The 72,089-nt window shown below is 36.0% G+C and overlaps 1 protein-coding gene across 2 annotated transcripts; it reads right to left on the bottom strand.

Moving 5' to 3' along the window:
* Positions 1–16,640: 16,640 nt before the first annotated feature.
* Positions 16,641–44,598, bottom strand: LOC149559206 (uncharacterized). 2 transcript variants are annotated; one of them, XM_089833131.1, is made up of 5 exons: positions 44,423–44,598; positions 44,196–44,277; positions 30,298–30,414; positions 17,388–17,489; positions 16,641–17,214 (listed from the first exon to the last, which is right to left on the bottom strand). In XM_089833131.1, the coding sequence occupies exons 1-5, from the start codon at positions 44,569–44,571 to the stop codon at positions 17,167–17,169; spliced, it is 498 nt and encodes a 165-aa protein (XP_089689257.1). In that variant the 5' UTR covers positions 44,572–44,598; the 3' UTR covers positions 16,641–17,166. The 2 variants fall into 2 exon arrangements, with proteins under 2 accessions (XP_089689257.1, XP_089689256.1); XM_089833130.1 differs by having other exon boundaries at positions 16,641–17,146.
* Positions 44,599–72,089: the final 27,491 nt, after the last annotated feature.

The raw sequence follows: 72,089 nt of genomic DNA, 5'->3' as shown, positions 1-72,089 counted from the left end.
AATGCAACATATCAATACTCTCCAATGTTCAAGATACTTCCCAAAGTAGTATCATCAACATTCATGCTAATGACCTCCCCCTTTGGCATGAAGAATGCATAGATGAAAAACATCTAAGTTCCAAGAATACCAAGTAGTATTCTGTTATTGCTTCTGTCCTCATCTCATGCATACTTTCCCCCATATTTTAGGAAATGTTTTTCATGCATATTCTCCCCCATTGACATCAATGTCAAAGACCTCAATCTCAATGTACCAATTGTAAACTTACCAGTTGTTAATCAATTGCTCCAAGTCATCAACTAGCTCGAGTGTCTAAAGACATTGTTCAATACCAAATACCAAGAGTCCTCAATGACTTAGTACATACCAAATACTCCCCATACGAGAAGCATCATCATTCAGTCCAGTCAAATAATAGTGTTCTACACCACTGGAATGATGCACTCTCTACATCAACTACTCAGAAGTAGGTAGGGGTATAACCCCAAGCATACATCTCAAATTCTCAAATATATTTTTAGGCAAAGGATTCATAAAGATATCTACAATTTGATCTTTAGTACTTACATACTCCAATCTAATATCATTTTCTATTGGTTTCTCTCTCAGCACATGATACTTAATAGATATATGCTTAGTCTAAAAATGCAATACAAGATTCTTAAACATACTCACTATACTAGTGTAATTGCAGTAAATAATAATAGGATCTTCAATCTCAATTCTGATATCCTTCAACATCTATTTCATCCACATCACTTGATTATAGTTATTTGTTGCTACAACATACTCTACCTTAGTTTTACTTTGCAAAATACAATCTTGCTTCTTACTTAACCAAGAAACCAATCTTCCTCTAAGAAAGAATGCTCCACCACTGGTGTTCTTTTTGTCATCCATATTGTCTTCTCAATCAGCATCAATATATGCACATAATATGAAATCACTTGATTTGTCATACCAAATACCATAGTCAGATGTCACTTTTAGATATTTGAATATTCTCTTTATTGCTACAAAATAATATTCCTTAGGATCAGCTTGAAATATAGCTACAACCCCAACTGCATTTGTTATATCTAGTCTAGTGTGAGTTAGATATTGCAAACCTCCAATCATGGATCTATACTTCTTCTACTCCATTGCAAGTGTCTCATCTTAGCAGAATAACTTGTGACTAGTTATCATAGGTGTGCCAACAAGTTTACAACTATCCAAACTAAACCTTTTCAACAAATCTTTTAGGTACTTAGCTTGTGAAATGAATATATCATCATTATTTTGCACAATCTACAAACCTAGGAAAAACTTCATTTCTCCTATCATGCTCATTTCAAATTCATTCTTCATCTCCTTAGAAAATTTATCACCACTTCATCATTACCTCCAAAAATGATGTCATCAACAAATATTACAATAATCAACAATCCATCTTTAATTTTTTTCAGATACAAGTTATTGTCTGTCGTACTTTTAGCAAATCCAAGCTTTTCCAAGTAACTATCTAACCTTGCATACCAGGTTCTAGGTGCTTGCTTTATACCATAAAGAGCATTCTTTAATCTGCATACCATGTCTTTATCTTTTGATAAAGGAAAACCTTCAGGTTGCTCAATATAAACCTCTTCTAGTTCTCCGTTCAAAAATGATGATCTAACATCCATCTAATAAACCTTGAATTTCTTGTTCGTTGCATAAGCCAGGAACATCCTTACTGCTTCCATTCTTTCTATTGGTGCATATGTTTATTCATAATCAATGCCTTCTTGCTATGAATAGCCTATTCCTGAAAACTCATTTTGTTCCTATCACATTCTTGTCTTTTGGTCTACAAACTAACTCCCATGTATCATTCTTTACTATCTGATTCAATTCTTCCTTCATTGCTTGGATCCAATGATTATCTTTGACTGCTTCATCTGTGCACTTGGGTTCAACTTAAGATATCAAACATATCTCCTCGTTTACTTTGTTCCTTGTCATTACGTCTTTGTCTTTACTTCCAATCATTTTCTTAGGAGGGCGATTCTTTATCAAATTCATGTTAGGGGTAGGAGTTGACATTTCAACTCTTATCTCTTCTCTAGGTTTAGAACTATGTTCTCCTCGATGCTCAAAAGTTAGCACATCATTCTACAAGTCATTATAACTTCAGCATTTTGCCTAACAATTCTAGAGTTTCTTCTTCATCTGAATTATAATGTACCATCTTTTCTTTAGTTCCAAACTTCTCCTCAATCCTTACATTTATGCATTCAAATATTGTCTTAGTTCTATAGTTGAAACATCTATAAGCCTTACTTTTCAATGAATAGCCAAAAAACATAGCTTCGTCACTTCTTGGATCAAACTTACCAATGTCATCATCTCTTTTAATATAAAATTTGCTCCCAAATATCTTGAAATATTTGACTGATGGTGAATGTCCAAACCATAGTTCATAAGGTGTCTTGTCCATATCTTTTTTGGTCTGTACTCTGTTCAGAGTATATACTGTTGTATTAATTGTTTCTCTCTAGAATGTCTTGGAGACATCATTCTCAAATAAAAATTGCTCTAACTGCCTCTGTTATAGACTTATTTCTTCTCTCGGCAATCCCAATTTTCTCAAGTGTTCTAGGGGTAGATACTTATCTTTTGATTCCATTTTCTTCACAAAATATGTTAAATTCTCTAGAGGTGAATTGTCCTCCTCTATCAGATCTCAAACACTTAATCTTAACACTAGATTCATTCTCAACTCTATTCTTAAATATCTTAAACTTCTCAAAAGTTTCATATTTCTATTAAAGAAGTGCTACCCACATCATTCTAGTGAAATCATCAACAAAAATCATAAAATACCTTTCACCATAGAATCATCTTGTTCTAGAAGGATGACTCAGATTTGTGTGAACAATCTCTAGCTTCTTTGTGACAGTGAACTTCTTGCTAGGGAATGATACTTTCTTTTGCTTAGCCAAAATACATTCCTTACAACATTAGTAGACTTAACAATTTTAGGCAAGACTCTGACTACAAAAGTGCTACTAACTTTCACAATATTATCAAAGTTATGTGTAGTGTCTCTTGTGTTTCCAGTCTATACCTTGTCTATTTTGCATTGAGAGATACTTGATACTCTTATTAAATGTACTTTGAGATGACCTAAGGGTCAAATGTTATACTTTGATTTAGTATCATAGATGCTATACTACTATGTTGTTCAGTTTATCATATTTGCATGGTGGTGTCATTTTGAGATGACAGTAGATTTATGATGATATCTGATTATCTGGTATTTAGACATATTTTCTAATTATGTTATGTGATAGATTTTGTGCTATGGTGATTTACTTCATTCTTGTCTCTTTATGCTTTATGTGAACATGAGTCATGTAAATGGATTAATTAGGTATTTAATGCAGTATTGCTTCGGCTATGATATTATATGCAATTGCACTTGATTATGTATTTTAGTGTGTAGGAACTGTATCCCTGGCAATGGCACATGGAGTTAGTGATTTAGCTATTCATATTTAACCAATATCATCCTTGTATGGTCGACGTATCCTTATTTAATTGTTTAAATTAAACCTTTCGGTGATTATCAAATCTGAACTGACATGCATTATGTGGTTAGACCAGTGAGCGAGTTTATGCATTTAGAGGTTCACATTGTCCCGAAGTTCTTAAGTGATTTCTGTGATTTTGAGTTTTCAGGCTTTAAATATTCTCGAATTTAATTTATGGCAGTTTTTCCTTAGGTGAATTCCCATTACAAGGAATAACTTATTTTCATATAGGTTGATTCAGAGTCTAGCTAGTCTAACTGGTTATTTGCCCTAGTCAACTATTCACTCGAAAAGTGAATAAGTATTGAAAAAAGGGATTTGTTTTATTACTTTTTAGTTTTACATTTGAAAATTGGAGAGCTTTTTTGAAATCCTCTTCTTGAAGGATTGTAAGCATGGGATTTTTGCGAGATCAGTCTTGTTGGATCCAGCTCAAGGAGACCTTACTTTGCCATCACTTTCAGCAATATCGACGGGGTATTTATTTTATCAGCCTGATTTCGATTTCTACCCCTTTTGTTGTCAAGTAGGGCTTTCCAGTTTTCTTGTTTCTACTTCGTTTCAACTTCTATTTCTAGTAGCAGTTTGTTAGGAGGCTGAGAACTAGTGGTCCCTTCCGTTTTTGTTCTTTGGTTCTGCCCGGTTGGTTTGGTATGATCGAGTATGAACATTTTCCCTATTTTTGGGATCAGGGTTTGGAGTTTTGCACCATTATGCTAGTCATTTTTGCATGCGATATCCAAACCCAAAAATTATTGGATTTTCAAGGTTTTTGTACCCAAGGACCAAATGGGTTTTAATTTCAAAGTTTTCTAGTTTTAGGGGGTTTTACCTCATTTTGTTTGCTGCCCTATTTTCTCAAGTTTTCTTGGCATGAGTTTGGTTATGGACTTGGATTATCCATCTAGATGTCGATCAGACCTTTATTGCACTTTTATGTTGCATTGAGATGTGTGTCTCATCTGTCCTCTTGAGTCTATTTTCAATTGAGTGACTTTCTACATTGTGTTCTCATCCAGTCCTTGTGTTCTCATCCAGTCCTTGTGTTATGATCTTTGTGATGGTGGTGCGCCACACACAAGTACGTGTACATACATTTTTTGAGTGACTTGCGAGTCCCAATCTTTTGTGGTACTTCCAGACGTTATGATCATTTGGGTTGGGTTGGGAATTTGCATGCCTACAGGCACTCATCATTGGATGAGCATGGGTAGTGTAGGGTAGCATATGGAGGAGGCTTCTATCTTGCAACTTGGTGATCATTGTGCCCAGAGAGTTGGCAAAGGAAGTTGTTGAACAAGTGATAACTAAATAACACACTAGGTGGTAATAAAACTTAAGATAATAAAATGTGTGTGTGAGAGCCTTCCGTTGAGGAGTTGAACCACACGATCCAATTTTGGGCTTGTCGATGCCAAGTGACTCTCCATGATGTCAATTCCTACTTAGTATCTCATTTAGTGTCTAAACAGGACCTGTAGTTTATGCATTGTCTATGTCTTGAGTTCAGTCATCATACTGTCTGGCATGTGTGTTAGCCATGGATGTTTTCTTTGTGTGTTTATGATTGGATCATTATCTTCATCAGCACGATAAGAGTGAGCTTGCAGATTCCACATGATTGGGAGGCATAGCTACCTATACCACTGCTGGGGACCAGTGTATAGAGACGATCTACTATCCCAGTGCAACTATTGCTGGATGTTTTCACTTGGTGCTTCAGGTTTCGAAATATGTTTTCTTGTGATTTGTGCTTTCATTGGAATGTTTGTATATCATGTTTAGATGATATTAGTTATTGACATGTTTCCTTCTTATGATGGTTAGCATATGATAGATGATGTTATCCATATTTTTAGGTTTATCTTATGCTTTACTTCTAGCATGTTAGATTTCCTAATGCTTATGTTGTAGCATGTTTTATTAGTGACATCCTCATATGATAGTATCTATGATCAAATCAAAAGCTTGGGATGTTACGCATGGTTGATGGCTAGGGCCCATGATGGTCTTATGATGCTATTATGGTTGAGATGAACTGCATACTTAGTGTGATTGTACTGTTCATTGGAATTTTATTTCTATTTATTGCAATGTTTTAGTATGTTGCGATGTTACCTTCTATACTTTCCCTTCATTGCTATGTTACTCGTTAGATTCAAATTCTAGCTTTTCGTCTTTCAGTTATTGTTCAAGTGTCCTTGCCTCAAGATGTGGATCTAATACTCCTCGCTGTGGAGGATCTTCATTCCTTAGCTTTTTACCTTTTTTTTCTCTAGCTGCTTGTCTTGGGATCTAGCGTGAAATTGTGCTTTCTCGTGTGAGAATGCAAGATCTTGTGTGGTGTATTGGGTTTCTTCACCTAGCATTCGGCACTTTCTCGCACAAAACCCAACACCAACTGTGGGTGTCTTGGTTGTTTGGCCAAGTACCTTCTCACGTCGATTGGTGCACATCCTTGCGGGGAAGGTACTTCCTCACATGGCATGTTACACATCTTCACATGAGAATCTGTCAGTCTGTGGTCCACACACAAAAAACAAGGGGCATCTCCACTAGTTTTCGGGGATCAATTTTTTGTGATTCTAGCACCCTTTGGATTTTCTTAATTTTCCATGCTTTGATAGATCTTAGATTCTTGGTGTTGTCCTTTTGGGTTTCCATTTTTTTTTGTGTTAATTCGAGTAGTGGCGTTTGGAGATTCGTTGGTTGTCGTGATGGTGGTTAAGTCTTTTGTTGCGATCTATGTGATCTGTGTATGATGTTCTCATGTGCACTCATACTTGTTTTTAACAAAAATTATCTTGGCTTGTATTTTATCCTTGTTCCAAGGATCTCCAAGCAGGACATTGCATTATGTCACAGAATCTTCTATGCCACAACCAACTATTATCCACTTTAGTGACCAAACATGTAATCTTAGTAGGATTCAACTAAAATACATTATCTCTGGATCTAGTGTCAGTTCCAATCATCTTACCATCTCTGTCTTTGATAGTGTAGGTCTTCTCAATGAACTACAATAGATAACCCTTGTCCATCAACCGTCCAACACTCAACAAGTTATGCTTCAATCCATCAACAAAATAGACATCATCAGTGCTAGTTTTACCATCAAGAGTAATGGATACAATTCTTGTTATATGATAGGTTGCATTGTTTCCAACTATAACAATACCTCCATCATGATTCTTGAATTTAACAAATTTATTCATATCACCAGTCATGTGATGTGAACAGTCGTTGTCAATTATCCAATTAGACTTCTTTTCCACTTGGGTAACTAGAGCTCTTTCTTCTCTAATTTCTCTATCAAGATCTGTAGTGCCTACCCCTAGTTCACATTTTGTTTTAATTGCCAAACTTTTTTAGGCCAATTTTATACTTGATGTTTAGTAGCATTACTTTCAGATTATCAGATATTGTTTTGCATTCAATTTATTATATAGTGAGATTACTTGGTACTCTATATTTCACGTATGTATATTCAGTGTTTTCAATTATTGATGATGATTAGTTAGATGGTTTATTATCACGTGTCTTTTTATGGATACTTACCCCATACTGCATGTGCATGGTGTGCGTGTTTGTTTTCTTTATGTATGGTGTTTCTGATGTGGTTAAGGAAGGGAGTCGTAGTCACCTGCTAGTCGAGATCTACACTATGCACCACTTCCTACCATTGCTTGTTTAGCTTAGAATATTGTGTCTGTACATGCGTGAATTTTATGCAGGTTACAGGTACCGGGTATCGACTTTCTTGAATTGCCAGGATGAGCGTACCCTATCGCATTATCTCAATGGTAAGAGAGGGGAGATAAATCTTAAGTCCAAATCCTAAACCCTTTAGCCATTTGTCCTAATTGATAATTAGGACAAGTATCTGAGTTGAGTACCCTCCAAATGCATCAGATGACGTTAATTCGTGATTATAACCCTTTGTTTTATTTAGTATGTGTCCTTTTATGATGGGTTGTCATATGTTGTTTCAGGAGTCCTTGGTGTATTTTCTATTAATTAATTCTAATTAAAAAGATTAATTAATGATTTAATTTAATGAAAAATTATTATGACATTTTCATATTTAATTATATTTAATTAATTGAGAAATTAATTAAATAAAAGAATTAAATTTGGAGATAAAAGTTTAAAGATAAATTTAGAACGTGATAATATTTATTTAATTTAAGAATAATATATTTAGAGTTCATTTTTAAGTAAATGCTAAATATTATTGTTATTTAAGTTAATTAAATATTCTATCAATTAAGTTTCTAAAATAAATTAAAAAGTGAAAAGATATTAAATTAATAAAGTTTCTAGATCGCACGATGTGAGTTTGAGTTGAAAATAAAAGAAATTAATTAAAAAGATAAAATAAGAGAAAATAATAATGTTATTTTAATTTTATAAAGTGTGCATGAGTTTAAAAGTAATAAAGATTAAAAATAGAAGTCAAGTGGAAAAATTAAATAAAGTTATTTAATAATTCATTTAATGTGCATCAAAAAGATAAAGCAAAGATTAATACAAGTTAATTTGAGAGTTAACTCGGTTGAGCAAAGAGTCCTCTCGGGTGAACGCACAATTAGTGCCCCGATTTGAGGAGAAAACTCCTTATCACAACTTTGGGGGTTCATTTTTGAGGGAGACGAATTTGGACGGTAAATTTTGGAGACAACAATTTTGGGGAAGAACTTTGGAAGCAAATTTCAGAAGGAGAATTCTAGGAAAGATTTTCAGAAGAAAGTTATTGAAGAGGAGCGAGTTCTCTTATAGTTTTTGGGGTTTGCGTATTAGCATCAGGTTCAGGTAGGGTCTCGTATCTTGACCTCTAATTGATTAAGAAATTTAATATGTTCTGTCTACTTCGTGATTGTAAGAACTTGTCTTCTTGAATGTGTGAATTCTTCGTTCTGGATCTTCTATTATTCTATTTCATTTGTAAATCTAGATTGGAAAACTATTTAGAAAATCTCATTCGTAGGTAAAAAGGGAATTTGGATTATATCGAGTTTTCGGTTGAATTAAAATTGAATTTATTGGAAATTTAAAAACAAATTAGAATGAAATTTGATTGGTTCGATTTATTTTCCTATCAGATTAAATTATAATCTTTTATAATAAAAATAAAAATAAAATGTTTATATGTATAATAATAATAATAAATCATATATTATTAAACCTTAAACAAGATTGAAAAGTATTGTTTATTAAATTTGATATATTTATAAAGTTTATAAAATCAATAAAATTATTTAAGACTTCTTGCAAAACATAATATTAATGATAGAATTTTTTTTTTTAAACAAAACAATGTATATAAATATTGTGGGGGGGCGGGGTCGTTGACCCACACCCCTACCAATCTACTGCCGCGTGTCGCAGTGTGTACAGCTGCGGCAGCAGTACCGCTGCAACAGCAAGTACTATTGATGCAGTAGTACCCTGTGCTGTAGTACATATGCACGGGCAGCGATTTATTAAATTGCTTTTAACTTTCGTTTTATAAAACTTTATTATATGCCCTTTGTTATATATAATTCGATTTTGTTATAAGTTTTAATAATATAAACTTTGAAATTATTTTATATAAATTTTAAATATTAATTATAATTTTATTAATAATTTTTATTATAATAACTTTATTATTATTTTAATAATAAGTTTTATAATAATTATTAAGAGGATTAAACTATAAATTTTAGTTGTTAATTAATTAAGTTAATTAACAATATAAATATATTTATATTGTTTTAAAGAAAATTGTTAATGATTGTTGATTAATTAATTATTAATTATTAATTATTAATTTTGAAAAATTGTAAATGAATATTGAAACTGATTTGAGCTAATGATAAATAACATTTTATAATGTTAAGTATATTTATCTTTTAGGAATTCGATTTTTAATGGGTTTAGGTTTAGTTTTATTTAGTAATCAACTATTATTATTATCTAAAATAAATGATTATTTTTAAATCATGATATGATTTTATAAACAAGATTGAGTCTAATTGCAAGGGTAAAAATTGTGATTCTTTCTACTTGAAAAACTTACACTGAAAATGAAAACTGAAATCTCATATATAACTTAACCATGTGATTTCAAAAACAAACCAAAACATGAAATTGTACTATTATGTTTGTACTGTCTATGCTTTGGGGTTGATTAGTATTGACCAATTTAGGTTGTTACCAGAGGCTCGGGGGGGGGGGTTTGTGAATGTGATGTTATGATGATTTGGTCTCGATCTTTCTTAACCCAACCGTGTTAATGTGATGGAGTGCTCTATGATGGATGTTCTTACTATTTGTTATTGATTTCCAATTTCCTTGTGTGAAGCTGATGGTGTATGTATTTGAGTTACCTGACTTGACCATTTTGGAGTCTTCGATCAGTATTGTGATCTATTATTGGGATACTTGTTGGTTGCTCGTTGGAGAACCATTGGATATTGTGATTTATCATTGATGCCTTTAGATGTTGATAGAGATTTGTTGCGATAATTATGATTATTATTTGATGTTATTCAGTTGCTCATGGAGAACTGATGTGATGATTGTGGATTATATTTATGATGTTTTCAGTTGCTTGTATAGGACTGAGGGGATTTTATTATGATTCTTTGATTTGTGATTTCATGAGCCTAGGGTAGGTTATCTATGTGTAGTGTCGGGAAGTGGCTTGCAATGGGGGTCGGGGCCCTAAGAGGCTACCTGGAGAAACCCATTGTAAGTTGTTTTAACAAGTGAAAACATCTCACCTAAATACTGACTTAAATGAACCTAATAAGATAACTGTATGTTCTCTCCCATGCCTTGAGTGCTAGTACAGGCTAGGATGGGGTAGAAAGAATGCTTGGTTACAACCTTGCATTCTGTAGTATGCCTCGTCAGTACGAGAGGATACTAGTGGCCGCAGGATCACAGGGGACCCGAGATTCCTAGGGGATTGCTCGGGTAACTTTCGACGTGACTTCTGCGATGACACTTTCCTGCTTGCATAGTAGGTTTCCTACGTGTCTTTGTTGTGCCTCTGGGTCTAGATGTCTATCTATGTTGGAACCTTTGAGTTAGTGTACTTTTAGGATTTCCCAAACTTAGAGAGTACTTGTGCTTTGTGTAATGTGATTTGTTATCCTGTTTGGGACTTGAGACTATCTCCTCAGCGCGGTGGGAGTGCGCCATTTAGGTTCCACGTGGTCGGGTGGTAGTGCTTTTTACTCTTACCATTGAGATCCGTCTGTGGTCACCGTGGCTGGAGCTTTCTTGGTTGGCATTTACTTTCATTCTTTTCATGGATTATTATGATGGATGGTTAGATTTTATGATGGATGTTATATCATTATGGATGTATGGATGTATCATTTATATTATTAGTTTCATTTATTTTACTGTACTTTGTATCATGGATTCAAGGATGATGTATCTTTATTTTTATATATGTATATTCTTTTAAGCCTTTCATACCCTGTGACATATGCAGTGGATGATTGAGCATTCCGAATTAATTTGCCCAAAAGGCATTCGAAACAAATGTATATTATGGACATTGGACTTTCTTATTATTCTTTCATGTGTATGTAGTAGTTGTTAGACTTAGAATTAATTAATTTTAAATGTGACTCAACATCTTGGGATCCTTAAGGAATGTACCCTGTTATGTATGTTTGTTGATTATTACATGTTATTGCTTCCGCTACTATGTGTTTGATGTGTATGTTATACTTTCTTACTTTTAAAAAAAAAATGTTTAGCAAACTTAGTAAAAACTTTAGGTTATTTCTTTTGGGTCCCTTGGTGGGGCGTTACAAGATCATCTTCCTTGATAGCCACAAATCCTAATTAATCATCACTTTCACTTTGACCTTTCTCATCAGATTCTTCATCTTCATTTGCATACAAACAATTTCTATCTCTATCTCTTCTAGGGTTCAACTTCCCTTATACTTTTTCTTTTTTAGGACATTTAGATGCACAATGACCAAATTCAATACAGGTCCAACATTTAAAGATTTTCTTACCATCTTTTTATCTTCACACCAAAAGGGTTATTCCTTCCTCAATCTTTTTGTCTTCATCAGCGCTACTGCTAGCAGCAAATTCTCTACAAGTGCTTGCACTCCTTGTCAAATTAGGTCAAATGTTTAAGGCACTAAAAGTTGTTTCGACTCTTGCAATTTCTCCAGACTATCTTAGATCTACTTCTATTGATTATAATCTTCCAAGTAATGTTTCCTTTGTGAAATCCTTAGTGTAGGGCATTACCAGCTAAATCATCTGAGCTATCGGCTTGAATGGCGATGTCAAACTTTTCAAGGTCTTCCATATGACTTCAACATTTTCCTTGGTTCCACCATGAGACCGAATTCCTACAACCATTTGTAATATTCTACCAATATAGCTTCTTGAAAATTCATCTTCCATCATTCTAGCATCTTGAAATGCACATATCCAATTCTATAATCTCATTCTTTTTGCATGATCATCACCTTCAAAAGTAAATTCTAATGTCTTCCACATTTCATGAGATATTACAAGTGACTCTACCTAACTGTATTCATTCTCTAGAAGAGCTTTCAGTAGACCTCTTTCTCATGTTACACATGAATAGATCTTTCTCTTCTTCACTGCATCCTTTAAGCTTTTCTTCTTCAACGATTGTCTTCCAAAATTTTGTCAAGAAAGATCCAATATCATGGACCCATGCACAGCAAATGAGTCTTCATCTTCTCCTACCAACTATCATAGTTGGCCCCATTGAATCTTGGACTATCCTTCCTAAACACATTCGCCATTGATCTCCCAAAGTTGTTAAACTTATTCTTCAAGGACCTAAAGCTCTTAAGAAAATTGTTATAATATATAGTCCACTGATATAACTGAGAGGGGGAGTGAATGAGTTATCCAACTAATATCACAATTAACAACCTTAAACAATCTTAACCATATGAGTAATATAAATTGAAACCACAACAAGATACTCATACACAATAAAACCAAATGTGTTAACTAGAGAAACCTTTAATCAAAGGGAAAACCTCGGTGGGGATGGTATCCACAAGATGATGTCTTAATATAAATATTCCTTGCTAGAGGATAAACCTTGTTAGGAGTCTGTTACAACATTCAGTACATATGAGTCCCTATTAGGAGACTTTGAATCTCTGTTAGAAGATTCCAACCTTGTTAAGAGTTGTAGAAGACAACTGGACCCACTGCCCAAACAGCTTCAAAAGAAAGACCAATAAACCCACTGTCCAAATGATCTCTATATTATTCCTTGTAGAATAATAGAACTAAAATGTACTTCCTTCTTCTATCTCTATCATGTCAACCAGACTTCTCCTCCTTTAGATCTTATAAACAAATCTCATATTGCGCATCCAATAATCCCTTGTATCGCTTACTCACATTCAATAAGCATTATGTTCCTTTTCAAACTTCGCAACTTTACTTTACATCCCACTTGATACAAGTACACTCACACTTTACGAATAAGGAAAACAACTTTCCTTTATGCCATATCTTCATAATAATTCCTTAAGTCAGCTTTGAGGCTCTCCCAATTAATTATAATAAGATAATTAATTAAATTACAAGTACAATAGCACTCCTGGCTCACAGTCTATACAAAACTTCACAAGTGTGATACTAAGGCTTGCGCACTCGCTGACATCATCAGCAACTGTCCACTATCACTACCTGACTGCACATTTCTTCATTACATCTCAAATGTAAGATAGCCAACAAACATCAAGAATTGCTTTTCCAATACTTTGTCTCTAAACTGCCCTCTGTAAATCAAGTACAACTTTCGTACACCATCGACTTAGACTTTGTGCACTTAACCATGTCATCAGGACATTGTATCGTACGACACTATCTATGGAGCAACATATATGCACCATTATTCAATGAAAGTAGAAAAGACTTCCACTATTTAACACTCCATATCCATTGGTTGTGTCATACATGTTCATAATTGTGCATGACTAGACAATCAAACCATTGTCTATACCATTAGAATCTATGTCTACTACTCAACCAGTCTTTACAAAAACAATGCTATGTTGACATCAATGACAAACATAGTCATGAATGCAACATATCAATACTCTCTAATGCTCTAGATACTTCCCAAAGTAGTATCATCAGCATTCATGCTAACAGATACAACATTCATTGTCATTTTGATTGAGATACCTCTACTAGTGTATGTTGAGTGTTGAAATAGAAACATATGGTCAAGCCTTCCCCAAATATTGACCCTCAACTTTTTAACTTGAAGAAAAGTATTGTTGCATTGTATGAAAACAACAAACAAGGTATTGAAGACCTTCTTGTGGATGTTGCTTACTTCCCACATAATATTATTATTGTGACACATAATGGCAACAAATTTTGAGACCAAATCCTAACTATTGTTCCTAAGATCATCCATTTGTCCCCTCCTTGTGAACTTGTGCTTTTGTCTCGTTGGGTATTCCTTCTCTTTTATCTTTACAGTAGCAACATGATTTTGCCAAAGGAAGATGTCAACGCCATAGTATTTTGTATCTTGAGTAATTATGAATGGGCCTCCAATGTTTTATTTCATTTGTGATTACTCAAAAAAAATATTGCTTTACAATGTAGTAGTTTAAGTCAACTAAAGTGTGCATGACATATACATCATATAATCTCTTGCAGTCTTAGTTACCAAGTTCTCCCCTTGGCCCTTCGAACCAAGCGAATTTCAAACTGGTTCTTGGTCCTAGTCTCGATTCCCTTTTGGGTTCCACTTGGGTTTGAACCCAAGCAAAGTTGGTTCTTTCAGGTGAAACCTAGTTCGAATTAGGGTAGGCCCTAGTAGACCAAGTGCAAACCGGTAGAGTTTCATTGAGAACATTCTATAATTTAGTGCAAAAAGCAATTATTATAGAATTTGAATAAAGATGTTTAGCACTACAAACTAAAGCATCTGAAGTTCAAATATTTATTACATCAAATTAAACTAGCCCTCAAGATTCCTTCCAGTAAAATTTTTATATCCAATTGTTGATAATGACCCATGTCTGAATAATTGGAAGCTCTGTATAGTGATAAATCATATTTGAAACATTAAACATCTCCAATAGGTGAAGGGAGTTGCAAGCTACTTATATAAAAAAAATCAAGTATGATATTAATTACAAACAAGCAAGCTCTTTGTACAATGAAAAAATAGGAAGTGTTGGACAACTTGGAAAGCAAGAATATTATTAGTGCAATTGACCCCAATAACATTGACAATGTTTGTGAACCAACTAATGCCTTTTTATGATGAAGAAGAAGAAAATGAAGATTTCGATGATTGCAACTTAGCATAGGGTTCTAATTGTTAGACGTCTAAACAGTGATACTTGAACTCGATATTATTTTAATATTTTGGTGTTGCTAATAGATATGATGCAAAGATTACATCATATTTGAAACATTAAACATCTCCAATAGGTGAAGGGAGTTGCAAGCTACTTATATAAAAAAAAATCAAGTAGGATATTAATTACAAACGAGCAAGCTCTTTGTACAATGAAAAAATAGGAAGTGTTGGACAACTTGGAAAGCTGGAATGTTATTAGTGCAGTTGACCCCAATAACATTGACAATGTCTGTGAACCAACTAATGCCTTTTTATGATGAAGAAGAAGAAAATGAAGATTTCGATGATTGAAACTTAGCATAGGGTTCTAATTGTTGGAAGTCTAAACAATGATACTTGAACTCGATATTATTTTAATATTTTGGTGTTGCTAATAGATATGATGCAAAGATTACAAGTTTATCGCGTTTTTGTTGTTTTTATGATACTACTGGCATTCTAATCTTAATTCATTTTTCTAGGCTGCATACATATATTTATTTATTTATTTATTTATATTTATATTTTATTTTTCTTTTTTCTTTTTTTCTTTTTTCTTTTTTTTAAATTTTTTTGGACATGTTTTTGTACTAACGAACCCAAACCCCATTTCAAGGTTTTGAGTTACCAGCGAACCGGTTCTTTGAACCCGAACTCGAACCAGTAACTTAGCTTGCAGTAAACTAAAAATGTATGGCACAATTAATTGATGTTTGCATGATCATAAAGATTCAACCGTCTTGGGTAAAGTCAGACTAAATCCCCATGATTTTAATCAATGAGATATAATTGAATGGATACAACAATCCCTACTGAATTCAAGGCTCAGACATGTTTTGTGCATAATATATGTCACTGGCATAGTATAACTAATGACAGGTGCCAATGTATGGATGTTCTAAGTGCCAAGCTATGGTCTAGTGTACACCTGTGTGTGTAATGGTTTAAAAGGCTACTGCAATAAAATTGTTGCCATGCATAATAAGATATATGAACTGCAATAAAATTGCTGCCATGCATAATAAGATAAATGTAAATAAGACCATACATATACATTTACATCAAATATTCAATTCTAAATTGACTTTGTGTTGCTTGAATCGATACAGAAATTCTTTTGTAACAACCATTCGTATAATCAATCAACACAAACTAAATATGCAAGAAATTGATATATTAGATAATCATGAAAATCCATTTAAAAATCCAACATCTAGGTCTAGACATATGAAGTCATTTAATAAAGCAAACTATCTTTGCAACTGATGTGACTATAAGAATTTACACCAACAGTTGTCATCTTCCACCATTCAAGTCTCTTACAAGGATACACCATAGCCTGTTAAAGTTCTGAAGCAGAGGTAAACTCTTTCACCCGCTCAACTGCATTTTTGTTTAGCAACAATTCAATTGCTTCCTAAAGGTACTGTTCACTCCTTCCATCATGGTGCCTTTATTAAGTTGAAATGCATCAATATACTAGAACATGAAAAGTGCCACAAATATATCTGAGAATAGAACGGACCTAATTTGCAAGTTCTGCTCAGCGTGGTAAAAATACAGAAGAAACAACACAGATGCATGACACTATACCAGTGGTAAACTCCAACTGTTGAAACATTACAAAACAGTTGATCAGAGCCAAGAAACAACAGATAAACCTTGCTGGTGATAAGGCTCAGTTCAACCAATGGAGATACTTGAGAAGTGCATACCTTTTCTGTACTTTATAGAATCAAATACGTGCTAGTTAATATAGCCTTGGTTTTCCATACAGAAGTTGGGCACATCCATACACAATAAAAGAAAGGAAATATTGGCAATATGGATCAAACCCTATAAGTGGGGAACATTTGGATCTCTAAATTGTACCTGAATCTAATTTGCAATCGGCCCAGTAAAAAAGAGGCATTTTTCCAAACATAATATCTATCAGAAATGCAGATATCTGAGACATAATTTACAATGAATGTTGTCCATCAATTGTTGTAAGTAGTTTCTCTTGTTTAAAGAAGTTGGAATGCAAACGCTACAAACTTTTTTCTTTAATTACACTTGGTGCGAATTGCAACATAAGCAAGAAAGCTATCATCAACAACCTGATGACTCATCTTTTCCAGTAATACAGAGAAAAATGACACCGCTTTCATGATGGAATATATTTGTCCAACAAACCCGCCAATGAGTTGAAGTAACCAGCCAACTGTCAGACAAAAAGTTTACTCAGCAATAATCGAAAATTTGGATACCACCAATGTGACTTATCTCCTTCTGCCAAAACAATCTAATAATTTGTTGATCAAGGATGACAAACTTATTCTTTCAGTCAAAACATGAATACAAATACCAACAATATCTGGTTTTGATTGATTTCACTTATTAAGATGTCTTATTGATCTTCAAAAACAAGAAAAATTGTAAAGACATATAGACAGGCATCTTACCTGTGACAGGATACCATTTCCACTGTAGCCTTCTATTATCAAGCCAGATATCAAACCCAGCATGGCCCATCCTCCATTGATTGCTTCAACTTTACGATTCCTCTGGATTATCTAAAGAATCAGACTACACAGAGACACTATAGAGCTTGATACATGGAATAACTCCATTACATTTTGGCTAAAAACTAAAACTTCTAATAGAAGAAACAATATGAAATTCGGCGTTGTCCAGCAATTCAGAATATGGCACTTAAAATGAAAGTTCCAGTGCAGAGCCAGATTATGTTTTTCCTAATGCTATATTATGTGTTAATAAATACTATACATAGCACGAATGTGACTTTAATAGTTGTCACATGCACATGCTGATCTAATGCTAATGTGGTATGTATTTTCAGCCACATGCACAACTTGAGTGCACCAAGATTTCAAAATCTAATTTATTTTTATGACAGCAATTGAAATAGCTACACTAATTAGTCAACAACCATCCTCACAAACCCCAAGAGTTTCTTCTGTGGTGGAAGAGTGGTAGAATAACATTTGGAACATACTAGCATTCTGTAGAATTGAGATTGACACAGAACGCCAAAAGTATAAAGATGCAATCAAAACTTGATTGGGAAACCGAAAATAGTGGAATATTAATAAAAATAGGAGAAAAAACTGGTTTCCCATCTGACACAGCTTTGAATAGTTCTACTTTTTTCTTTTCTCTTTTAAAACTAGAGGGAGGGTCTGGGAATGGAAGCAGGGTTGAGGGATAGCCACAAGGACCTTCATGGCTTTAGAATTTCTGATGGTCACTCGGTAGTTTCTCCGGACACAAGCACGCCAGTTTTAAATTTAAAATTATAAAATTATAAAAAAATAGATGTCAAGCTTTTCTGGGCAATGAAATACCTATTGATAATTTGATTGTACTTGTTTAAATTATTGCATCTTACAAATAAGCGAAAGATCCATTTATCTTTGAGCCCTGGAATTTGGGAATTAAACACAGTTTTCAGTTCTATGAGCAGGGCTTTTTCAGTTTCTTCAGTTTTATTTCAGGCAGCTTAAATATTATTTCAGGCAGATTTCCCTAAAACATGTATTTCCAAGATAAGTTCCTTTTTTTCGTTCTGGGTGGCTGGGATATTTGTATTTTCAGAAATTTCTTTTGTGACAAGGAAAAACAAAGTAAGACCTTGTTTGGTACACCAAGTTTGTGGCTTATTCATTAACTTTAATGCCCATATTTTAAACTCAAATTATTTTCCAGAATAATAGAATTTTCTTTTCTAGACTGTGGGCATATTCTGAGTTAAAAATTTATTGTTTTCTTCTTCGCCTTTCAATTTTCTGTGTATGCGCATAAGGGCACTCCACTTGGGGATTTGATTAAAGATTAAGGTGGACCTGTTTTGTCAAACCTTAGAGTGCAGAAGCTACATACCATGGCCTGAAGTTTAAAATGGTATTAAAGCAGAGAAGCAGAAAACTTTCAAGATTCTTGTGAATGGAAACAGCTCTCATCTGTAAAATGGAGTTGCCAGAGCATTTCATTAGGCATGATTTTGCAGCTATATTGACTGAAGCTGGTCCCTGCCAATGGGAGGAAGAAGGACCTATGACAGGTTGAAGGGGGTGATACCCATGACTTTCCACCAATTAGAAGGTGATTTAAGGCAGGATAGGTAGTTGATTTATCTCAGTGGATGCGATGTCCAACATACTGCAATGATTGAAATATTTGGGAACTGTGAAAGGTTGTAGGGTTTGTTGGTTCGCAAAACCACAGATTGGAAATCCGAGAGCTTGCCATTTCTATAATAGGATTGCAAATCAGTTCTAGCCAACGAATGGGAATAATTCAAATTCCCCTGCACTTCAGGCTTCGCTACACCTAGGCAGGTAAACCTTCACTCCAAACCTGATCACCTGGTTCAAAGCTTTTCTATAGCGAAGTTAGACTTGGTGAGTTATTTGGTTGGCAAAATCCTCAAACTCGATCAATATAAAGTGATGTGATTGCTTGAAATGATTGAATGTTTATGCAGGGTTATCAATAATTGACTGGATGCTTGCAAGAAGAAAGTATATAGATTCCTGACTTCAATTATAAATCTGGTATTTATATCCCAATGATTTAAATGACCAGTGCCTTTGCTCGTTCAGGCAATAGAGTCAATTTACAATGAAGACTACTATGTACAACTTCATGAAACAATATTTATCCAAAATATCATCAATTACTCCTTACTTCTGCCATATTTATTAAATTAGGCCTACAACATCTGGTAAGAACACATCAATTACCCATCAATTTCTTTTGTTCCTTTGTATATTGCATTTAAGTACTGGTAAGAACACATCTTCAAATACTCAATATGATACCAACCTAACATCAGTGAGAATATATATTAGGCCTCCAACATTATTGCTCAAACGGATGCCCCAATTTTTGCAAAAAAAATAAGGGCTCCATCAGGGTTCATTGACCAAGTTGCTCGAATGATTGAATGTGATGCCCTAGTTACTCCACAAATTGGAGTGTTGATCTAACCTGTGCTGAGTTGCTGATCTGATTTAATTTTGGCTGATTGGTTCAGTTTCACCATGATTCAACAACTGTGGGCATAATTACTCTTGGTTTTGAAGAGAGTGACCACCTAGATGTAGCTTTACAATTTTACTCGAATGTGTAGGCTGCAGATGTTGCTGGAAGAAATAGATCTTTGGGTCATTGTGGAAATTTTGTTGACAACTCCAACCGATCCTAATCAGTTGATCATAACAAAAAGATGGTCTAGAAAAGTATGTCTTGGATTTGTGGAGAACTATTGATTCTTCACATTGCTGAAAAGAAATTAGCAAGAAGACATTTGATGCCTTGACCTATCACTGTCAAAGAGTGAGCATGTCCCAAAAGATGCTGAAGAACAAACTCAATGCCACATATTTGAGTGACACAAACACAATAGTCACTTACCTGGTGAAGATCATAGAACTTCATGATCAACTTACAACAGCTGGGGTTAAGGCTGACGAAGAAAAACTAGTGTCCATAGCCTTGGATGAGTTCTCCCACCCTGGAAACTGCTTGTTTGAGGTTCATGTGTTCATGAAAAGCTTTCCACCTTTAAGAAACATCAGGATAATTTTTATCAAAAAGAAACCTGGCTTGAGACTGTTTCAGCTAGCATAGAAGAGAGTTAAATCTAACCCTCAACATGGTCAGAAAGGAAGACCTAAAAAAGGTCAGAAGGGCAAGCAAGAAGGATTAGATTCTTTACACCAAGAGAAGAACAACTTGAGTGCCACAAGTTGGTTATTATGTGTCGCAGTGTCTTGAGAAGGAGAAAGCCAAGCAGCAATAGCAAGCACTTACACGGGGTGCAAAAAATTCAACTTAAGTAGATGAATTAATGTCCAAACGACAGATAGTTTTCTCCATGATTTCATGTATAACCACAAACCACTATTTTTGGTGCAGAGTGCTGTGGGCAGACGAGCATCTACACAGGTGAACTTCCATAAGAAGACATTTGACAGACTTGTAGAGCAAGAGGATGCAATACAGATTGAGCTGGCAGTGACACCACTTATCCAGTTACGAGATTGGGCTTTGTCTCCTTTCACATGTTTTCGGATGATGTTATTTAGCATGGCGATGACTTCTATGTTCCTAGTTTGATTAGGAGTCTTCTTTCAGTTTGTTGCACAATAGATCTATTGTGTATCGTTGCATTAGATGGTTAGCAAGTGATAATTAAAAAGCAGAACTCTAAACCTGGTCAAGTTTTGGCCATTAGAGTTCAAGAAGGTGGATTTTACAAGCAACTTGTTGATCCAATCAAACACAGCAACACACTACGATGAAGTGTGTTGTAGCTTTATGCAGACAATTTCTAAACCTACTATGGAATCACTGATAGATTCCATGCATGCAACTGACAGAAGAATTCATGAGAACTAGCACAAACTTATTGCCAAAGGATTCAATAAAAATAGGGAGTTGATTTTCTAGAGATTTTTCTTTCAGGTAAGTAGTTTGCACACAGATTGACGAAGACTCTGTCAGAAAGGAAATTTTGAGTTTTAACTAACAAGAAATAAGTTGGGGTTAATAGAGAATAGTTTTCTTTCAAAGAAGGATCACTAAATATTTTAATGGTCACCTAGCAATCATTCCAGGCACAAGCACAACAGCTGAAAATTAAATTAAGAAAAATCAGAACTCAGGCTCCATTTTGGTAGGTTTTTTGGGGCACCAAAATAGTTATATTGATAGTCCTTTTTTTGTCCTGATGGTAAGTGCTGATCAGTTTTACCTTAGGCACTATAGTGCAGTTTTTTAAATCTATTCTTATGGCTATATTTTGTTTCAGGCAACAGAGAGAGATTTCCCCAGAACAGATGTCTAAATTAAGATGTTTTTTGATATTTTTAAAACAGTTTCCTTCTTGTAGTAAAGAAGACAGAATATAAGATCTTGTTTGCTACACCATGTTTGTGTGCTATAATTAGAATATTATCTTTATTATTCCTTATTTAATGGTCAATATTGTAGATTCTGTAAATATTAGATAGTTTCAAATTCTACGATTGTTTCAAAAGTGAAATATTGTCTTTGTAATCTATAAATGATCGCTTGATCATTCATTCAATATTTTACCAATTTCTTTCATAATATGGTATCAAAGCTAAAATACAAATTTTATTTTTCTAATAAAAAATCATTCGAATTTTTTGAAAGCTTTTTGAGAAAACCATTATTTTTTATAGGCATTTGTGAGTTAGGGTTTTCTGCATTTTTTTACAGCTGGTTATCCTTGCTCATGACTTCTTATTTGAGATTCACAAGCCCAAACCCCCTTGATTAAGTTGATCGCATGACTAGATATCTTGTCTACGCTTCATGCAAGGCCATTTTCTTGATTATTTCTCAACAAATGCAGTCAATGTCCCTATTTTTAGCTTGAACGACCACCCTTGGTCCTTTTTTGCTACTGATGCTGCTTTTATCCTCAATGAAGTCTACAGACAGCATCCTTCATAATTGTGGCTCATTCTGCAAACAGAAGTTCTGTGTTAAAGGCCAGTTTTTCTCCTCAACAGGATTTGCTAGATCTGACAGCCATTTCTTCTTCATTTCTATCTTGCATGGCCATTACTGAGGTCGTTTTTGGTTATCAAGTATCATTTTCTGCTTCTTTCGGCCCTTATGACCATTTTCTGGTCGTTTTCTTGTAGAGACATTTTTTTACGGCTAGGGTTTTTCAGCCTCTTTATTCTTGGCTATGGCCCTCTTCTGCAATCTTCTCTGATTTTCACCATTTTTCAATGGTTTGCAGACCTTGTTTCTCAGTTGACAAGGGTCTTTTTGGAAAACCTCTAATTGTTTGGTTGGATTGAAGTTTAACCTACATATTCTTTGTAGGTTTTTTGTGAAGGTTTGGGTCTGTCAAAAAAATTGGGTGTCGAAAATCTGAATATTGTGATCTGTTTCAGTCATACTTCATCTTTCTTGAAGTTTGTACCTGACTTTGCCTCTATATATGCGTTGGTATCTGTACCTCAGGCTCTAGCATTTATTTGTTGCCCCTTCACCATTTCTTGTTTTTTGTGTCTCAGAAATTGTGCAGATGGCATCTTTGACCAACATATCATTGAAAGGCAGTCAGTGATTCAATGGAAAACACCATATGGAAGCTCAGAATAATGACTATCTTTGAGTATCGTTGTCTTGATGAGCTTGTTTTGAGCATCCAGTCTCACTCTACTAAAGTTGAAGAAGATCGGGATAAGTTTGATGAGTGCAATAGAGAAGCGGTCATGCTTATCAAGCTTTCAGTTACTGATGATCAGTTGTCACAAGTGCCATCCGGCAAGACAACTACAAAGATCAAGACTATTCTAAAGGATTTCCATGAGACTTTTATCATGATGGACAAGTGTATGTCCTATTGATGTGAGTTTTGTTCCACTACAACAAATAGAATTGAATAATCAATATTCCAAGATGAAACATCAAATCGCCAGCTCTCTCTTGAATAAGGATGCTCATGTGCTAGAAGCTAAACAATGTAAATGAATTGTGCGATCAAATGAGACAACCTCAAGGTTCCTTCTTAATCATGGAGTTCCACTCAGTTTTATGACGCGATATGTTGGTTATCACAAAGAGACATTATTCATTCAATGGATATCAACTTGATTTTAGCCCCTTGAAACACTTCCAACCAAATAACTTGCAAAGGAAATAAAATCTAATCTAACTCTACGAATGTAGGACAATGTTGATGATGGGGCAAGCCTCTAACCAATCCTTGCTTCACCAAATAAACTAGGCGAAGAAGGGTGCTATCTTCTATGGATGCAGGAACGATTTTCACATTGTCAATGCTCATCCAGATACCCTATGAAGGTGCAATCTCAATGAACATCTCCAATAGAACCATCAAGAATTTTTGAGCAAAAAAATCATAAACCTACCAAATAATTTGTAAGGGAAAAATTATAAACCCACCATAAAAGTTTTGAGGAAAACATTATAAAAACCCAGCCATAATTATTCAAGGAGAAAAACATGAAAATCCATCAGAAATATTTTTAAGGGAAAAATTTATGAAAACCCATCAGAAATTTTTTGGGGAAAAAATTATGAAAACACATCAAAAAAACCTTCACATGGCAAAACATGAGGCTTCGTGTGGTAAAATGGCACATACAAGAACATACAAACATGCAAGTACATGCAACCTTCAAAAATCAAAGACTTTTGCTCAAACAAGGAATCAAAACCCTCGACCAAGCTTGTCAATTTCAGCAAAAAACTTTGAAGATGAACCACAATTTTCAAAATACCTCCAATGACTTTTATTTCAAATAACCAAATAACAAATTTCTGGAAAAAAATCCAAACTAGAAGAGGCTTTAATTTTCTTTAAAAGTTTGCCAAATTTTATGAACCCATCAACCCGCTTTGACACCATGCTATGATAAATTGATGTTTTTGTTATTAAACAGAGGAGACTAAAGCTCCTTATATAGATTTACAAACATGATGTTCCAAAAAGAAACAATTGCGAACTAAAGACGATAATAGAAACTACCTAAGAGGCTAAAGACTACTTAAGATGAGCATTAACGAAACATTACAATATTCTAATAATATCTTGGGTTTCTAAGGTCAAATTGAAGATGGAACAAGGATTTTCTAATTATTCCAACTCATTTCCTCACAAATCACTTGGTCTCAATTCCATCTCCATGACTAGCCTAGCCCAACTTTGTTTATATCCCAAACAAACTTGACTCCCTAGCAAGCCAAAATTGCTCAAACTCACTCTCGGACATGGAGATTTGAAAATTGCTACCACCTAAGACAACTACCCTACTGCTAAAGCAAAACAAGGGGGTCCCCATTTGCAATGGGGCAATGGTGTGAAACCTCACAAAAATGTCCTTACAAGAGCATTTGACAACAATTAAGGACATTTGTAATCAACTTGAGGCCATTATTCGAAAAAATGGAGGAAGAGGATATGGTAGTCATAACTCTAAAAAGTCTACCTAAATCCTATGAGAACTTCATAGAAACGGCCAACATTACTGCAACTAGTGTTGAAATAAAGTTTTCGGACTTACAAACAAAACTTTTGTTGCAGGATCGTTGGAAACAACAATTTGGTGGCAATGCAACTTCATCCTCTCTAAACAAGCATTCACAACCAAATCCTTTAACAAGGACAAAGGAAAACCTGGATCTTCTTAGTGGAAAGGTCTAGTCAATCTTAGGATAGCTCAAGGAAAAAGAAAGTTCAGTGTAACTATTGCCAAAAATTTGGTCACTTGATATAGGACTATCAAAGTCAAATTGCTTTAAAGACTAGGATTTTCCTTTTGCTCAATTCACAATTCCTCCCATTCGGAGTGTGTTTCCTAGTCGTTAAAGAGGTGAAAATGGAATTAACCAAGGTTTTTGCTTCTGAGTGGTTATGTGCTTGAAATGTACCAAACTTCACAAAATGTCCTTACAAGAGCATTTGACAACAATTAAGGACATTTGTAATTAACTTGAGGCAATTATTCCTAAAAATGGAGGAAGAGGATATGGTAGTCATAACTCTAAAAACTCTACCTAAATCCTACGAAAACTTCATAGAAACCGCCAACATTAGTGCACCTGGTATTGACATAAAGTTTTTGGATTTATGTACCAGACTTTTGTCGCAAGATCATTGGAAACAACTTGGTGGTAGCGCAACTTCATCCTCTCTAAACAAGCCTTCACAACCAAATCCTTTAACAAGGATAAAGGCAAACCTCGATCTTCTTAGTAGAAAGGTCTAGTCAATCTTAGGATAGCTCAAGGAAAAAGAAAGTTTAGTATAACTATTGCCACAAATTTGGCAACTTGATATGGGACTGTCGAAGTCAGATTGCTCTAAAGACTAGGATTTCCCTTTTGCTCAATTCATAGTTCCTCCCATTTCAAGTGCGTTTCCTAGTCGTTAAGGAGGTGAAAATGGAATTTACCAAGGTTTTTTATTTTGAGTGGCTATGTGCTTGAAATGTTCAAGAACATTTCTTCAGTGGAATCACCAAATGTTGTGAGGTTTCACACCATCACCCCCATTGCCAAAGAGGAACCCCTCTTTTTGCCTTAGTAGGTAGGAGTCCTTGTCTTAAGCGGTTTTAGCTGGCAACATCTTCAAATCTCCAAGTTTGAGGGTGAGTTTAAGAAACTTTGGCTCGCTGGGAAGCAATTTTTGTCTAGGGTTTGGGTGAGAGTTTTGGCATCCTTCCAAGGTGTTTTCTTAGTTTGAGTCCAGTTGGTGGGTAGAATTTCAGTCCGGGTGAGAAAGGTTTGCATGTTTGAGAAATTGAAGGAGGATTGTAAGCAAACCATACTCGGGGGAAATTCCTAAGGCTTGAGATTTTCTCCCGTGGGGAAATTCCTTACACTTAGGATTTCCCCCTCCTCATTTCTCCCCAAAATATCAAGATTCCTCCTTTGAACAAAATGAGGCACAAGCACTTTGAGAGATCCTTATATGGTGGCAAGCTAATTATTCCAATACTAAAATGATGAGGAGAGGGAAGAATAGTAATTTTCTCAAGGCTTTTTCACTAGGGGAAATTCCTGACGCTTGGGATTTTCCATCGGAGGGAGATTCCTAATGCTCAAGATTTTCCCCTCCTCATCAACCCAAAAGAGACACAAGATCACGTTAAGGCATGGAAAATCAAAAGTTAGTGAAAGAATGGGCATAAGGAACGAAATGGCAGAGTTTTGGGGTGTCTAAGTGGCAAAATTGGATTCAGGGAAATTCTTGACACTAAGGATTTTCCATCGGGGTAAATTCTTGAGACTTAGACACTATCTTTTGTAAATTACCAATATCTTTCACATGTCTTCAACTTTCTACACGCACACTTGTCCACATCATCAGGACATACTGTAGAACATATCTCAACTGTGCTTCACCCCATCATCAACACACAATTCGTACAACCTTGTTCTCTACCTACTACTCTGTCAATCTTCACAAAAACAATATTATGTTGACATCAATGACAAACACAGTCATGAATGCAACATGTCAATCATACCAACAATCTCCTCAATTGTTCTAGCAATGCTTAGGATACTCCCCCAAAGGAATACCATCAGCATTCGTGCTAACACTATGTTCTTAGATTGTAAGAGTTAAGGCTCTTCGCTATGAACGTAGTCTGCATTGTCGCTATAAGGATATCTCCTTGTTGCGTAAAGTAGGTATCCTCTTTATCTTCCTTCTCATGTCTAGTATCTAGACATGATAAGGAGTGGGGCATATATACACCCTCTTTGTACATAATTTTTGCTCTCATGGGGTAGCATATGTGGATTTTGAGAATGGCTTGGAGTACTTTAGCCCTAGATGCTAGATATGCTTTCTAAGTCATTCTCAAATCTATGCATTGTCACTTCATCTCTCTATCTCTCTTTTGTACACACAGACACATGCTAAATCTCATAATGGGTAATGCAAATAAACTTGCTAAATCTCATTCATGGGTAACACATCCAGACACTTTATGCTAAATCTTATACCTGGGTAATGCATAACAACTTGCTAAGTTCCAATATAAGTAACACATTCAAATACAATATGCTAAGTCCCATACACAGTTAACGCATTTTTACATAGAACCATGCCATGGCGATACGACGGATGTTGATCTATGGATGGAACTTTCGTGGGTTGACTAGCGGGTTACCACCCCTTTAGACCATTCAACGCCATCTTTTGCAGAAGCTCTCTTGGTGATTCATAGTAGGGCAGGCACTCTACTCGACAAGATAATCACTTTCTTTTCCTTCTCTCTTTTACTTTCATGCTATAGTAGAGATAGATCTAAAAGCTATGTTATTAATGATGTTGGTCTTGCATTTCTTATGACATCATTTATGCTCTTGTAATAGCTTTCCAAACATGATATTAGTGGGAGAGATGTTTCTTTAGCTGAGGTTTCTCTCACTAGTTGATTTGGGCTTGTTTTGGTACTAACCCCTTTGTCGTGTCTCTTTCTGGCTTTGTTCTTTTGCTTTCTTTACACCCGCATGCATGGATGTGGAGTTAGGAATCAGGATCCTAGGTCTTGGAAGCCTTATTCTCTTTGACTAAGTGATGTCCTATCTCCTTGCAATTAGCCGGATTATTCTCCTCTTCTTCTTCTCTCAACTTTACCGCAAGTTTGGGTTGATCCACAGTTTTGCTAAAGTGGGGGTTAAATACATATTCTTAAATTGGACACAGTCCAATTTAATGAAGGTTTAGCACCTATTTAATGTGAGATCATCAATCTCCTTGCATCTTTCTTTCCATCTTCCCTTTTCTATCTTTCCTCCTAGGTGGAATTGGGGTAAAACCTAATAGATCCCATTTAAAGCTCATATTTCCATAGCGTTAAGCTCGAGGTGGAACTATCCTCCTAGGTCCTTTCTTTTGTTTATCTATCCACTTGGAAACTACTCTTTGCGCTGAAATGGAATTTCCTCGAAATTTGGACCTAATTTCTAAACTTTGGGACCTATTTTGGAATCCTAAGACAGCCCCAAGGGTTTCTACACCTGATCATCAGGGGTGCAATGTGTCCTTGATGGACCAATCATGGGTGCAATGCACCCCTAACGAGGCCCTATTTTGGATCTCCTCTTCAGGCCCCATGTTCTGGAACGTTCGGGGTGTTAATTTCTAACTAGGTTGGCCTGCGGGAGTTAGTCAATTCCAATCTCTATATAAACCCTTCCATTTGCTCCAATTCTCATCCATTAATTCACAAGCTCAAGCACTCTAGCATCCAAGCATTCAAGTTCTTCAAGCATTTGAGGCGTTCAAGCTATCTCTCCATTAAAGATCAAGGATTTATGCATTCAAGCAATTGAAGGAGTTTTCTGCTAGATCTTCTATCGCATTTTCAACATTCAAGATCTCCCTTCATACATTCAAGATCCTTTGTTGCATCTTCTACATCCATCTCTTTCAAGATCTACATTCATCTACAAGGCGGATTTCAAGCACATACATTCAAGAAGCTTTTGGTTTGCACTTTGATGTCCTTTTAGGGTTTTGAAGTTGAGTCAAAGCTACTTCATAGATTTACATTGCTTCATGTTAGATCTATCACTACTACTTGCTAGCGTTCTATTTCAATTATTTCCATTCAAGGTTAATTCCTAAACTGGGGTTTGACTGACGCAAACCCCCCCAACAACAAATAAACAATCTCTTATTTTGCAGGCTTCGGATCTTGGATTGACGAATAGGTTATGGACATGGATACCCTTTTCGGCGTTTTATAGAACTGCAAAATCAGAATCAGTATCGCACATTGTCATCAGGGATGCACTACACCCCTGATGATCCCATTTCACCCCTAAAGATCTAGTTCGCCCCTGACAAATCTTCAAATGATTTGTGGGTTTTGTCTGCCTCGCAGATTTCAACCTAGATCTCAGGTTACAACAGCTTTTGACATCATTCAACAGCAAATTTCAGGTTTGTGTTTTGTAAGGTATATCATCGTCTCCTTTCTATTTCCATACTTTCCATTTCAGCATTACTTCATTTACCCTTTTCCAAAAATCCTCTTAAGGTGGGGGTGAGAGGGAAATAAATCCGAGTTATTCATTCATCTTTTGTCCATTAGATTTGGAGTGATACCTCTCTTGGTATTTATCCAAATCTAATCAAAAGGGGTGGATCTCAGTCTTCCCCCTTTCTTAATGTCGGGTTGGATTGCTTCCATTTTCCTACCCTACAACTATTAATTTGATTCATAACTAGATGAAGGTTGTCTAAGAAATAGCAATGCAGTCTGAATCATAGCAGTTTACTCCCATAAATGCAATTAATTTGTATAGTTAGTGAAATTTAGTAATAAAATATGTCCATTCAAAAATAAGGTACCTAATAGTTTTCAAGCTTCAAATTCTGAAGTTGATCAAGTAATGAGGCAATACGTATTTGAAAGATTTTGCATGTACATGGAAAAATCCTGATTTGACACACATTAATGCAGAAGAAATCAATTTGAGGTTATCAGGAATTACTTATCTTCCGATTATTGCTATGTTCTTTAACTGTATTATTCATCCTGCATTTGAAACACTTCAGACATAGACATTTAATCCTTTGAAGAATTACAGGTACTACTTAAAATGTTTTTGCCCATTAAGACCCGCCCAATTATGACATGTCAGTCTGAAAGAGAATGTATGTTTGTGTCACCAAGAAAATCATACCATCATATCATATTCCTTCCAATAATTTACAGTCTGCTCAACTTCATGGTTTTTTCATTTTTGGTATAGTTATACATTACATATCAAATAAAGAAATAGCCATCTTATGAAAAATAACTGTGAGCTTACTTTCAACTTTGCCTCAGCCTGCAATTGCTGCATCTGAACTGCAGCTAGCCGTTTTGCTTCCACAGGATCCACCATAATCACTTCCTTTGATTTCCCTTCGAAACGCCCAGGAGAACCCTGAAAATATTAAGAAAATGGAACTTTAAGGAGAATACATAAAATCGATTTGTTTACATGTCATGAGCAATAAAAATGATTAAAAAATACAGAAAATCAAAAATGATTAAGCAAATGTATTTCAGAAAAAGTTGTCCATCTTTCACTGGACATTAATGGGAGAGTGAGTTACATTACATGTGCATTTCAGAAAAAGTTGCCCAGCTTTCACTGGATGTGAATGTGAGAGTGAGCTACGTTCCAACTGCATTTCAGAAGAAATTACCCAGTTTGTGCTAGATGTAAATGTGATAGCGGGCTACATTCCATGTGCATTTCAGAGAAAGTTACAAAGCCTGTGCTGGATGTAATGTAAGAGGGGTTCCAAGTGCAATTCAGAGGAAGTTACACAAATTGTGCTGGATGTAAACATGCGAGTGGCTAAATTGCAGGCATTTCAAAGCACACATCCACAGTCTAGCCTGCATCCAGCACAGGATTGGATACTAAATATTTTGCACTGTGCAAATCCATTAAGAGAAATATTGCACTGGTTTCTTGCTATAGACATATTGATCATGTTGACAATAAAAGAAACTACCACAATCATCTTTGATCTATGTTACTTTTTGGTTGATGGTTTCTAGACATTTCACCTGAAACTGATATAATAAGCTCTCTTGGGTCTTGATAATCTATTTCCTTTTATACTTATTAAATATTGAGCTTAAGTATTTTGATTTTTTAGCTATTCTCCTTTTTTTATGAGAAGTCCACTGGAGCTTAATTAGCATGCCATAGTTTCTCCAGGTGAGAGTTTCACCAATACAAATCTAGCCCACTTCTTCATAAATGCTATCGGCTAGAGAGAAACAAAACTAACCACATCAGCAGATATAACCTAAGTTACCAATTCAGATGTGGACTTGGAAACGGATGCGGGAAGCATGATTTTTTTGTTTTTTTAGGGATGCGGATGCATATGGATGCCTCTGTGTATGTGTGTGTGTGTGTGTGCGTGTGTGTGTATAATATTGCTAGACATTATATATATATATATAATTGTCTATTTTCTGTCCCTCACAAAACACCCAACATTGCCCACATAGGGCAATATATAAATGTCTATCTGCTGGGAGTTCATTGAGTGCTAACTGCTGTTACAAATTGTCTATCAGCTGGCCATACCAATCTGGGCAATGTTGGGAGTTTTGTGAGAACCATCAAGGTTGGAGTAGGACTTTACACATTCAAAGGCTCTATATACATACCTGCTGGAGGGTCGTACTACCACAGAAGGAGCTGTCTATGATAGGGACTGCTACAGCAGTTCCATATAAGTCTGAAATACTCCATTGAGGGTGTTGTACAAGATGATTGAGGCCCGTACCAGGCCTGTAGCTGAGTTCTGGGCAGTGACTGAGACTGTGACAGAGTTCTGGTTAGTGATTTGGTCAGAAAACAGAACTTAGCACTCAATAAATGCACCCTGCCAGCATCCAACGCACTTCCAAACACATCCCGCATCCATCCGCATCCGGGGCTACAGGGCACGAATCGGTATCTTAGGATAAAACAAAATAGCTTTTATTGTTTGGTATTTTGCATCAACCTATAGTAACTTAAACACTTACTTAGGATTCTAACTTGAAGAACACATCATCTCCAGAATTTTAAGCTCAAACTTAGGCCTCAGTGCCATTTTGGGTCTAGGCTATCTAATTTGGTCTTTCCATGAGACACATATTGATTTAGGAAAACATTTCAATCATCAACATCCAAGTTATGTTATTGCATCTTCTAGGAACTTTGAGGTCAAGAGTTCTATAGTGAACAAAAAACTGTAGTAGACTGTGCTCAATGGATCGAGACCTGTTGATTGTTGGAATCAAAGGATGAAAGCCCTTGGGTTCTTGGGGACATTCTCACTGGGAGAGAACTGGAGCTTCTATTTTACAGTACAGTTTAATCTTTGTTAGTCCACCATTTGTGCTACATTTGTAAGCGTTATTTGTTACTGTTGTAATGATGTCATAACAGTCCTTTGGTTGTAGAGATCTGATCATAATTAATAACAATTGTTGTTGGAGTTTGATTGATTTATGCAAGTTCATGAATTGATTCACTAGTTGGAAAATCGTTGATGCTTGGAAAAAGTAGGAAAAGACTCTTGTTTCTGATTCAAATTCAATGAAGATTTTTGTTTCGTTGCATTTTGTTATTTTTCATTTAAATTTCTGGGAAGGGACTTGCACAATATATGATGCTATGTTGTATGGTGAACTTAATTCCCATTTTTAGGCTGCAAACACATACATACCTATACATTTTTAATACAAATGCATCTATATATATATATATATAATTATTTTAAATACGGGCAACGGCATGGTGCTCGAATGGCAAGGCCGTACGCTTCTCCTATTGGAGATCCATGTTCAAATCCCCCAGAGTGACATCTAGTTGCCTTTGTGTCTTATGTTGACTTGAGTGGTCTTAGTTGCTTATGTGGTTTATGTATGGGGAGGTCCCCATTGTGACCTCTACTACAGCTTTGGCTACACATTACATAGCAAAAAAACTTATTTTGAGTACAGAAAGAGCCCAAACCCAAAACAAATTGCCAAATTCTGAATCCAGTCCCTCAAATCAGAACCAAGATCAAAACCAGAACAAGCAAAAGTAGCTTTGGATTAATCAGATCACTCGTGACAATTCTTCACTTACAGCCTTTAGATGAAAAAATTAAGGGGAAAATTTACTTTTGAACATTCAGAAATTGAGACTATCATAGTTTACTGCTATGTCATTAATTTTGTTTTTTATTCATGTACAATATTTCATTATAATCAAATATAGAAACCACTTGTTCATAAAAAAAGAAATTTTTACTCTGAGTTTTACAATAGTTATAGACTAGGTAACTGACACTCCTCCTAGAAGTGTGGATGTGAGTTCACGTGCCTGCGGATTCTGATGTGGGTGCAGGTGCCCTGTAGGTGCCTGCCAGAAGCACCCACACACATCCGGGTGCCTGGGGTGAGCCTTTGGCAAGCACCCACGCATATCCAGAGAATTCACACACCCCAAAATAAAAATTATATTCAGACCTTTTTTTTACTTAAAGCACATATAAACACGTGCTAATAATAATAAACATGTTTTATTATTCTTCTTTTTTGTTGCCTCTCTTCTCATTTGGTCTCCATTTTGGCATTTTGAAGGCAAGGTGATTATTTTTGAAGAGGATCCTTCGTGGGGAAAGAGAGAGCTTCCACAAAGGAGTTTTGTACATCTAAGGTAAGCATTTGATCCCATTCTTGAGTCCTTTAATAAAAAAAATTCAGTTTTAAATGAATTTTTGAGTTTGGGGAAAAAAAACAATTAATTTGTTTTTAAGAAATAAAGAAACAAGTTTAGCTATCCATTTTAGTAGTTTTGTATAATTTTTTTGCACTCATACACTTAATTTTCATAGTTTTTTTCTATTTGAAATTTATTGAATTTCTTATTATAGCAAGAAATTAGATTGTATTGTGCAAGAATGACCACCGATGGTAGTCAAAGTTTAGTGAGAGGGCAAGGAGTTGATAGTTTCAAAAATTGATGTAGGATCTCTTTTATGGAGACATACCACAAGAATGTCACGGGTTTCAGGATGTGCCTCATATCTTTGAAAGTGTAATTATTGTCAAAGAAACACAGGAAAGTCATTCAATAGCTCATATTCCTAGGTCAAACTTTTATGGGCCCTTCTAGCCACAGAATGGCAATGTGCGAAGGCAAAGATGGGAAGGGGATGTCTAATGCACAAATAGCTTTATATGTAAAAGAACAAGAAGCTGTTGATAAATTGGTTAAAAGATAAAAACAAAGTATTTATCAACCATAATCCGGAAAGAAAACAATGCAATTACTCACTATAAACCAATTGTGTCCTCCAAACATCAATTCTTGCAAGTACCTATACCGGGAGAGAAAGAGGAAGAAGTAGAAATTACTGCCAACAAAAGAGGTCCATTGGACACCGCGTCTAAAATGGAGGTAAGAGAGCTTGTTGATCAAGTCATTGCACGTTGTCTCTATGTCAATAGCCTTCCTTTCAACTTGGTGAGATAGCCATATTGGAAGAAAATGGTTGCAGCCATCAATAAAGCATCGGCTGATTACACAAGTCCTAGTATGAAAAGGTGTGTACCACTCTATTTTACAAAGTGAAGACTTCTATAGATAGAGCTATTAAATCAATTAAAAAACTGACTTCAAGTGTTCCTATTGTTTCTGATGGATGGAAAGATACAAAAAACCTATCTATTGAATAATGTGATTCCAGTGACCCCAACAGGGGGAATGTTTTTGAAGGCAGTTGACTGTGAAGGGGAAGTGAAAGATTCACAAGTCATTTCCAAATTTCTCATTGAGGCTATAGAGATGGTGGGTAGTAAGAATGTGATCCAAGTGATTACAAACAATACCAAAGTTGTAGGGGTGCAGGTGTTTTGGTTAAGGGTCAATAGGATCATATTTTTTGTGCATTGTGCACTATACACTACCTCAACTTGGTAATGCAACAAATTGGCACTCAAATAGATTGGGTGAAGCAAATACACCAAGAGGCAGAGGAGACACAAATGTTTGTGATGAACCATCACATGTCACAATCGATATTCAAATCATTCTCCAAATTGGAGTTGTTGAAGGTAATTTGTAATTACTATATTTAATTTATTTATTTAAATTGAATAAATTTTATGTCATGTTCAATTATCAAATTTTATATAACTTTGCTTAATATTTATTGGCATATTGTTATTAACTTGCTTAGGTTGTTGAGACCCACTTTGCATCTCATACTATTGTTATGAGGTGACTTGTCAAGGTACAAGGGGCATTGAGCCAAATGGTTATTTCTAAACAGTGGGGTATATGGAAGGCTTCAAATTCAAAGAGGGCAAAAAAGGTCAAGGCATTAGTCTTGGATGAGAGCCGGTGGGCTCGTGTGCAATTTGTATTGGATTTCACCGAGCCTATCATGGCTGTGCTCCGCTTTTCTAATACAGATCAACCTTGTTTGGGGGATGTGTATAATGGTATGGACACAATGGTTGAGAAGGTAAAACTTCCCATATAAACACATGAGAATGACCCCACAAATTGTGAAACCTTGTGCAATAAGGTGGAAAGCATCATTCATCATCGTTGGGAGAAGATAACCACCCCATTGCACCTCCTTGCATATGTCATCTCTCTAAAGTACTATGGCGAGGAAATACATGCTACGCCAAATAGAGTAGCACTATATACAGATGAAGAAGTTGTTATTGGGTGCTAAAAAACTTTTGCAAGACTCTTCCCACATGAAGACATGCACAAAAAAGTTAGGACAAAGCTTGGCTTGTTTGTCTCAGGAGGTAGACTTGGTCTAATCGCAATAAAGGACCAAAGCGACATGGGAGCTATCACAAGGTGGTACCTCTATGGTCAACCATTTAAGCATCTACAACTTTGAGCAATTAAGGTCCTCTCGTAGGTAAGTATATTTTTTTTTTGTTTATCACTTATATTCTATAGTTTTTTAACTGGCTTTTCATTTTTAGGTTTAATTTTGTCAACATTGTCTAGGGTACAAGTTCTTCCACTGCTGAACAGAATTGGAGTACATAGTCCTTTATCCACTAACTAATTAGTTGGGCTCAAACAAAAGTCGAGGACTTGGTTTACATTAATACCAACTTGTATCTTTTATCATGTAAGGAGGAGCACTGCAAGGACAGGGCAGCCAAGCTTTGTGATGTAGGCCTTGAGTGTTGCAACATTTCAGGATCTTACTACAATCATAGATAATGATGATGGTAATGACATCATGACACATGGTGCATCTAGCACAAGCGGAACTATTTTGAGATCAAAGGATCTTGAACTTGCAACAACTAGAGATGGCGAGGATGTAAATTATCTTGAGAATCCTTATGATTCTAAATCTGATTAGTGAATCCAAAATCTTGATTGATGAACATTGAATCATTAACTAAATTTTAATTTTATAATTGTAATGGTTTTCTGATATACATTGGAATCATGAACATAGACGTATGTATATGATATGGCTTATTAGTTATTTCAAATTGAATATTTGTGAACTATCAGATATCTTGATCAATGGTGAAGTACCATACTATCAAATGATTTAATTTTGTATATTTCTTTGCATTTATATACATACATACATACATACATACATACATACATACATATATATATTTATGTATGTATGTATGTGTGTACATGTACATGTATATACGTATATGTATATGTATATATGTATATGTATGTGTGTGTGTATCTTTATATATATATATATATATATATATATATATATATATATATATATATATATATATATATATATATATATATATATATAAAATCAACCATAATAACACAAAGATACATCCCCCCCTTTTTGCCCCACATCTCATAAACGAGGACGCACCGGAGAACGCCACTAGATTCGGCCACCTTCACCGAGGATGGGGGACATTCCGGTGCTGACTATTTGCTGATTCAACTATTCATGTCCAATGTTTGATGTTCCAATTCAATGCAATCTTCAAGTATTTACTCTTTTACATCTTTATATCTTACATTGCAATACATATTTTCATGACTAGCATTTTAAGTACCATATGTATAGTATATACAACCCCCCCATCCCCCACCACCTTACCCTTGTCGTTCCCAAATTAAGGCTTCTTTGTTCCCCCCATCCTAGAAACTTGTCCCCCTATTCCATCGTCCTCCTGTTCTGTCGTCCTCCCATCCCCGGGGCAGTATAACTATGATATAAACACATCCGAAACCCCCAAAAAAATTCATGCATTTGCAATCGAATTGGCAACTTAGGCTATAGACTATAGTAAAATCCAACTCATAGCATATACCATGTTATCTAAATATCTTAATAGAGCAAACATCTGAATTATTCCATAATATATAGCATTACAAATTTGAGCTCTGAACTGAACCATGCAAGCCTCTTCCTTTCTAGTTAAGTGTGTTATTCACAACAGGGGAAATAAATCACTTTACATTACATCTGTTGTTTCATATTTGTGCCTGGGGTTAAAATTCTTAATAAAATTTGGGAGAAAACAAGACTTAACAAATGTGTGGGCCAAACATAAGCCATGACTTAATTTAAATATATTTTCTTTAAACAATATCCTTCTTTTTTGAGTTAATTATATGAGATAATTTGGTGGTTGTTCATCAATTTATGCATTTTGATTTGAGTATCACGGATCTTGTATTTAAAGACAATTCTTAAGGTTGTTAGTTCATAACTGTGAAGAACCTCCTTATAGCAATATCGTGAGAATGCTCGAAATAACAGAATACAAAGTGATAGCAGAACTCAGAATGAATCTACTGATCGCAAGCCACTTCGAGGGGGTAACCTCCTTTGAGCAAGCTCAATACAATAAATTCGTCTGTGCCCATCAAGGGCCTCAACCTATTCTTATATACTGGGTACGATCTAGAAAAGTAATACTACCTATGCATGTGGGATAATAAAATATACTCACGGGACGACTTACAAAGCATATGCGTCCAACAACACTACTCTAACAAAATAAACAGAAGGAACACACAGGTTCCTAACATCCCCTCTCCCTTAGAAAAAAGCTTTGTCCTCAAAGCTTAAGGTGTGGAAATTGTTGTTGAATCTGAAGAAGGGGTTCCCAGGTAGCATCCTCTGGTTGCATGCCATGCCACTGAATCAAGACCTCAGAGATGGAGCGAGAGCGAAGCTGGCGAGTGCGCTGGTCAATGATTGCCACCGGCTCCAGGATAATGGATCCTTCCGTATCCATTTCAGGGAGAGTAGTTTGTGCTCTGACAGTGGTACCCAGAACTTTCTTTAGACAAGAAACATGAAAGACTGGATGAATGCGGGAAGAAGGAGGAAGTTCCAGTTTATAAGCAACTGAACCAATCTTCTGCAGAACCTTATAAGGCCCATAAAATTTTGGGGCCAGCTTATGACGCCCTTTCAGCTTTAGGGAGGATTGTTTGTATGGTTGTAGACGAAGAAAAACCATATCCCCAACTTGAAATGAGCGCTCAGAACGGTGTTGATCTGCTTGCTGTTTCATCCGATTACGGGCCATGTGAAGATTATCCTGTAAGGTACGAAGAATCTGATCCCTGCTGCGGAGAACTATGTCAACTGCCTGGACTGGTGAGCTGTTGGGAGTGTAGGGAAGGAGCACTGGAGGTGCCTGACCATAGACTGCTTCATATGGAGTCATTTTAGAGGCAGTGTGGTAAGAGGTATTGTACCACCATTCAGCTAAAGGGAGCCACTTGGCCCACTGATGTTGCTGTTCGGAAGTGAAGCAACGAAGATAAGTTTCCAAGCATTTATTGACAATTTCAGTTTGACCATCAGTTTGTGGGTGATAGCCCGAACTCATCTTCAGTTTGGTGCCAGTTTTCTGAAACAGTTCAGTCCAAAAATGACTGGTAAAAGTTGCATCACGATCAGAGACAATGGAAGAAGGGAGTCCATGAAGACGAAATATCTGGTCCATGAAGATTTGTGCAACAGAGGAGGCAGTATAGGGGTGGCTGAGGGCACAAAAATGACTATATTTCGAGAGACGATCAACCACAACCAAGATCACTGTCTTGCCACCGGATTTAGGAAGCCCTTCAATGAAATCCATAGAAATATCAGTCCAAATCCGTGTAGGGATGGGCAATGGTTCGAGCAAGCCAGGAAGGAGGGTCGTTTCACCCTTGTGGCGTTGGCAAGTATCACATTCAGCCACCATCTGTTGAATCGTCTGTTTCATCCCTTTCCAAAAGAAGTTTCTCCTTGCTCGCTCATAAGTTTTGAGGAAGCCTGAGTGCCCTGCTGAAGGAGAAGCATGGAGTTCATAAAAAATAGCCTGATGTAGAGCTGGGTTCTGAGGAAGCACTAGCCGACCCTTGTATCGAAGAGAAGCACCATCCCAAGAGTAATGTGGTATAGCAGAAGGATTATTGGCTAGCTGGTGAATGATTTGAGATAAAGAAGAGTCACTGTCATAGCCCTGCTGAACAGACGCTAGCCAATTGGGAATGGGCATAGAAATAGCGGAAAGGGAAGCTTGATTATCAAATGTGCGAGAAAGAGCATCTGCCACAATATTCTCCTTACCCTTCTTGTAGGTGATCTCATAATCATACCCCATGAGTTTGCTGACCCATTTCTGTTGTGTAGGAGAGGATACCCGTTGTTCCAGGAAGTATTTCAGACTTTGGTGATCGGTTCTGATGCAAAAATGACTCCCTAAGAGGTATGGCCGCCACTTCTGTACAGCATGCAAAATAGCCATCATTTCTTTTTCATAAGTAGAGAGGGCTAGATTCTTACCAGAGAGGGCTTTGCTAGTGAACGCAATAGGATGGTCATCTTGCAGGAGAACAGCACCCAATCCATTGCCGCAAGCATCACTCTCAATAGTGAAGGGTTTGGAAAAATCTGGCATCGCGAGAACAGGTGTACTGCACATAGCCTGTTTCAGTTGTTCAAATGCAGTCTCAGCAACAGGGGTCCAGGAGAAGGCATCCTTTTTTAACAGAGCTGTCAATGGTGCTGCAATTTTCCCGTAATCTTTGACAAACTTGCGGTAGTAGCCAGTCAACCCCAAAAAACCCCGAAGGCTCTTGAGAGTTTTAGGATGCGGCCAAGTTTTCATGGCATCTATTTTTGTAGGATCCACCCGCACTCCATGGTGTGCAACAATATGCCCGAGATACTCCACTTCCTCCTGGCCAAACACACATTTAGATAGTTTTGCACAGAGTTGATGATCAGAGAGAAGTTGCAAGACAAGCTCCAAATGATGGAGATGCTCAGCCCAAGTTTTGCTATAGATGAGGATATCATCAAAGAAGACCAGAATGAATTTCCGGAGGTATGGTCGAAATATGTTATTCATCACTGCCTGAAATGTTGAAGGAGCATTCGTGAGGCCAAAGGGCGTGACTAAAAATTCATAGTGACCATCATGTGTGCGGAAGGCAGTTTTAGGTATATCCTCCTCATTAACCCGAATTTGATGATACCCAGAACGAAGATCTAACTTGGAGAAAAAATGAGCCCCATGAAGTTCATCAAGAAGTTCATCAACAACTGGAATGGGAAACTTGTCCTTTATAGTGAGATGATTAAGTGCTCGGAAATCAATGCAGAGTCGCCATGACCCATCTTTTTTGCGAACAAGCAGAACTGGAGAAGAAAAGGAACTCGTACTAGGGCGAATAATACCTTGCTTCAGTAAGTCACGGACAAGTATCTCGATTTCGGTCTTCTGATGAAATGGGTAGCGGTAGGGCCTGATGTTGGGCGGAACACTGCCAGGAAGGAGCTGAATACGGTGGTCCTCTGGACGAGAAGGAGGTAATCCCACAGGTTCAGCAAATATACCAGAATACTTGTCCAAAATGTGTTGGAGATCGGCAGGAGTGCTAGAGACTGCTGATGGCTGCATCTGAAGGGAATGGAGCTGAGCGATGACACCATGTGAATTCTTCTTAAGAAGTTTTTCCATACGGTGTGAACTGATGATGCTGAGAGACCCTGGTTGTAAGCCTTTCAAAGTGTGTTGGTGCCCCTCGGCTGAAAACTGCATCCAAAGTTCAGCAAAATCCCAGAGAATGGGGCCAAGAGTGCGTAACCATTGGGCACCCAAAACCACATCACAGCCACCTAAGGGTAAGGCAAACATGTCAGAGCGCATGTTATAATCTCCCATAGAGAGACGCACATTGCAACATTTCCCTTTACAAGGTAAAGTGCCCCCATTGGCAATCATGACTTCAAAGCTAGAGCAGGGATGGATAAAGCAATCAGCCTGTTTGGCTATTCGTGAATCAATGAAGTTATGAGTGCTACCAGAATCAATGAGTATAGTAAGAGGGATCTTCTTGAAGAAACCCTGGACCCGCATGGTTTGTGGAGTAGTGACTCCTGCCAAAGCATGGACAGATATCTCTGGTGGAGCTTCTGGTGAAGGAGGTTCAGGCTGGTGAGGCTCAACCTCATCATCCACTATTTCCTGAGCATCTACATATTCTTCCAGTTCCGGTGGAGAATCCACATCCAAGAGATAGAGCTTTTGCTGAACACATCTATGGCCCCGAGACCATTTCTCATCACAATTATAACAAAGCCCTTTGTCTCGCCTGACTCGCATCTCTGTTTCAGACAAGTGCTTGATCGGAGTAGTTCTGGGAGCTGGTATGACTGGAGGGTTGTGAGAACCTGTATTTCTGAATGGAACAAAATTAGATCTGGAGCGTTGTAGAGCACTAATCTTGTCTTCCGCTAACTTAGCCAACCCAAGGGCTTCCATCATTGTAGTAGGTCGAAACATTTTGACTTCTGAGCGAAGTGCATCCTTCAGACTACTGACAAAACAACTACGGAAGAATTCATCAGACAAGCCCTCTGTGTAATTAGCTAATTTTTCAAACTCTGTCTGGTATTCTCTTACAGTGCCTGTTTGACGCAGTTTAGTGAGTGCTCCTGTGAAATCATCAAAGGAACTAGGGCCAAAGCGCTCCAAAATGAGGGTGCACAATTCTCTCCACGTTGGGCCTACATTAGCCTTGATGTACCAACGGAACCATTGAAGAGCTTCATGTTCCAAGTGAAAAGATGCAAGGGGGACTTTGTGGTTATCCAAAGTATTATGCAAGCTGAAATACTGCTCTGCCCTATAGATCCATCCAGTCGGATCAGAACCATCGAAGCGTGGAAAATCAAGCTTTGGTCCACGGAAATTGCCAGAAGAGGACCCAGTATCTCCTGAATGGTTTCGGCTCATGGCTGACTGCTGAAAGTTAAGACCCAGAATTTTGTCATCCAGATCTTGAAGTTTGGTTTTGAGGGATGCAATTTCCTCTTCCATGATTTTTGCTCCTGTACGCGTAACAACCATAAAACAAAGTTGTTTTTTTTTTTTTTTTTTTTTTTTTTTTTTTTTTTTTTTTTTTGGAATGGGTAGAAGATGAGAAACAAAAACTTTTTTAGTTACGGCAAACTTGGATTTGGGTAAAACTCATATAGGAAATGGGTGTTCGACGGGTGGTGGGAGACTATCTGGGGACAAGAGAAAAAGAAAAATGAGGGTTTCAAGGGTAGGGAGGCGAAATGAGGCAAACAATCCAAGAGGGATAAGGGAGCAAAATGAGGAATTGAATCTTGTGGCTCAGTTTGGTGGCGATTGGATGAGAGGTGAAAAAGATAGGGCAAACCCTAAAATTAGATAAATGAGGGATTTAGGGCTTTGATATGTAAAATTTGGGGTTGGGTCGCCAAGGAAGGAAGTATGCGAAATGATATTGCAGACGTTCTGCGGAAGTATGGGCAGAAACAGAAAGCAAACAAGGAAGCTACGACTAAAAAACAGAAAAAATTTTACTCTGTTTTTTTTTTTTTTTTTTTTTTTTTTTTTTTTTTTTTTTTAACTGTCGACTTAGAAAAATTCACTCACAGACAGAACAACTGAAAAGAGTTATTGCAATAACAAGAGATATTAGAAGTGAGAGGAACCTGAAGGCCACGACAGAAAAAAAAAAATTTGATGTAATTTCCACCCAGCGAGCCCAAGAGAGTGCTCTGATACCAGATGTGAAGAACCTCCTTATAGCAATATCGTGAGAATGCTCGAAATAACAGAATACAAAGTGATAGCAGAACTCAGAATGAATCTACTGATCGCAGGCCACTTCGAGGGGGTAACCTCCTTTGAGCAAGCTCAATACAATAAATTCGTCCGTGCCCATCAAGGGCCTCAACCTATTCTTATATACTGGGTACGATCTAGAAAAGTAATACTACCTATGCATGTGGGATAATAAAATATACTCACGGGACGACTTACAAAGCATATGCGTCCAACAACACTACTCTAACAAAATAAACAGAAGGAACACACAGGTTCCTAACAATAACAGATCGTCAGAATTATTTCTTTCTTGAGTTGATTCTTTCATATAATTTGGAGGTTGTTCATCAATTTATGCGTCAACACATTTTGAATTGAGTATCCTTATCTTGTATTTAAAGACAACTCCTAACGCTGTTAACTCAATCAACTTATCATCTAAATATTTTGTATTAATACAATCAGCTTATCGTCTAAGCACTTTGTATTCTGCTTGGCATGCATTCAAGTTTTTTCATTATTAATTGACTGATCATCAAGGAAGCTTCTACCCATTAGCAGCCTCCCCAAGGTGGCTTCTTAGAACCACCCAACCTTAGATTCACAAGCATATAAGCATCAAACGGGCAGAACTGCGCTACAAGGACAAAAACTCCCCGAGAATAGAGCAGATATTCTAGATACGTATGTGACAGCATCGGCAGGGCTGATTCTTAAAAAAATAAGAATCTAATTACTGATGACCGTTCAACTTCATATAAGAAATCAACATTTAACTGTCCAAAACTAAGAAATAAAAAATGAATCCCCTCTTAACCCACTCTTTTAACATTTCTTTATAATCTCGATTCTCAACTCTTAATTTAAATCTAAATGTCGTTAAGTATTTATATCAATTCATTAAACTCTAAACAATTATAAAGTTATTCTTGCACCCCTAAAAATCTAGGTTCCACAACACACAAACCTTCACCACATATTATACACATATCTTCACCACATGTATGTACTTTTCTGTATACATCTATATATGATATGTGTATGATGTGAGACAAAATAATTCAGGAAAAGAAAACATACATTTACGGTCGCCAAGGCTTTAACTCCCTGTAAAATATTTTTCCCGGGCGAACCGCCATTAGTGTTCTTCAATGCCCTCCAACTGATATATAAAATGAATAGGAATAAATAAACTACTCATGCTGTGAGCATACGGAAAGAATCTACACATTGAATATACAAATTAACCTTTACGAAGATTCAGAAACTGGCCCTAGAATAAAGGGAAGACAGGGATGACTACTTACTCACTTGAATGCTCAGGTTTCGCCGATTTGGGAAATGTAGCAGGTTTAAATTGTGCATAAACACACTTTGTATATACAGCGTTCGGTAGCAATCTCGTGTCATGAGTACACCCACAAAGTCCGGATGACAGAGAGGCCAAAGAACCCATAATTTCGGGGAAGAACTTGCTTTTTCTGTGACACTACATCCCCTAATTTGTGTATATCCTTGCGTAACCCGAAAATGGGAATTAAAAAAATACTTTGAAAGCTATAAGGTTCTCATATTTATTGTGTTTAAAATAATTAAATATAATATATTTATTGACAATTTGAATGGTTATTGTGTGTTACACAAGGAGTGCAATTTTTTCCATATTTTTTGTTTTTTTGTTTTTTTTTTTTCGGTCAATGCTTAGATTCTTAAACTATTGTCATATTTTTTTTCGATGATCTCACAATCTTAAACTATCTTCATATTCCTTTCAATGTTGGATCGTGAAATTCTAAAATTCATTTTGGGGCATTTCACCTCTGAGTTATGGACAAGATAATCCCTTATTTGGATAAGAGACAAGGTAATTTGTTACTCTGTTGTAAGGGATGATCCCTTACCCAAGTGATTTTCTTGAAGAAATCCTAGGCCTAAAGTCAAGTATTATTATGCTTTGCTTTGTTAAGTTGTTCCTTCTCATTTTTTATTCTAAAATCACTAAAAAAGAAAGACTTCTCTCCTCATTTGGGCATCCATACTATAGGCAAGCTATCCATGTTTAAGTAATCAAACAAGTACATTCTAGGAGCTTTCAAACAAGTAACGCATTCTTCATCCAAGCATTCAAGATCTTCATTCTCCAATTCATTTATTCTTCTAAGTCTACCTTCATCATGGCGTGTGGCCATCCAAAGAGAGATCTACTTCCATAAAAACATTCATGATTGAGGCATATTGCAAGCACTTACATACATGAGGTTTTGTCTTACATGATTTCCCTTTTGGTTTTAATGTTGAGTCAAAGCTATTGCATCCACATTGTTATGATGTTATTTATAGTTGTATTTACTTCTATTACATGTTAGCATTCTTTTACCAAAAAAATCTCAATTTAAGGTTGACTCCTCAATTGAGGCTTTCCACATGAATATCACTTATGCCATAAATATATGCATATATGCCTCATAAAAACATGTTTTCATGTCAATCTGCCTTTTTTTCTTTAGGACTATTGGTTCAGAAGTTAGTTTACTCATTGGATAATGGAAGAAAATTTATTTCCTAGCCAACTCAGTCAAAAAATGTGTCATTTGGATTATTATGATTATCTATTGAATGATAATGTATTAATTATTATTGTAATGTATTCTATATGTGTTATAGTTGAAATTCATGGAATCACATTGGTTGAAGTAATTTATTTTGGTATTAGGTCGAATATTGAGCTAACCTAATATGTGTTTGAGGCTTGTAAAAGAGAGTGAATTCATCTATGAATTTGGTGTGCACAAATGTGTATGGATGGATGTGATGCAAAAATATTTATGTGAGTTTGGATCACAACATAGATCAAAGTTGATCAAAAAGAGGTAGGGGTGGAATCTAGACTTTTGTGCCTAAAAGGAATTGTATTGGCATAGTTGATGCTTTTGGTTAGTTCATTTCACTAGATTATTGTCTACAGTGAATTTTTATTCACTTTTTGGTTTGTTTCCCTTGTTGTAATTAAGAAGTGAGCTCCAGACAAATTCCTAAATGCATTTGTATTCCTCATTGTACCTTTAACAAAGTTTTATATGTCCTAAATTATATAATCTTGTGGGTTTGATCCCTACTGGGTTTTTTCTATTAACCAAGTTTTCCTCAAGAAAAAAGTGATGCAAGAGCATCCTAGGGTTGTTAGCAATTCTGCATGTTGGAGGGATTTTGGCTTGGAGTTGTGGACTCAGTCACCAAAGCAGTGGTGCTCAGTCGTTATTTGGTGTATTATTATCCAAGGTGCTTGGCTATTGAAGGGTGCTCGGTCATTGTAGGTGCTCAGCATATACTATTGCTTGGCAATGCTTGTAGTGGTTTTTGATGCTCAACAATGTAGCTTGTGGGATGAAGTTCTTGTGGATTTGTTTGGATGACTCATTGCATTTATGGCATGAGTATTGAGATCATGACATGGATTGATCATTGGATTTTGTGTGGACCTATTTGGGTCTTGTTATTTATTCAAGATGTATTTAATAATCTTTGTAAGCCTTTTAAGGAATTTGGTATTTAATATTTATGGAGGCTAACTTGTGGCTCAACGTGTATTAAATGTAAGGATTAATTTAATTTGTAACTTACTAGGCTAACTTGAGGCTTAATTGGGTATAAGTAGGGGGTATTGTGGAGACTTAAGTCATCATCATCTAGCTTGGAGAAGAGGATGTGGCAGAGGAGAGGACTTTGAGAAGAACTAGTAATTGAGGCTTGGGAAATAAGGAGATTATTCGGTGGGCTTGCAAGCACAAGTTTAGATCTTCCTCGGAGGTTTCTACTAGAGTGTGGATCCGGACTAGCTAGGGTATGGATTAGATCTTGAGGGATCTTGCAGAACTGTTACTTTCTTTGTATTTGGTTGTAACTAAGAAGGCCTTATAGCCCAGCACATTGCAAGTAATCAACTATTTTATGAATAAAGAGTTGGGATTTGGTATCAGATTTTGCATTGTTGTTGTGTTTCTATTCACTAGTTATTTGCTAGGGGCTAGGACATATCCTTTGAGGATTCTCCTACCTTGCACTGCATCAAGTGGTATCAAAGTGAAGGTTGTTCGTGAGTGTGTATACTGAGCACTGAAGTTGAGGTAGTTTGCATTAGGATTTAGGTGGAGGCTGGAAGAGAAGGTTGATCTTGTGGAGCTAATTGATCTTCTAGATTTGTGGATTTGTTGTGAAGGGTTTGCAAAAATCTTGGAAGATGCCTCTAGGAAGAAAAGATCTCAAAGAAGATTAAAGCAAATTTTAGACCTGAAATGGACGAGGTTAAAGGTAGTTTTAGATTTGAGATGGTGTTGATGAAGAGTGATATGATTCCTTAGATCATAAGTGTTATAGGTGGTGTACCTCGGCATGCAGGTACTGAAGATGGTTATGATGAAGTTTCTGAAGACTTTGAAGTTTTTGGATCAAGTGGTGAGGATAGAGTTAGTCATGTGGAGAGGCCTATGGGAAATAGGGTTGGTCTGTTTGCTAGACCTAGATCTCAATTGAAGTTGAAGCATAAGATGGAGGTTTCTAATTTCTTAGGTGCTTTGAATCTTGAAGACCTGATTGATTGGATTGGTGAATTGGAAGACTATTTTGAGCTTGAGGATATTGAGGATCCACTCAAAGTAAGGTTGGCACAAACTAAGCTGAAGGGACTTGCTGCTCTTTAGTGGAAGGAACTACAAAGAGACAAAGAGAAGGAAGGTGAAACAAAGATCACTAGATGGAGGTAAATGGTAACCAAGTTGAAAGCTAAGTTCATCCCAGTTGATTATGAACTTGAGTTGTTTAAGAGGTTGCAAAATTTGAAATAGAAGGATATGACCATGAAAGACTATATTGAGGAGTTCTACAAGTTGACTATTCAGTCTGGGCATAGAGAATTGTCAAAGAAGAAGGTAGCTCGGTACATTAATGGTTTGAGATTCAATATCCAAGATGATGTTGGTATGTTGAAGATTGATAAGTAGGAGATGATTTCCACAGCTAGTCAAATTGTGATGTGAATATCAGGATTTAACTATGTGATTTTGAGTCAAACTCAATGACCCATGTTTCATGAGTAGTGATTCAACATGAATCCATCTCTCATGACAATAAATGGAACACTTAGCACTCATTGGATCTAGGTGATGCTCACAGGGGTGAAGCACTGGGACTTCCCGGGAGGTCACCCATCCCAGTACTACTCCAGCCTGAGCGCGCTTAACTACGGAGTTTCCTCCACAGTTAAACCCAAAGCTTGCAACCCCATTTGCAAAACCTTCACCAAGTGTTCTGCCTTATGAACCATTCATTAGAAAGCCCCTTAAGCTCATCAATTGATAAGTAGGAGATGATTTCCACAGCTAGTCAAATTGTGATGTGAATATCAGGATTTAACTGTGTGATTTTGAGTCAAACTCGATGACCCATGTTTCATGAGTAGTGATTCAACATGAATCCATCTCTCATGACAATAAATGGAACACTTAGCACTCATTGGATTTAGGTGATGCTCACAGGGGTGAAGCACTGGGACTTCCCGGGAGGTCACCCATCCCAGTACTACTCCAGCCTGAGCGCGCTTAACTACGGAGTTTCCTCCATAGTTAAACCCAAAGCTTGCAACCCCATTTGTAGTTAAGCGCGCTCAGGCTGGAGTAGTACTGGGATGGGTGACCTCCCGGGAAGTCTCAGTGCTTCACCCCTGTGAGCATCACCTAGATCCAATGAGTGCTAAGTGTTCCATTTATTGTCATGAGAGATGGATTCATGTTGAATCACTACTCATGAAACATGGGTCATCGAGTTTGACTCAAAATCACACAGTTAAATCCTGATATTCACATCACAATTTGACTAGCTATGGAAAGCATCTCCTACTTATCAATTAATGAGTTTAAGGGGCTTTCTAATGAATGGTTCATAAGGCACAACACTTGGTGAAGGTTTTGCAAATGGGGTTGCAAGCTTTGGGTTTAATTGTGGAGGAAACTCCGTAGTTAAGCGCGCTCAGGCTGGAGTAGTACTGGGATGGGTGACCTCCCGGGAAGTCCCAGTGCTTCACCCCTGTGAGCATCACCTAGATCCAATGAGTGCTAAGTGTTCCATTTATTGTCATGAGAGATGGATTCATGTTGAATCACTACTCATGAAACATGGGTCATCGAGTTTGACTCAAAATCACACAGTTAAATCCTGATATTCACATCACAATTTGACTAACTGTGGAAATCATCTCCTACTTATCAATTGATGAGCTTAAGGGGCTTTCTAATGAATGTTTCATAAGGCACACCACTTGGTGAAGGTTTTGCAAATGGGGTTGCAAGCTTTGGGTTTAACTGTGGAGGAAACTCCGTAGTTAAGTGCGCTCAGGCTAGAGTAGTACCGGGATGGGTGACCTCCCGAAAAGTCCCAGTGCTTCACCCCTGTGAGCATCACCTAGATCCAATGAGTGCTAAGTGTTCCATTTATTGTCATGAGAGATGGATTCATGTTGAATCACTACTCATGAAACATGGGTCATCGAGTTTGACTCAAAATCACACAGTTAAATCCTGATATTCACATCACAATTTGACTATCTGCGGAAATCATCTCCTACTTATCAATTGATGAACTTAAGGGGCTTTCTAATGAATGGTTCATAAGGCACAACACTTGGTGAAGGTTTTGCAAATGGGGTTGCAAGCTTTGGGTTTAACTGTGGAGGAAACTCCGTAGTTAAGCGCGCTCAGGCTGGAGTAGTACTGGGATGGGTGACCTCCCGGGAAGTCCCAGTGCTTCACCCCTGTGAGCATCACCTAGATCCAATGAGTGCTAAGTGTTCCATTTATTGTCATGAGAGATGGATTCATGTCGAATCACTACTCATGAAACATGGGTCATTGAGTTTGACTCAAAATCACACAGTTAAATCCTGATATTCACATCACAATTTGACTAGCTGTGGAAATCATCTCCTACTTATCAATTGATGAGCTTAAGGGGCTTTCTAATGAATGGTTCATAAGGCACAACACTTGGTGAAGGTTTTGCAAATGGGGTTGCAAGCTTTGGGTTTAACTGTGGAGGAAACTCCGTAGTTAAGCGCACTCAGGCTGGAGTAGTACTGGGATGGGTGACCTCCCAGGAAGTCCCAGTGCTTCACCCTTGTGAGCATCACCTAGATCCAATGAGTGCTAAGTGTTCCATTTAGTGTCATGAGAGATGGATTCATGTTGAATCACTACTCATGAAACATGGGTCATCGAGTTTGACTCAAAATCACACAGTTAAATCCTGATATTCACATCACAATTTGACTAGCTGTGGAAATCATCTCCTACTTATCAATTGATGAGCCTAAGGGGCTTTCTAATGAATGGTTCATAAGGCACAACACTTGGTGAAGGTTTTGCAAATGGGGTTGCAAGCTTTGGGTTTAACTGTGGAGGAAACTCCGTAGTTAAGCGCGCTCAGGCTGGAGTAGTACTGGGATGGGTGACCTCCCGGGAAGTCCCAGTGCTTCACCCCTGTGAGCATCACCTAGATCCAATGAGTGCTAAGTGTTCCATTTATTGTCATGAGAGATGGATTCATGTTGAATCACTACTCATGAAACATGGGTCATCGAGTTTGACTCAAAATCACACAGTTAAATCCTGATATTCACATCACAATTTGACTAGCTGTGGAAATCATCTCCTACTTATCAATTGATGAGCTTAAGGGGCTTTCTAATGAATGGTTCATAAGGCAGAACACTTGGTGAAGGTTTTGCAAATGGGGTTGCAAGCTTTGGGTTTAACTGTGGAGGAAACTCCGTAGTTAAGCACGCTCAGGCTAGAGTAGTACTGGGATGGGTGACCTCCCGGGAAGTCCCAGTGCTTCACCCCTATGAGCATCACCTAGATCCAATGAGTGCTAAGTGTTTCATTTATTGTCATGAGAGATGGATTCATGTTGAATCACTACTCATGAAACATGGGTCATCGAGTTTGACTCAAAATCACACAATTAAATCCTGATATTCACATCACAATTTGACTAGCTGTGGAAATCATCTCCTACTTATCAATTGATGAGCTTAAGGGGCTTTCTAATGAATGGTTCATAAGGCACACCACTTGGTGAAGGTTTTGCAAATGGGGTTGCAAGCTTTGGGTTTAACTGTGGAGGAAACTCCGTAGTTAAGCGCGCTCAGGCTGGAGTAGTACTGGGATGGGTGACCTCCCGGGAAGTCCCAGTGCTTCACCCCTGTGAGCATCACCTAGATCCAATGAGTGCTAAGTGTTCCATTTATTGTCATGAGAGATGGATTCATGTTGAATCACTACTCATGAAACATGGGCCATCGAGCACACAGTTAAATCCTGATATTCACATCACAATTTGACTAGCTGTGGAAATCATCTCCTACTTATCAATTGATGAACTTAAGGGGCTTTCTAATGAATGGTTCATAAGGCACAACACTTGGTGAAGGTTTTGCAAATGGGGTTGCAAGCTTTGGGTTTAACTGTGGAGGAAACTCCGTAGTTAAGCGCGCTCAGGCTAGAGTAGTACTGGGATGGGTGACCTCCCGGGAAGTCCCAGTGCTTCACCCCTGTGAGCATCACCTAGATCCAATGAGTGCTAAGTGTTCCATTTATTGTCATGAGAGATGGATTCATGTTGAATCACTACTCATGAAACATGGGTCGTCGAGTTTGACTCAAAATCACACAGTTAAATCCTGATATTCACATCACATGTTGAAGATTGATTCAGTTGAGGATGTTTATCAGTATTCCCTAAAGGTAGAAGATAAGTTGAAGAGGAAAAGTCAAGGTAATTCGAAAGGGAAGAAGAAGCTAGACTACTTGGCAAAGGCTAAACTGAGTGCTAAAGATGAAACAAAACCTATTGATCAGAAGAGAAGGAAATGTAGAGGTGAGTTTAAGGGTGCTTGCTACATATGTGGTGAAGTGGGACATAGATCTTATGAATATTCATAGAAGGGTGGTAAAAAAAAGAGCCTTTATTGTGAATGAGGTTTAAAACTCTACCAGTGAGCCTAAGCAAGGAGAGAGTTTACTAGCTCAAATAGTAATGATTGATTAGAGGAAATTGTAATCTTGTCAAAGGAGTAATTTTTTCAAGACTCGTTGTAAGTCTGGTGGTAAAGTATGCAATGTGAGTGTGGATAGTGGTAGTACTCATAACCTTATTGCTGAGGAGATGGTTCAAAAACTTGGTTTGAGGAGAATGAGACATCCTTGTCCTTATAGGATTGGTTGGTTATAAAATAAGCATGCTTTGGAAGTGAGGGAGCAATGCATTGTTGATTTCCAGATTGGCCAGTATAAGGATCAAGTGTTGTGCGATATTATGGACATGAACAGTTTTCACATATTACTTGGTAGACCTTGCTAGTATGATTGCAAGGTTGTGCATGATTGTGTCAAGAATGTGATTACAATTATGAAAGGTGGCAGGAAGCATCCCCTAATTCTAGTGCCAAATGAAGAACCTAGTAGGAGGAACCTGAGTATTGGCAACCAGGTTGAGTTGAAAGATTCTAAGAGGGTTAGAGATCAACTTGGAAAGCCAACCCGTAGCACATCGAGGATGGATGTGAGGAAGCAAAAGTGGAACAAGGGAAGGAGTGTGAAAGTTGAAGACTTGGAGGATATGTATGTGAAGAACCAATTTGGGATTTATGTGTTGAATTCCATAAGATGCTCTTCCAACTAATGAGAACATCTTTTCACACCTGGGGTGTCTAATGCAGGAGCATCCTAAGGTTGTTAGCAATTATGCATGTTGGAGGGATTTTGGCTTGGAGTTGTGGACTCAATCACCAAAGGAGTGGTGCTAGGTTGTTATTGGATGTAGTGTTATCCGAGGTGCTTGGTCACTAAAGGGTGCTTAGTCATTGAAGGAGCTTGATCGTTGAAGGTGCTCAATATATACTATTGCTTGGCAATGCTTGTGGGAGTTTGGTGATGCTTGTAGTGGTTGTTGATGCTCGATAGTGTAGCTTGTAGGATGAAGTTCTTGTGGATTGTTCAAATGACTTGCTACATTTATTGCATGAGTATTGAGATCATAACATGGATCGATTGTTACAGTTTGTGTGGACCTATTTGGGTCTTGTTATTTATTGTAGATGTATTTAATAATCTTTGTAATCCTTTTAAGGCAGTTGGTGTTTAATATCTGTTGGAGGCTGAGTTATGGCTCAACATGTATTGAATGTAAGGATTAATTTAATTTGTAACTTACTAGGCTGACTTGTGGCTTAGTTGGCTATAAGTAGGGGGTCATGTGGAGTCTTAAGTCATCATCATCCAACTTGGAGAAGAGGATGTAGTAGAGGAGTGAACTTTGAGAAGAACTAGTAGTTGAGGCTTGGGAAAAATGTAGAACTATTGCTTTCTTTGTATTTGGTCGTAACTGGGAAGGCCTTACAACTTGGCACATTGCATGTAATTAGTTATTTTATGAATAAAGAGTTGTGATTTAGTATCAAATCTTGCATTGTTGTTGTTTTTCCATTGTGTTCTTATTTGTTGGGGGTTAGGACATCTCCTTTTTGGATTCTCCTACCTTGCACTACATCAAAAAATATTGGTATTATGGTGTTATTTTCTTTGCATTGCGTTAAAGGTTTCATATCTAATAAGTCATAGATGGTCTAATATTTTGATTTAGTCACAATTGATTCACCCCATGTATTAGTTGTGTGTGGTGCATTGTTATTCCTAACATGAGGGGCTCTCCTCAAGCAACCCATCTATTATATGTGCTGGTGGAGAAGCTAAAATTAAAGACCTCGTTCTCATTTGAGGTGATAGAGTTGCTTCTTGTAGAATTTTATCCCTTGTCTCATTGCCATGAAATATTTCTAATTAAGTGCTTTTGTCTTTAAATGCAAACATAATTTCTTAAAAATTATTCACCAAAGAATTGATCTTCATAAAGAATGGACAAAACTCTTCCAAGGGATCATAATTTTGATCCATTCTTTAGATAATTCTCATAAGCTTTCCATAGGCTATCCATTTCTCCTTCCTATCATCCTTTACATCTAAATCAATTTTATTTCTAATTAAATGTATTAGGTATAAGAGATCATTTGTTTTTGGTTCTGAACATATTGTGATAACCTTTTGGATCACTATGTCTTTTTGTGGTAACCCCTAAATGGTAAGGAATAAATTAATTCTCAAAATGGGTCCAACATCCATTTATATTCACAAAATAAGGGGCAATTGCATAATTAGATAAAATTGTTCCCTTACCCTTTCCTCTCAACTCCTTTTCCTAGATGTAGCCAATTTTCCACATCACCTCTATGAATCCCAACCTCAGTGGTAAACTATATGACAAACATGGGGTTCTCCTAGAAAATTATATACCTTCAAGACAATGCTAACTGTTGAAAACAATTGAACAATTGTATATTGTTGTTACTCAAAATATCATGTCTTTACCATTTGATATCTGTCAAGCTCACTTAGGCAATGGAGAAAGTTTCCTATGTCTACCGAGCATTCCAGAAAGTTTAGTGTTAACCGAGCTCACTCAATTAACAAAGGAAAGTTGGCATGGAACCAATGTGTTAATTGAGCTTACTTGGTTACCAAAGGAAATCCAGTTTAGGATGTTGTGTCAACTGAGCTTACTTGGTTAACAAAGAAAAGTCTTTTCAAAGTTAGTGTTGACCGAGTTGGGTCAGCTAACGAAGGATTTTTCCATGTCAATATATTGAGTCTATTGGATTGATTTGTTTGTTCTAGCTGACTCAAGGGTTAACTATTGAATATTTATAAGTGGATTCAATTCGACTTGACAATGTTATTCATATAAGTATAAGGTCAAGTTGAGGATTGAAAAGAGAATGTGTGGAATAGAAAAAGATGAATAGAGGAAGAAAATTAGAAGGATAAGTAGAGTATCCTTGTTGATCAAGCTGCAAAGATTAATTTGATCAAGGAGGATCAAGTAATCAAGCCAGAACTAAGATCTAAAACTAGCAAGTTAGTTGCATCAGCAATCAAGTCAAGCCATTTTTACTATCTAATAATTGTAGTAGTGATTCAAATTCTCTTAATAGAGTTAAATTAATAGTTATTTTCCAAATCCTTTAACAAGCTAGCATTTCTAGATTGAAGTGTTTGAAGACCTCTAATAAGGCCACTCCTAACAGGGTGATCTAAATCCTTAAACAAGGTTACACCAAAAAGTGTGTTTTGTAACCATTAACAGGGTTTGCTCCTAATAGGGCTCTCTTCAGAAGAGTGACAAATAGTAACTAGTTGCAATTGGTGGTTTTCCCAAGTTGGGTTTCCATGTTAAATCCAAGTGTCTCATTCTGCATCTAAGCTAATTAATGTTAATTGCACTTGATATCATAAGATCTACATGTTTAGTGTTAACAAAGTAACAATGCTTATATTTTATGTTTAATGAGTGACAATTATTCTTAGTGTAAATTGAGTGTTACTATGTTAACCGAGTGATTCACTGCTAACTGTGTTACATCATCAGAGTTTGGTTTTGTTTTGTGACATCTTAAGGGACTAGGATTTGTTTTTGTAGTAACTGACTCACCCATCCCCTCTCAATTATTCCTCTTACATTTTCAACAATTGGTATCAGGATCAAATATGTCTTATAGAAGGGAAATTCCTAAGTTGAACAAAGATAACTTCCAACCATGGTAGGAACTCATGAAGCTACATTTGACAACCACTGGAGACTCAGGCCTGAAATATTGTAACACTAAGTATGTGGCACCTACTGGAACTATAACTATTGAAGAAATCACAGAAAAGAAGAATCATAACATTATGATGATTGGCACCGCCTCTACTCTCAATTATGCTAAATTTGATGAAGTCAAAGATTGGGATATTACTCATGAGATGTGGATCAAGCTAAAAAATATCTATGGAGGAAATGACAATGTAAGGAGAACTAAGGTAGAAAGTCTCATAGGTTAATTTGATCAAATGAAGATGAGAGAAGATGAAAACATTGCAAAATACTGTGAAAGAATTAAAGCTAGTGTAAGTGAAATCAAAGCCTTAGGAAGAATAATAGATGACATGGCAATAGTAAGCAAGGTCCTTAGAACTCTTCTTCCTATTTACGCAATTAGAGTTTCAACAAGTCACGAGAAGAGATGTGATCCTAAAAATGATATAACTTTGGATGCACTAGTGGAAAAGTTGACAACCTTTGAGTTGGATAACTATGATAACTTTGTTCCTAACATAGTAACATTGAGTTTGTATTTCAAGCTAAGCTATCACTCAAAAGAAAGCTGGAAAATCTAGAAAGTGGTCTGACAGTGAAGATGAAGAGGATTCTGATGATGATCTTGAAACTATAGAAGCATTGTTTGCAAGGAGATTTCCTAAAGGAAAAGCAAAGTACAAAGGAAAAATACCTCTAATATGTTTCTCTTGTGACGAATTTGGTCACATTGCTATAAGGTGTCCAAACAAAGAAGGCAAAGAAGAACAGAAATACAACAAGTACAAAGGCAAGAAAGATTTCAAAAGCAACAAAGAGAACAAGGATAAAGGTAAAAAATCTTGCTATATGGCTAAAGACTCTGACAATAGCAATGAGGATGAAATGGTTTATATTGCTATCAAAGATGAATCAAATGTTGAAAATGATAAGATGTTTTGGGAATATATATGATAGGCTAAGTTACTGAAAGGGGACGAGTGAATCGATAACCAAAAAAACTTAATCCTTATTTATCAATTAATCCTTCTTGTGCATTCTAATCTAATTGCATGCATGAAAAACTAAAAGCATTAAAACATTCATAACACTTTAAAACACAATATGGTGACCCAGAAACCTTCCAAATAGAAAGTAAAACTGGGGTGGGGATGATACCCACAAGCTTTGGTATTGTAGTACAAAGTTGGCCTTTTAAGGCTTACAACGATCACTTCTAATGATCTTCCCTATTAGGAGCAATAAGGACTGCTAGGTCCACCTTGCAAAAAGGATTTACAAACATACGATGAAGCATGCACTCAGTAAGAAGATTTACAAAAGACTATTAAGTCTACCTTATGAAAGGATTTAATTGATCCACCTATTATAATGAAATAGTGGCTGATCTTTGATCTGCAACTTGGTTTCTTGAATGAGATTCCTTTGAGTGTAATGATCACCTTGTTGTGATAGATAAATCTTTGTTGCTCCTTATACTATTGTAGCCTTTTTACTTCACACTTATTCTCTTCAAATTCAAATTATACTCATGTCATATATATTTTAATGTGATACAATACATTACATAAATACCAATCCAAATTACAATTCAAAAAAGTCAGCTACAATACAAGTTTACACAAAATACAAAAAGTCAGCCCAACTACAAGAACTCAAGTTCTGATACTCAACATCTACTATCAGTGCTCAACATCATCATGCACTCAATAGATGTAGAAGCTTGGTCCATATTGATCACTTCTAAGTAGTCTAAACTTGGTCTGCACTGGTGACTTGGTGAATATTGTGAAACAAACCGAATCACTTGATTCATACTACATAGTTCGATCAATGCTATCACTATGAGCTCGGTATAAACTAAATCACTTGGTCACTAAGTGGCTTGGTCAACACTAGATTCACATCACTGTAACTGCAAACTCAATAACCACTGCATAACTCTATTTGCACTAAGAAACTTAGTAAATACTAGGAATATTAGTTTACACTGATGATCATCAACCTGGTAGAAACTGTTCGGTGCAAACTAAATACTATTCCTTGAACTTAGTAGCAACTGTAGAACTCAATAAAGCCTAAAATGCTTGGTTAACACTGTCAACTATACAATAAACTTGGTAGATACTTACTATCTGAATAAGTGCATGTCACTAATGACAAACTTGACTGCAATGTCAACAATCTCCCCCTTTGGTATTAGTGACAAAAACACTTATCAGTCAAATTTGAATTCTCAAAAAGTTCAAAACAGTTTTTATTCTTCATCTTGTGTTTTCAACTCGGTAGCATACTCTATTTTTGAGATTTGTCAAAATTCTTTTGTAAGAGATGTTTCTCTGAATATCTATACATATATATAATATGATGTTGCTCCCCCTTACATAGATATACAATATACTTTACATCTTCTCACATATTCTCTGCCTTTGTATAGTATGCTTTATATACATAATCTCCTCCTTTACATATGTTATATATTTTTTCTCCCCTTTTTTGACATAAATGCCAAAGGTGTATACTATACTATAATACCAAAATGTGACAAGAAATTAGAATGTATCTTAAGAATGAGTGTCATTGTCTTGTCCCAATTTTCTTGCAACACCTTGCATGTATGCAATACAATTTAAACTTTTGCTGATAGTTCTATCATGTGGTCAACAGTGGAGAAGTTGTTACCGTGGATGAGGGTTTTAGCATGTACAATATATTTCTACAATGCATCCATATTTAGGAGAATCATGCCTCGTATGTCTACAAGTGTAGCTCTTATTTAATTTTTTTCTCTTAGTAATTCTGCCTGCATATCAGTTAAAATTTTGATCTTTGTATGGTGGGTAGAGCTATAACTCAGGTCAAGTTGCAACTGATGTACACTTTCCTTTAGATCTTCATCAATCTTTGAAAGTTTATCTTTAATTTTCTTGGTGAAATTGGAAGTGTCATAGAGTTTACCGAATAATGAAGTCACATTGTTGCAAGAGGTTTCCAAGGAGCCTAGAATAGTAGACAAGTCTACTTGATGAATTGCAATCTCTTGTGCTATTAGCTCCAAAACTTTATTCTCAAATTTCTTCTCTGCTCTCTGCAACAATTTTTCTTATCCATTCAAATCTTCATTGAATTTCTAGACTACTTCTACTAGCTGAGCCAAAATTGGTTGAGAATTGTTAACCTCTGTGTCGAGTAGCTCTGCAAGAATATTCTTTGCATCTTCAAGCACTTTAAATTCTTTATTCCTTTCCTCTCTAGTTTGCTACTTATCTTTCTTCTGAAGAAGTTCTCCGACTATGTACATCTTACCAGGATTAAGATTGGAGATATCCCAATTCAGGATAACTACATCCTCATCTAGATCAATTTCTTTTCCTTTTCTTTTCCTTTACTCAAAACTTTTGTACTCGGTTGAGGCTTGGTCTTAACTATCATTGTACTTATTATTTGCATGTTAGGAATAGAAATAATAGTAGAAATAATAGGAATGGTAGAAAAACTAGATACTGCACTTATTGAAGAAATACCTTGTGTGACCAAAACTTGTGGAGGAGGAAGTGTTGATTTCTCGGTAGATGAAGTGATTGTCACTTCTGTCAATGAAGTTCTAAGCTAAACAGTTGCAAATATTGATTGAGTGCTTGAACTTTTAATGTTTGACACAACCAATTTTGCAGCAGCTTTCTCTGAGCTTGATGTCTTCAATTCTTTTCTTTGAGAATGAGGAAGTGAGATTATGACTGTTGCTGCAATCTTCTCAGGGTCGGTCCCCTCAATGTTCTGAATCGTAGGTAGATACTCCTCACTAGCTTCTTGTTCCTGTTCCTCATCATCAATATTGTCATAATGTGTTACCTTTTCATCATTAATTTCCTCTTCTTTGTCATGTTCACCATCATCTTCATCCTTGTCACTGACATTAACAATAAAATCACTCTGTTAGATTATAAATGTTTTTCCATGTGTTGGTGGCATTCCTTACCACATGTTCAATGTCATTAATCAATATCAAACAAGTGTTGAATCTCAAAGTAAGTTTTTCTTCATTTGTTTTTATGTAATTTTTTATCTCCTTTTCATTCAAGCTTGGCATGAGTTGCCTATAGGTCTATTCATAAATATCTTGAGAAATTTTCATTGCATGCTCCCATCTTGGCTTGATTTTCTCCATTAAATCACTTAGAATCTCCTAAGCAAGCTGATCTGGAGAATATTTCCATTTTCTCATCTTAGACATTATCACGTCTTCAACTTGTTGCTTCTCTTCTGTAGTTCTAGTTTCATATATCAATGATCTAAAATTTTTTATGCTAGCTCCTGAATCAATTTCCTTCAATCTTTCCTGAAAGGTGGGTGGAGGCTTCTTGAAAATTATATCCTCTGCTTCTTCACCCATCTTTAGTTTCTTCCTGGATGTCCTCCTTGTGAACACTGCAGTAGATGCCTTTGCAGGTTTGGTTATAATAACCTTACCTTTCTTCTTTATAGGATCTTCTTCTTCTAACTTCTCTTCATCTTCTACATTATCTTCCTCAATGTCATCTCCTTTTCCTTTAGTCAATAGGAGAGTGGAGCTAGTTTGTTTTAGTTTAGCTATCCTTTTCTTTCCTTTGTTGATCGCCCGAGGGAGTTTTATTTCAAGTTTTATTCTTACTTTGGCTTCATCATATGTGCCAAAATATGAAACTTTTGGATCAATAGGATCATTTAACAATCTTCAATGATATCTTTGGTTTCATCAATATTAACCTCATAACCTAGAGGCTTAACCCATACAATTCTCAGTCAAACTACTTGTATGCACACTTTACACAATCAACCATGAAACAAAGTTGTAGTCTTCAACAAGTTTCTTAGGTATCCTAAATCTATTTTTCATCTTGTCCTTAAATGCATCAAAATAGTTATCCATAATACTAACATAGTTTTCTCCCATTTCTGCTATATACTCTAAAACTAACATAGTTTTCTCCCATTTGTGCTATATACTCATTGATTTGGTAGAGAATGGGTACATCTTTTCTCCATATGACTATACCTTCTAATGGGAAGAACTTTTGCACAAAGAAAAATAGACAAGTTAAGTGTGAATCAAACTTACAAGGGTTGTTCTTTGAAGTCGTTATACTCTCCATGTTCTTGTTGAATTGTTTCAACATCAACTCGTCTAGGTCAAATGATATGTTGTTCTTGACCACTTTGAATGCAAGATCCACTACTTCACATGATACACTATTGAGTCTGCTCGAGCTGTATATCTTATGTGCAATCACATATATACCAAAATTTAGTTCCATATCCATGACACAACTAATCTTCATTCCCCTTCTATCCCACTTGGCAAGGGTTTTCTTTTCTGGCTCAACTTGACTTAGGGTTTTAGTTATTTTTGCCTTGGTTAGCATTGGAGGACCTGTTATCCTATGGATCATTTTCTTCATTATTACAATAGGTTGCTCTTACCATAACTGCTCATTATCCACACAGCTAAGAATAAATCTTATCCTTTTGATCTAAAAATCTCGTGGCATGTGAGGAATGTGAGTCAAACCCTTAGCTTCAAGGTGTTGATGTTTTGGCTTTAATACGCCATTCACACATAGCTTCTCCAAGGTTTCATCCATTTCCAGGATTCCTATGTCTTGGACAGTACATCAAAAATGTGAACGAATATCATTAATCAATAGTACCTTGGGTGGAATTTGAGATTGTTCTCCAATTGGATCTAGGGTTTCAATGATAGCCAAAATAAGCTTAAAGTCTAATGCCTTCCATTCCACACCTCAAACTAACATCTCTAACCCTTTCTTAGTCGTGTTGCTAGTGGATGCCATTTGATTGGTATGGTTTACAAAGACATGGAAATCTTCAACAGTAATTTGCATAGATCACTCAAATGCACTAAAATTGCTCTACACAAATAGCTCTTGAAAATTTGTGGTGACAAATGAATTCGATTTCACCCTTTTTATCAAATTTTCCTTTCGATCACCATAAATGCTTGGTATGATAGTTTGGTTAATGACAAAATGTCTTCCACTTTACTTACATTGAATGCTCCATAGAGTCATCCATGACTTGGTGTCCACACAACAATTTTTAGTAACTCTTGACCTTGCTCGATAGGGTCTTGCAACCTGGCTTTGCCTAGTAATGACTAGCATTTACTTGAATGCTCAATGATCCCTTTGCATCTTGAATGCTAATATGGATCTTTCCATTCAATTGACTGAAACTAATGTAAGATTTTTGCTTCAGAATCCTAGTTCCAGTTCTCCTTATGGGAGATCAAGTGGAAATGCTTGAGACACCCAATTCTTGAGTGACATTTTATTCATTGCTCGGAGAAGATTTTGGAATTCATTGTTGTCTTGTTTGTTTATGATATTGTCAGCTCTTGCCTTCTTTTCATCTTTAATTCTTCCAGTATTCATATAGTTTTTGGCAAGATGACCAAGTTCTATACAGATCAAACATCTTTTGGTACTGTCTCTTGTCCTCATGTGATGTTTTACACAATTCATTCTAATGTGTCCAAATTCTCCATAGTAACGACATCTACACCAAGTGTTGTAGTTCCAACCAAATATAGTTTTTACAATCTATTCTGTTGGGTTCAATATCTTAGTTTTGCATTTAGAAGATTTGTGCCCATGCTTCTTGTATTTGTGACATTTTCCTTCAAACTTAGGTTTCTCTTTGCATTCATTAGCTCTATAACCATGCTGATTACAATAGTAGCATTTTCCATTGAATTTAGCTTTGCTAGTGCTCCAACATTTGTTTGATGTATGACCTATCTTACCATAGTGACTGCAAGTAGGTCTTTGATTCTTTTGAGCTCCTTATTTAGATGATTCACCTTCTTCTATATATCTAATTCCTACTTTTCCTTTCTATCTATATTGGATTTTCTCATTTAGTCGATCCATGTTAGCTTGAGATTTCATCATTCTTTCATTGGTTTTCCTTTCAATGTTTAAATCATTCTAAAATCTTTCATTCTCTAATCTTAGATTCATGATTTCTTCATTTGCACTGGTGAGCTAATCAATGAAGTTTTCCTACTAAAGGGATAAGTGTTGAATTTCATTGTTCTTTCCTTCTATCTCTTCTTTTATCTTATTTTTCTCTTCCATGACTTCACATAATCTTATTGATCGAATTTATTGCTCTCTTCTTAGCTTTCTTACTTCTTCTTGAAGTGTACCATTCTTTTCTAATAGTTCTTTGATTGCCTCATTCACTTCATCTGAATTACTTTCTGAATAAATGTCTTCAATTCTTTCTTCAATGTAGAGTTGGTCATTTATTTGTATTGCAAGTTCTTTTCTTCTTTTCAAGGATTGAGAGAGTTGCTCCTTTGCTTTCTTGAGTTGCCCAATAGCTAATTCCAAATCTAACTTTTCATTGTCAATAGCCTTGTCAAGTCTAAATACCTCCATTTTCTCTTGATCTTTTCTCAAGTTGTTAAACTTTTCTCTAAGAACCACAAAACTCTGATACCAATTGTTGGAAATATATATGATAGGCTAAGTTACTGAGAGGGGAGGGGTGAATTAGTAACCAATAAAACTTAATCCTTATTTACCAATTAATCCTTCAAGTGTTTATGATCTAATTGCATGCATGAAAAACTAAAAGCATTAAAACATTCATAACACTTTGACACACAATATGGTGACCTAGAAACCTTCAAAATAGAAAGTAAAACTAGGGTGGGGATGATACCCACAAAATTTAGTACTACAGTATGAAGTTGGCATTTTAAGGCTTACAATGATCACTTCTGATGATCTGCCCTATTAGGAGAAATAAGGACTACTAGGTCCACCTTACAAAAAGATTTACAAACATACAATGAAGTATGCACTCGGTAAGGAGATTTACAAAATATTGTTAAGTCTACCTTGTGAAAGGATTTAATCGATCCATCTATTAGGATGAAATAGTGGCTGATCTTTGATCTGCAACTTTGTTTGCTGAATGAGATTCCTTTGAGTGTAATGATCACCTTGCTATGATAGATAAATCTTTGTTGCTCCTTATACTGTTATAGCCTTTTTACTTCACACTTCTGCTCTTCAAATTTGTAGTATACTCATGTCTATATATTTGGATGTGATGCAATACATTACATACCAATCCAAATTAAAATTCAACAAAGTAAGCTACAATACAAGTTTACACAAAATATACAAAGTCAACCCAACTGTAGGAAATTGGGTTTTGAAGACTAGCTCGATGAGGTTCTGATATTTGGCATCCATTGTCAGTGCTTGACATTTATAGTGGTTGTTCCCACCATATGACTAGTGATAAATCAAAGTTTAAAAATTTGCAACACTATGATGGTGGAAGTGTCAGATTTGGAAATAATGATCCATGTTATGTGAAAGGAAAAAGGATGCATTGCATTGACAAATGAACTTAGATGTGATAATCCTTATTGGGTTGAAGGACTAAAACATAATCTCCTTAATGTGGCATAGTTGAACAACATTGGATTTAAGGTAGAATTCATGAATGGTAAGGCCAAGCTATTGAATGGGAAAGGAAATATAGTTGGGACTAGCAATCAAACAAAAGGTAATCTCTTCTATCTTCATCTAACTAAAAGTTCATGTTTCTTAGCTCAAGTAGAAGAATGTTGGTTATTACATAAGAGGTTGTGTCATGTGAATTTTGATAACCTAGTCAACATAAAAAAGAACAAAAGAGTAAGAGGTATTCCAAGCCTCAAGACACATGACATGGGCATGTGCAAGAATAGTCAAATTCGTAAGATGGGAAAGACAAGTTTCAAGAGCAAGAACTATCATTTTGAAGAAGTGTTGGAGCTGGTTCATACAAACCTTTATGGACCTATTGGCCTAGAAAGCTATTGTGGAGATAAGTACTCTATTTTATTTTTTGATGATTATTCTAGGATGATGACAATAATTTATTTGAAGGATAAATTAGAAGCATTTCAAAAGTTCAAGTGGTATTTGGCTAGAGTAGAGAAAGAAATAAGAAAGAAACTAAAGTGCTTAAAGTCAGATAGAGGAGGAGAATTCATTTCTAATGAATTCAATAAATTCTACAATGAGAGAGGAATCAAAAGATAGGTATCAACACCTGGTAGACCTTAGCATAATGATATAACAAAAAGAAGAAATGTATCCATCATGGATTGTGCAAGGACCTTTATGATAGAGAAAAATGTTGCAATAAAATATTGGAAAGAAGCAATCAATACAACAATTCATACCTTAAACTGAGTTTAGTTGAAGAAAAATTTAGAGAAGACACCTTATGAATTATGGTATGGCTATAAACTCAATGCTTGTTACTTCAAATTATTTGGAAGCAAGTATTATATCTTAAAATAGTCAAGAAAAGGAAATTTTGATGTGAAAAGTGTTGAAGGCATATTTCTGGGATACTCTAACAAAAAAAAATCATATAAGTGTTTGAATTTGTCTACTCATAAAGTTATAGAAAGTGCATATGTGAAGATTGATGAGTTTGTAGAAAAGAGTAAAGAACAAAGTAATAAAGAGTGTGAAGATTGTAGAAGATTTGTTTACTATGAACCTGATACTTTACTTGAAACAATTGGGAATCAACAATGTTCACCACCTGAGTCCCCAAAAATTCCAATTCAAAATGAATTGCAGCCAGTGAAACTTGAGTCTCAATCAGAAGGACCCAAGCCATAGTCAGAAAAACTCTAGTTTCAACTAGTGGAAAATAAGTCATAGTTTGAAGAACCTGAGTTATAGATAGTAGAATTCAAGCATGATTCAAAAGATCATTTTGAGCAAGGTGAACCAAGTCATTCAAGTCCTAAATCCAAGAAGAAGATACTTGTGCTTGCTAGATATGTTAGAAGGCATCATGTACCTGAGAGAATTATTGGAGATCAGTTAGAATGTATAATGACAAGGAACAAACTAAAAGGTACATGTTTGCTTACTAAATTTGAACCTAGAACTGTTAAAGATGCCTTGGACAATGAAAGTTGGATTGAAGCTATGAATGAAGAGATAGAACAAATTGAGAGGAATAAGACTTGGTCTGTTGTTCCTAGACCAATGGATAAGAAGGTAATTGGCACAAACTGGGTATTCAGAAACAAGATGAATGAAAATGGAGAAGTATCAAGGAATAAGGCAAGGCTAGTATGCAAGGGTTATGCTCAAGAGGAAGGTATTGACTATGGAGAAATTTTTTGTCCTATTGCTAGACTAGAATGTGTTAGAACACTACTTGCTTATGTTGCACATAAAGGATTCAAAGTGTATCAGATGGATGTGAAGTCAACATTCTTGAATGGAATCTTAGAAGAGGAAGTCTACATAGAACAACCTAAAGATTTCATTAATCTTAACCAGAAGAATATGGTTTGAAGAATACATAAAGCTTTGCATGGTCTAAACAAAGCCCCTAGAGCCTGATATGAAAGATTACATAGTTATTTGATAAAGATTGGTTTTCATAGGACAAATGATAACAACAGTCTATACATCAAGGAAGGACCAAAAAAGAAGATATTGCTAGTAGAGATTTTTGTAGATGATATATTATTTACTAGACATGATGATTTGTGCAAATCTTTTTCTGATGAAATGAGAAAAGAATGTGAAATGTCAATGTTTGGAGAAATCAAATTCTTTGTTGGCCTACAAATTCAACAAAAGAAGGATGGTATCTACACTACTCAATCAAAATACATCAAGGAGATACTGAAGAAATTTGGAATGGAGGATTCTATACTTGTTGGAACACCTATGTCTATTGAACATAAGCTTTCCAAAAATGATGATTCCAAAGAGGTAGATCAGACTACATATAGAGCTATGATTGGAAAAATTCAGTATGTAGTGCATACAAGACTTGATATTGCACTAGTAATTGGTATGGTGGTAATATATTCTACCAATCCAAAAGAAAATCATATGGTGGAAATTAAAAGTATCACAAGGTATCTAAAGGGTATTAAAGATTATGGACTATGGTACAAAAGAGAAGGTAACTTTGAATTGAAAGCCTTCACTAATGTTGATTGGGCAAGAAGCATTGATGAAAGGAAAAGCACTAGTGGTGGAGCATTTTCTCTTGGAAAGAGGCTAGTATCTTGGACAAGAAAGAAGAAAAATTGCATCTCTCAGTCTACAAAAGAAGTAGAATATCTTGTAGCAGTAGTCAATTATTCCAACATTGTTTGGTTCAAACAACTATTTCTAGGTATGAAGCAAGAAATCAAGGATCCAATAGTTATTTCTATGATAACACTAGTGCAATTAAAATTTCTAAGAATCTTGTGATGCATACCAAGACTAAACATATTGCAATAAAATATCATTTCTTGAGAGAATTGGTGCAAGACAAAGAGGTGAGATTAAAATATGTGAATACAAAGGAACAAATTATAGACATATTTGCCAAGCCATTTCCTAAGAATGCATGCTTGTATCTAAGAGGTAAGCTAGGGGTTATTCCCCTATTTGAAGCTCACTAAACAAAGTTTAGTGATGCATCAACCAAATATTTGAAGATCAGTTAGGGTTGATGCAATATTGAAGATCAAATTGCATATGGATCAGTACATTAGGTACATGAAAAATCCATTGAATGTTGTCTTTGGCATTGAGATGCTGAACAAGGAGAGTTCATTGTCATATATTAGAGAAATTTTGTGATTTTCAAAGAGGCAGAGTTTTCTTTCAAATCAGATGAAGAGTAAACTTGGAGAGTTTACTGATAGAGGGAGAAAGTGAAACCAGAGAATCATTCTAGAGGGAGCGATTGATGTCAGAGGGAGCTCACACTGATAGACAGAGTTATTATGGATCAGAATAAGAATCAAACTAAGGATATCATCCTTAGTTTGATTTTACTCTAAAATTTCATTGTATTATGACATCTTGTGTTGCCATCAATGCCAAAGAGGGAGATTGTTGAACATAATTGGTCAATTGTATATTGTCTTTGATGTTACACAAAACATCATGTCTTTACTAGTCAATATATGCCAAGCTCACTCGGGCGATGAAGAAAACTTCCTATGTTTGCCGAGCATTCCAGTATTTACCAAGTTCAAAAGATAGAGTCTACCGAGTTTACTTAGGCACCAAAGAGAAGTTTGCAGAAGTTCAGTGTTAACTGAGCTCACTTAGTTAACAAATGAAAGTTGGCATAGAACTAGTGTTAACTGAGCTCACTCTGTTACCAAAGAAAATTCAGTTTAGGATGCAATGTTAACTGAGCTTACTTGGTTAACAAAGAAAAGTCTTTTCGGAGTTAGTGTTGACCGAGTTGGGTCAGCTAACAAAGGAATTTTCTATATTAGTATATTGAGTTTGTTAGATTAATTTGATTGTTCTAGCCAACTCAAGGGTTGATTATTGAATATTTATAAGTGTATTCAAGCCGACTTGACAATGTTATTCATATAAGGTCAAGTTGAGGATTGAAAAGAGAATGTGTGAAATAGAAAAAGATGAATAAAGGAAGTGAATTGGAAGAATAAGTAGAATATCCTTGTTGACCAAGATGCAAAGAATAATCTTATCAAGGAGGATCAAGTAATCAAGCTAGAACTGGGATCTGAAACCAACAAGTTAGTTGCATCATCAATTAGGTCAAGTCATTGTTACTCTCTAATAATTATAGCAGTGATTCAAAATCTCTTAACAGAGTTATCTTAATAGCTATTTGCCAAATCTTCTAACACGGTTGCATTTCTAGATTAAAGTGTCCGAAGACCTCTAACAAGGACACTCCTAATAGGGTGATCTAAATCCTTTAACATGGTCACAACTTATAGTTTGTTTTGTAACCTTTAAAAAGGTTGGGTCCTAACAACACTCACTTCAAAAGAGTGAAAAACAATAACTAGTTGCAATTGGTGGTCTTTTCCAAATTGGGTTTCCATGTTAAATCCTAGAGTCTCATGTGTTCATGCTATTTGCTTTATGTTTTTGCAACTAAGTTAATTAAGGTTAATCACACTTAATATCATAAGATTTACATGTTCAATGTTAACAATGTAAAAATGCTTATAGTCTATGTTTACTGAGTGATAGGTATTCTTAGTGTAAATCGAGTGTTACTGTGTTAACCATGTGATTTAGTGCTAACCGAGTTACAACAACAGAGTTTGGTTTTGTTTTGTACTAACATCTTAAGGGAGTGGGATTTATTTTTGTGGTAATTGATTCATCCCTCCCCTCTTAGTTACTCCTCTTATATTTCCAATATCTAACATGGTAAAGAATGATATCTCTCTAGTTGTGTTCTATCTTTACAATTAGTGCTCTTTCCTTTGGCCTAACTTAATCATGTAATTTCAATAGAAATACAGGTGGACTAATTATCAATCTATCTCTCAACCTTGATGCAAAATAATTGTAAAACCTTACAAAACTAGCATTTTGTCTATCTTATGACATATCCAAGCTCCAAACTTGTATTGGTATCTCATTCCCATTAACATTTCTTCTCAAATTCATAGAGGGTAAGTAGACAAAGATGGGGGACTAAAAAGGGGGTTTAAGATGCCACCTTTTTTTCAGCTCAACAAATTTTGAACTTTGATTAGAAATTGAAGATAGTTAGACTCAAAACTTCAAGACACGACAAGAAGAAGTGTTGTAGTCCTCCAAATCTAGATTTTAAACTACTACTTATTTTTTAAATGGTGGAGTTTATTGCCCTAAAAAAGGGGGAGCATAAAAGGTTGTCTTGTTTTTTTGTGAAAAATATAACATAGTGTCTGATTTTCTCCACCTATAATGTTAACTTTTAAAATAAAATAAAAAATGCTCCAGTGAAGAGTTATCTAACACTACATAATTTATCCCATTTTTTTTTTATAATTATTTAATTTATATTTGATTTTTCATGAATTTTGTAAGTGGAAACATCCTAAAAACATAAAAAAAATTGTGTGCACCGTAGAATTCATTGAAAACTAATAAAAAATCAATTTTTTTTTTAAAAAAAAGTTTGTACAATGGAGTATAGTTTCTAAAAATCTACTGTATTGCGAAATTTGATAAATGGTAAAAAATCTAAGCCCAAAATACTACATTTTGGATTTTGTCAAAACTAAGACATATATACATTCAAAAGAAATTAGATATTAAAGGCCTCTACTAATTAGAATTAAAAATAAATTATATAATTAGAAAGATAACAAAGAAATATACACTATGATGTCATCAAATTTTATCGTTATTTGACCATGAGTAAAGTTGACATAGGGTACACAAAAAAAGATTTTTTTTGTGTCTTTGCTAGAAAACATGTCTTAGACACAACTAAATTCTCCAAGCCTTTGGGTTGTATCTCCAAGGCAAACCTAATCCTTAGACTTGGTGGATTCTAATGTAGTTAAAAGAACGTATGACAAATAGCACACACATAATATAGTGTGTGCACAATAACAATTTCAATGTTTTCATAACACGTGTGTGTTATATGGCATACATGCAACAATGCATATGCACTATTGGACATTAGAGAGAGAGAGAGAGAGAGAGAGAGAGAGAGAGAGAGAGAGAGAGAGAGAGAGAGAGAGAGAGAGAGAGAGAGAGAGAGAGAGAGAGAGATTTTGTTTTATAAAACTCTAAGAGTTTGTTACATCTTTAATAATGATATTGTTGTGTTGTGTCAAGTTAGGCTCAAATGCATTGTACAACCCCTACATTATTCAAAATCCTTGGGAATTCATATAATTGTAATGGGTCTTAAAGAGCTGCCAGAACACCTATGAATCATGATGACCCCTTGTGATACACTAGGACCACTTAGAACCCATTAGTGTGTCCTATGATGGTTAATACATTCTAAGGGGTCGTAATAGGTGATAATATGTCTTGATGTGCCCAAATGTATCAAAATAGATTATAGATTGTCCTAAGACTCCTTATGACCCATTAATATAGATCATGTGATTCCATAAAGGGTTATAGGATGACATTTAATTTGTTTTAAGGGTTCCTAATGGGTGATAATTGATGAGGCTAATTATTGCCTCTATTTCATGATAGTCTTAAACACTCTATTAACACTCTATTTTATTTTCATCAGGACATTTGTGAACTTATGCTTACCTAAACCAGTGATTAACCTATGGATAGATAGCATGTCATCTTTTGCCAATATTATATATATGATGCAGTATTTCATGTCATTATCAAAATGTGTGTTCTTATATTTGAATTTAATTTGATAATGCTTATTTGCAAATATCTCTGCATTATAACTAATCTATTAGTAATGAAGCTGAAGATGATTGGAAGAATTCAAAGATGAACATTGAAGATAACCAATAGCATTCAAGGAGAAAAGAACATTGAGGTTTAGCCACGGTGGAGAAAAATCATATTGGTACCAAAGGACACGGTTGCGAGTATGGAGGAGCTATGAAGACTTACTGCATTCTCTGCATTTATTATTATGTCAAGTGGTTGTTTAGACTTTATTATTCTCACCTCGAGCCGTTATCTTTTCTTCTCGCCTTGAGTTATTATTTTCCTTCTTTCTCTCCTATGAATTTACAGCTAGATTTTTTACTTTTCTATTTCAGAATAAGCATCGATCTTCTATATATAGGGATCAGACCAAGTGTGTTAGTTTAGTTAGAAGGAGAAAGTTAATGAAAACAAATTGTTAACTTTTGTAGTGAGTTGTTTTTACAGTTCTATGTATTGTTCCCATGTAATGAATTTCTAAAACATAATGAAATAGTTTTTGGCTTCTATCCTATGTTAGTAGATTAGTAGAAGCCAACCACGGGTGCCCACTTGGGAGGTGGATTAGATTAGAGTAGTATAGATTTATTTTCAAGCATTTCTAGTATTGCAAGTTCCTTCTTGTAGCATCATACTTTGTGAATGTTCCTTTAGCATCTGTAAGAATATTATAGTAGATGAACCAAGTTGGAATATATGTTAGCATTTCCTTGCATTTCTAGTATTAATTTCAGTAAAGAGTTAAACATGTTAGTTTCCTGTAGCAATAGTGTAGTTTCTTTTCCTTGCATTTTACTTTCCTGTAGCATAAGCATAATGACTCATTAAGAGACCTAGTGCACATACTGTGCCGAACATTTCAAGTATATGTCCCTAGGTTGACAAGATTAAATACACCTCATAGTGGGAAAAATAGTCCTTAGATTGAATACATTATTCCTAAGCATGACCTAGAGCATGATTATTATACACCTATTGTAAGGTGGACCATTTT

The sequence above is a fragment of the Cupressus sempervirens genome, chromosome 5 (assembly GCF_028749045.1).
Source record: "Cupressus sempervirens isolate cs-2001-9-10 chromosome 5, ASM2874904v1, whole genome shotgun sequence".
In the NCBI taxonomy this organism is placed as follows: Eukaryota; Viridiplantae; Streptophyta; class Pinopsida; order Cupressales; family Cupressaceae; genus Cupressus; species Cupressus sempervirens.
Note: the sequence above shows the minus strand (reverse complement) of the source record. Positions and strands in the feature narration are given on the sequence as shown.

Excerpts from the sequence above, each read along its gene's own strand:
- LOC149559206 (XM_089833130.1), bottom strand. The coding sequence starts at position 44,571 with ATGGGTTCTTTGGCCTCTCTGTCATCCGGACTTTGTGGGTGTACTCAT. Across the intron at positions 30,415-44,195 it reads AAGCCTTGGCGACCGTAAAT|GGTTCTCCTGGGCGTTTCGA; the intron begins GTATGTTTTCTT and ends TAATATTTTCAG. Across the intron at positions 17,490-30,297 it reads AGGCTGAGGCAAAGTTGAAA|AGGAATCGTAAAGTTGAAGC; the intron begins GTAAGCTCACAG and ends TAGATAATCCAG.